The 70,085-nt window shown below is 48.6% G+C and overlaps 10 protein-coding genes across 10 annotated transcripts in view; all 10 read left to right on the forward strand.

Annotated features, from left to right (window-relative positions):
* The first annotated feature begins 22,194 nt into the window (after nucleotides 1-22,194).
* Nucleotides 22,195-23,844, forward strand: LOC129533220 (ubiquitin carboxyl-terminal hydrolase 17-like protein 22). The gene has a single exon (XM_055385487.2). It carries the CDS (start codon nucleotides 22,210-22,212, stop codon nucleotides 23,800-23,802), a length of 1,593 nt encoding a protein of 530 aa, XP_055241462.1. The 5' UTR covers nucleotides 22,195-22,209; the 3' UTR covers nucleotides 23,803-23,844.
* Nucleotides 23,845-31,652: 7,808 nt separating this feature from the next.
* On the forward strand, nucleotides 31,653-33,433 carry LOC129533217 (ubiquitin carboxyl-terminal hydrolase 17-like protein 22). The gene has a single exon (XM_055385484.2). It carries the CDS (start codon nucleotides 31,668-31,670, stop codon nucleotides 33,258-33,260), a length of 1,593 nt encoding a protein of 530 aa, XP_055241459.1. The 5' UTR covers nucleotides 31,653-31,667; the 3' UTR covers nucleotides 33,261-33,433.
* Nucleotides 33,434-36,393: 2,960 nt separating this feature from the next.
* LOC129533219 (ubiquitin carboxyl-terminal hydrolase 17-like protein 22) lies at nucleotides 36,394-38,299 on the forward strand. The gene has a single exon (XM_055385486.2). The coding sequence runs from the start codon at nucleotides 36,409-36,411 to the stop codon at nucleotides 37,999-38,001; it is 1,593 nt and encodes a 530-aa protein (XP_055241461.1). The 5' UTR covers nucleotides 36,394-36,408; the 3' UTR covers nucleotides 38,002-38,299.
* A 2,831-nt stretch (nucleotides 38,300-41,130) lies between these two features.
* On the forward strand, nucleotides 41,131-43,369 carry LOC129533215 (ubiquitin carboxyl-terminal hydrolase 17-like protein 22). Its single transcript, XM_055385482.2, has one exon. The coding sequence runs from the start codon at nucleotides 41,146-41,148 to the stop codon at nucleotides 42,736-42,738; it is 1,593 nt and encodes a 530-aa protein (XP_055241457.1). The 5' UTR covers nucleotides 41,131-41,145; the 3' UTR covers nucleotides 42,739-43,369.
* A 2,512-nt stretch (nucleotides 43,370-45,881) lies between these two features.
* On the forward strand, nucleotides 45,882-48,123 carry LOC129533212 (ubiquitin carboxyl-terminal hydrolase 17-like protein 22). Its single transcript, XM_055385479.2, has one exon. The coding sequence runs from the start codon at nucleotides 45,897-45,899 to the stop codon at nucleotides 47,487-47,489; it is 1,593 nt and encodes a 530-aa protein (XP_055241454.1). The 5' UTR covers nucleotides 45,882-45,896; the 3' UTR covers nucleotides 47,490-48,123.
* A 2,503-nt stretch (nucleotides 48,124-50,626) lies between these two features.
* Nucleotides 50,627-52,883, forward strand: LOC129533214 (ubiquitin carboxyl-terminal hydrolase 17-like protein 22). Its single transcript, XM_055385481.2, has one exon. It carries the CDS (start codon nucleotides 50,642-50,644, stop codon nucleotides 52,232-52,234), a length of 1,593 nt encoding a protein of 530 aa, XP_055241456.1. The 5' UTR covers nucleotides 50,627-50,641; the 3' UTR covers nucleotides 52,235-52,883.
* A 2,486-nt stretch (nucleotides 52,884-55,369) lies between these two features.
* On the forward strand, nucleotides 55,370-57,580 carry LOC129533206 (ubiquitin carboxyl-terminal hydrolase 17-like protein 22). The gene has a single exon (XM_055385472.2). It carries the CDS (start codon nucleotides 55,385-55,387, stop codon nucleotides 56,975-56,977), a length of 1,593 nt encoding a protein of 530 aa, XP_055241447.1. The 5' UTR covers nucleotides 55,370-55,384; the 3' UTR covers nucleotides 56,978-57,580.
* A 2,532-nt stretch (nucleotides 57,581-60,112) lies between these two features.
* On the forward strand, nucleotides 60,113-61,740 carry LOC129533209 (ubiquitin carboxyl-terminal hydrolase 17-like protein 22). Its single transcript, XM_055385475.2, has one exon. The coding sequence runs from the start codon at nucleotides 60,128-60,130 to the stop codon at nucleotides 61,718-61,720; it is 1,593 nt and encodes a 530-aa protein (XP_055241450.1). The 5' UTR covers nucleotides 60,113-60,127; the 3' UTR covers nucleotides 61,721-61,740.
* A 3,119-nt stretch (nucleotides 61,741-64,859) lies between these two features.
* On the forward strand, nucleotides 64,860-67,116 carry LOC129533222 (ubiquitin carboxyl-terminal hydrolase 17-like protein 22). The gene has a single exon (XM_055385489.2). The coding sequence runs from the start codon at nucleotides 64,875-64,877 to the stop codon at nucleotides 66,465-66,467; it is 1,593 nt and encodes a 530-aa protein (XP_055241464.1). The 5' UTR covers nucleotides 64,860-64,874; the 3' UTR covers nucleotides 66,468-67,116.
* A 2,480-nt stretch (nucleotides 67,117-69,596) lies between these two features.
* The window catches only part of LOC129533225 (ubiquitin carboxyl-terminal hydrolase 17-like protein 22), a 1,658-nt gene continuing 1,169 nt past the window's right edge, over nucleotides 69,597-70,085 (forward strand). The window contains exon 1 of the mRNA XM_055385493.2: nucleotides 69,597-70,085. This exon is cut by the window's right edge and continues 1,169 nt beyond it. Coding sequence (XP_055241468.2) covers nucleotides 69,612-70,085 — 474 coding nt within the window. The 5' untranslated portion in view covers nucleotides 69,597-69,611.

A 70,085-nucleotide genomic window follows, 5' to 3' on the forward strand; every position in this document is an offset into this window, starting at 1 on the left:
AACCATCATCCTGAACAGCAAAGCTCCCTGCTGAACCCCTCTTCCACGACCCCGACAGATCAGGAGTCCATGAACACTGGCACACTCGCTTCTCTGCAAGGGAGGACCAGGAGATCCAAAGGGAAGAACAAACACAGCAAGAGGGCTCTGCTTGTGTGCCAGTGATCTCAGTGGAAGTGCCGACCCACACGTAGGGGTGCACACACACACACACACACACACACACACACACACACAAGCGCGCATAGAAACACACACACACCCACACAAACACGAACACCGTCAATCCTACGTAAAGTAATGAGGAGCCCAAGTTTCTGTCTCTACAACAAGGACAACTGCATAGTGATGGCTGCGTCTCAGGATGAGCCCACACATGGGAAACATCAAGTTTCGGGGTCGTGAGTCTTCCGAACCTCTGGAGGGACTGTCTGTGTGTTTGCGTTCGTGGTAGATGACATTCAGTGTGTATTTCTGAACATGACCTCCTGACGTGTAGGTTTGCGTGTGAGGTTATTGCAGGGGACAGGGTTTACTATTTTCTCTTGGGGTGTGTTTCATTCGTCAGTTGGTGGTCGGCAAGAGAAGGTGAAATTTTTCTCATGTGGGACATCCGTGGATCATTCTCGCCACCTTGAATAGTGGAAACTGGAATTCAATTGGAAGATGGGAACGGTGCTCTTCTTTCTTACCCTGGCTCACCCATTTTATTTTGGTTTCTGAATGGACCTCGGGTGCCCTGGGACTTGTGCTCTTGCTGGAACCCACATAACGCCGGAAGCAGACAGACCGACTTGCCTGTTTCACGGTGTCCACTTCCAACGGGTCGAAACGGAAAATTTTCCCACTGGCACGGAAGTCATTTGGAACTAAGTCGTACTGATACTAAAGGAAATCAAACACCGGAGTGTGTGTATTCAACTAAAATACATTCAGAAAGGCTTGAAATAAATCTCATTTGGTGTGTTTACAAATGGCATTTGGGGAGATTCCGGGTCATTCGTCCAGCTGCGAAAGCTGCATCTCTGAAGCACAGTCCCTGTCCTGCAATCAGACTTATTTATCCGACGTGGTGTTTCTGTGGAAATTATTGTGGGAAATGGCCCCTTCCTTTTCTGTATTTGCTGAATAGATTTCATGGTCCCTTTCTTGGTAGGTGCAGTGATCAAGGTTGACCAACCCCTGAGGAAAGCTGTCCAGGGCACAACTCAGGGCTCCGTAGAGCCACAGAATCTTGGGCACAACCCTGCTCAAGCACCCAAATGTGAATTCGAACAGGGTCTCTGTGTGACGTGTGTGAAAACTACAGTGTGATGAGCATGACTCGCAGACAGGTTCTCGATTAGGCTCCCCTCAAAATCAGTTATGAGCATTAAAGGACAGCGATGCCCAGGTCCCGGCTCCAGGAATCAGACCCTCCAGCGTCTGGTGTGAAGCCACGGCATCCGGATTGCTCATGCTTCTGGAGATCATTCTCCTGAATATGGTGGCTCCTTTCTCCCTGTGGAGCACCTTTCTAAGCAGTGCCCTTTCTTCACCCAGGACACTTTACATCAGGCACAGAAAGCCTTCTGCTGGAGCACACCTGGCTTATGAAAAGACAAGGGAAAGAAACGGGGCCAAAGGTCACAGTCCTCTCATTCCACCATCCTCCTTAAAAGCATCCTAATTTCATGGGCCCTGAGGCCACGGCTGTCTCTTTACACCTCGAGGCTTTGGCGCCGGGCCTCAATTCTGCCCTGTTGCTTACTGTCTAAGACACTTTGGGAAAGTCCCTAGAGCCAGGGTCTTCAATCCTGGTAAGCCAGAGAGCCTGGAGACACACCCAAATTATGTCCCTCTTAGTTCAGGGAACATGTCCATTTTCGTCAGCATTAAAATTTTGGCACCAAATGTGCTAACTGCAATTCCACCATACAACGCGTAACTGGAAATGGAGGCGACATCTCAGATCCTGAACAATTGATGCGAGAATCCAGGAGACACACGGCTTATTTTTGCCTTTTCCCACTGAAACAAGGGCCAGTATTAACAATGTTATGCTATCCTCGGTTTCACTCCCTGCTTTTAAATCTCTCCGATGTTTTCTTCTTGAGACAGGGCCTCACTCCCGTCACCAGGGCTTTTCTACAGTGCAATTTTCGGTGTTTGCTTTTGTCAGATTTAGAACTTTTCATTTCATCTCTATCAAATGTTGATCCATTATCACATACGTATGAAAATATTATCACCCATGCTGTGAGATACGATGATTTATTTTCCTCTACTCTTTAGGAAACCAAAGGTTATAGTTGGGATACGTTCTGATTTCTCAAGTTTTTAGTTTCATGTTTTCTTAAACTGCCGTCGCACGGCCGAAACCACTCCCTACACAATGTCATGACCATCTATGTCTCTTTTCTGGCCAACATAAATTTGCGGAATGTCATCAATCAGTCTCTCGGTGATTGCATGATTTCCCCAAAGTCCTTCACACTCTACATTGAGCACTGAGTATCTCTTCAAACTTCAGTGCACGTTTCTACCACTTGATGCTTTATTATTTGGCAATCTAACTTCCACAAGAGCATTTCATGCAAAGACTTCTCTTGTTCTCCACTGGCAGGTAATTTCACTCGGATATAGAATCAATAGGCTGAACGTGGAAAGGTGATCGCTGGAAGGTCTGATTGATTCCACGGATCTCTCCTTTCTTATTAAGGAAACAAATACACTCTGCTAATTACTATACTTCATTGACTCTTCTCAGGTCAGAAAGCGCACTTCCGACTTCCTGTCCTTCCGTCGCTGAGAGGACGATGGTATCTGCCAAAAGCACATACTTGGAAGTACATCCCGGCACAAACACACACACACGCACACACACGTGCACACACACATACACACACACACACACACACGGTTTCATAGGTAAAGATTTCTTCCCTGACATTGTTTTACCGAAAATAAGGCAACTGCGCGGCCACTGTCCCAACCCGGTTACATTCATATTACATGTGTCTATCAGCCTGAGGAGTAATTTGATTCAGGTGTTCTAGAAGTCATGATGTGGGCTGTCTGTGGAATTCCCGCCGATGCAAGGGGACACACCCTGTGACTCATTCCTTAATTGAGTGCTGATATTTGATTGGTTTATCGCGCACCTGATGGGTGGGTGGGGTGTTGGCGGTTGGTGGGGGTGAGTTATATAAGGGCTGATGCGGCCAGAGAGCTCGTCATTTGAAGACTCTCTCGGAAGAGATAGCGTCTTTCTGCAACCTGCGGTCCCAGCAGAAAAACCTTGTGATCCTTGTTCCAGGCGACATGGAGGACGACTCACTCTACTTGGGAGGTGAGTGGCAGTTCAACCACTTTTCGAAACTCACATCTTCTCGGCCAGATGCCGCTTTTGCTGAAATCCAGCGGACTTCTCTCTCTGAGAAGTCACCACTCTCATCTGAGACCCGTGTCGACCTCTGTGATGATTTGGCTCCTGTGGCAAGACAGCTTGCTCCCAGAGAGAAGCTTCCTCTGAGTAGCAGGAGACCTGCTGCGGTGGGGGCTGGGCTCCAGAATATGGGAAATACCTGCTACGTGAACGCTTCCCTGCAGTGCCTGACATACACACCACCCCTTGCCAACTACATGCTGTCCCGGGAGCACTCTCAAACGTGTCATCGTCACAAGGGCTGCATGCTCTGTACTATGCAAGCTCACGTCACACGGGCCCTCTACCGTCCTGGCCATGTCATCCAGCCCTCACAGGCATTGGCTGCGGGCTTCCATAGAGGCAAGCAAGAAGATGCCCACGAATTTCTCATGTTCGCTGTGGATGCCATGAAAAAGGCATGCCTTCCCGGGCACAAGCAGGTAGATCATCACTCCAACGACACCACCCTCATCCACCAAATATTTGGAGGCTACTGGAGATCTCAAATCAAGTGTCTCCACTGCCACGGCATTTCAGACACCTTTGACCCTTACCTGGACATCGCCCTGGATATCCAGGCAGCTCAGAGTGTCAAGCAAGCTTTGGAACAGTTGGTGAAGCCCGAAGAACTCAATGGAGAGAATGCCTATCAGTGTGGTCTTTGTCTCCAGAAGGCTCCTGCCTCCAAGACGTTAACTTTACACACTTCTGCCAAGGTCCTCATTCTTGTATTGAAGAGATTCTCCGATGTCACAGGCAACAAACTTGCCAAGAATGTGCAATATCCTGAGTGCCTTGACATGCAGCCATACATGTCTCAGCAGAACACAGGACCTCTTGTCTATGTCCTCTATGCTGTGCTGGTCCACGCTGGGTGGAGTTGTCACAGCGGACATTACTTGTCTTATGTCAAAGCTCAAGAAGGCCAGTGGTATAAAATGGATGATGCCGAGGTCACTGCCTCTGGCATCACCTCTGTCCTGAGTCAACAGGCCTATGTCCTCTTTTACATCCAGAAGAGTGAATGGGAAAGACACAGTGAGAGTGTGTCAAGAGGCAGGGAAACAAGAGCCCTTGGCGCTGAAGACACAGACAGGCGAGCAACGCAAGGAGAGCTCAAGAGAGACCACCCCTGCCTCCAGGTACCCGAGTTGGACGAGCACTTGGTGGAAAGAGCCACTCAGGAAAGCACCTTAGACCACTGGAAATTCCTCCAAGAGCAAAACAAAACGAAGCCTGAGTTCAACGTCAGAAAAGTCGAAGGTACCCTGCCTCCCAACGTACTTGTGATTCATCAATCAAAATACAAGTGTGGGATGAAAAACCATCATCCTGAACAGCAAAGCTCCCTGCTGAACCCCTCTTCCACGACCCCGACAGATCAGGAGTCCATGAACACTGGCACACTCGCTTCTCTGCAAGGGAGGACCAGGAGATCCAAAGGGAAGAACAAACACAGCAAGAGGGCTCTGCTTGTGTGCCAGTGATCTCAGTGGAAGTGCCGACCCACACGTAGGGGTGCACACACACACACACACACACACACACACACACACAAGCGCGCATAGAAACACACACACACCCACACAAACACGAACACCGTCAATCCTACGTAAAGTAATGAGGAGCCCAAGTTTCTGTCTCTACAACAAGGACAACTGCATAGTGATGGCTGCGTCTCAGGATGAGCCCACACATGGGAAACATCAAGTTTCGGGGTCGTGAGTCTTCCGAACCTCTGGAGGGACTGTCTGTGTGTTTGCGTTCGTGGTAGATGACATTCAGTGTGTATTTCTGAACATGACCTCCTGACGTGTAGGTTTGCGTGTGAGGTTATTGCAGGGGACAGGGTTTACTATTTTCTCTTGGGGTGTGTTTCATTCGTCAGTTGGTGGTCGGCAAGAGAAGGTGAAATTTTTCTCATGTGGGACATCCGTGGATCATTCTCGCCACCTTGAATAGTGGAAACTGGAATTCAATTGGAAGATGGGAACGGTGCTCTTCTTTCTTACCCTGGCTCACCCATTTTATTTTGGTTTCTGAATGGACCTCGGGTGCCCTGGGACTTGTGCTCTTGCTGGAACCCACATAACGCCGGAAGCAGACAGACCGACTTGCCTGTTTCACGGTGTCCACTTCCAACGGGTCGAAACGGAAAATTTTCCCACTGGCACGGAAGTCATTTGGAACTAAGTCGTATTGATACTAAAGGAAATCAAACACCGGAGTGTGTGTATTCAACTAAAATACATTCAGAAAGGCTTGAAATAAATCTCATTTGGTGTGTTTACAAATGGCATTTGGGGAGATTCCGGGTCATTCGTCCAGCTGCGAAAGCTGCATCTCTGAAGCACAGTCCCTGTCCTGCAATCAGACTTATTTATCCGACGTGGTGTTTCTGTGGAAATTATTGTGGGAAATGGCCCCTTCCTTTTCTGTATTTGCTGAATAGATTTCATGGTCCCTTTCTTGGTAGGTGCAGTGATCAAGGTTGACCAACCCCTGAGGAAAGCTGTCCAGGGCACAACTCAGGGCTCCGTAGAGCCACAGAATCTTGGGCACAACCCTGCTCAAGCACCCAAATGTGAATTCGAACAGGGTCTCTGTGTGACGTGTGTGAAAACTACAGTGTGATGAGCATGACTCGCAGACAGGTTCTCGATTAGGCTCCCCTCAAAATCAGTTATGAGCATTAAAGGACAGCGATGCCCAGGTCCCGGCTCCAGGAATCAGACCCTCCAGCGTCTGGTGTGAAGCCACGGCATCTGGATTGCTCATGCTTCTGGAGATCATTCTCCTGAATATGGTGGCTCCTTTCTCCCTGTGGAGCACCTTTCTAAGCAGTGCCCTTTCTTCACCCAGGACACTTTACATCAGGCACAGAAAGCCTTCTGCTGGAGCACACCTGGCTTATGAAAAGACAAGGGAAAGAAACGGGGCCAAAGGTCACAGTCCTCTCATTCCACCATCCTCCTTAAAAGCATCCTAATTTCATGGGCCCTGAGGCCACGGCTGTCTCTTTACACCTCGAGGCTTTGGCGCCGGGCCTCAATTCTGCCCTGTTGCTTACTGTCTAAGACACTTTGGGAAAGTCCCTAGAGCCAGGGTCTTCAATCCTGGTAAGCCAGAGAGCCTGGAGACACACCCAAATTATGTCCCTCTTAGTTCAGGGAACATGTCCATTTTCGTCAGCATTAAAATTTTGGCACCAAATGTGCTAACTGCAATTCCACCATACAACGCGTAACTGGAAATGGAGGCGACATCTCAGATCCTGAACAATTGATGCGAGAATCCAGGAGACACACGGCTTATTTTTGCCTTTTCCCACTGAAACAAGGGCCAGTATTAACAATGTTATGCTATCCTCGGTTTCACTCCCTGCTTTTAAATCTCTCCGATGTTTTCTTCTTGAGACAGGGCCTCACTCCCGTCACCAGGGCTTTTCTACAGTGCAATTTTCGGTGTTTGCTTTTGTCAGATTTAGAACTTTTCATTTCATCTCTATCAAATGTTGATCCATTATCACATACGTATGAAAATATTATCACCCATGCTGTGAGATACGATGATTTATTTTCCTCTACTCTTTAGGAAACCAAAGGTTATAGTTGGGATACGTTCTGATTTCTCAAGTTTTTAGTTTCATGTTTTCTTAAACTGCCGTCGCACGGCCGAAACCACTCCCTACACAATGTCATGACCATCTATGTCTCTTTTCTGGCCAACATAAATTTGCGGAATGTCATCAATCAGTCTCTCGGTGATTGCATGATTTCCCCAAAGTCCTTCACACTCTACATTGAGCACTGAGTATCTCTTCAAACTTCAGTGCACGTTTCTACCACTTGATGCTTTATTATTTGGCAATCTAACTTCCACAAGAGCATTTCATGCAAAGACTTCTCTTGTTCTCCACTGGCAGGTAATTTCACTCGGATATAGAATCAATAGGCTGAACGTGGAAAGGTGATCGCTGGAAGGTCTGATTGATTCCACGGATCTCTCCTTTCTTATTAAGGAAACAAATACACTCTGCTAATTACTATACTTCATTGACTCTTCTCAGGTCAGAAAGCGCACTTCCGACTTCCTGTCCTTCCGTCGCTGAGAGGACGATGGTATCTGCCAAAAGCACATACTTGGAAGTACATCCCGGCACAAACACACACACACGCACACACACGTGCACACACACATACACACACACACACACACACGGTTTCATAGGTAAAGATTTCTTCCCTGACATTGTTTTACCGAAAATAAGGCAACTGCGCGGCCACTGTCCCAACCCGGTTACATTCATATTACATGTGTCTATCAGCCTGAGGAGTAATTTGATTCAGGTGTTCTAGAAGTCATGATGTGGGCTGTCTGTGGAATTCCCGCCGATGCAAGGGGACACACCCTGTGACTCATTCCTTAATTGAGTGCTGATATTTGATTGGTTTATCGCGCACCTGATGGGTGGGTGGGGTGTTGGCGGTTGGTGGGGGTGAGTTATATAAGGGCTGATGCGGCCAGAGAGCTCGTCATTTGAAGACTCTCTCGGAAGAGATAGCGTCTTTCTGCAACCTGCGGTCCCAGCAGAAAAACCTTGTGATCCTTGTTCCAGGCGACATGGAGGACGACTCACTCTACTTGGGAGGTGAGTGGCAGTTCAACCACTTTTCGAAACTCACATCTTCTCGGCCAGATGCCGCTTTTGCTGAAATCCAGCGGACTTCTCTCTCTGAGAAGTCACCACTCTCATCTGAGACCCGTGTCGACCTCTGTGATGATTTGGCTCCTGTGGCAAGACAGCTTGCTCCCAGAGAGAAGCTTCCTCTGAGTAGCAGGAGACCTGCTGCGGTGGGGGCTGGGCTCCAGAATATGGGAAATACCTGCTACGTGAACGCTTCCCTGCAGTGCCTGACATACACACCACCCCTTGCCAACTACATGCTGTCCCGGGAGCACTCTCAAACGTGTCATCGTCACAAGGGCTGCATGCTCTGTACTATGCAAGCTCACGTCACACGGGCCCTCTACCGTCCTGGCCATGTCATCCAGCCCTCACAGGCATTGGCTGCGGGCTTCCATAGAGGCAAGCAAGAAGATGCCCACGAATTTCTCATGTTCGCTGTGGATGCCATGAAAAAGGCATGCCTTCCCGGGCACAAGCAGGTAGATCATCACTCCAACGACACCACCCTCATCCACCAAATATTTGGAGGCTACTGGAGATCTCAAATCAAGTGTCTCCACTGCCACGGCATTTCAGACACCTTTGACCCTTACCTGGACATCGCCCTGGATATCCAGGCAGCTCAGAGTGTCAAGCAAGCTTTGGAACAGTTGGTGAAGCCCGAAGAACTCAATGGAGAGAATGCCTATCAGTGTGGTCTTTGTCTCCAGAAGGCGCCTGCCTCCAAGACGTTAACTTTACACACTTCTGCCAAGGTCCTCATTCTTGTATTGAAGAGATTCTCCGATGTCACAGGCAACAAACTTGCCAAGAATGTGCAATATCCTGAGTGCCTTGACATGCAGCCATACATGTCTCAGCAGAACACAGGACCTCTTGTCTATGTCCTCTATGCTGTGCTGGTCCACGCTGGGTGGAGTTGTCACAGCGGACATTACTTGTCTTATGTCAAAGCTCAAGAAGGCCAGTGGTATAAAATGGATGATGCCGAGGTCACTGCCTCTGGCATCACCTCTGTCCTGAGTCAACAGGCCTATGTCCTCTTTTACATCCAGAAGAGTGAATGGGAAAGACACAGTGAGAGTGTGTCAAGAGGCAGGGAAACAAGAGCCCTTGGCGCTGAAGACACAGACAGGCGAGCAACGCAAGGAGAGCTCAAGAGAGACCACCCCTGCCTCCAGGTACCCGAGTTGGACGAGCACTTGGTGGAAAGAGCCACTCAGGAAAGCACCTTAGACCACTGGAAATTCCTCCAAGAGCAAAACAAAACGAAGCCTGAGTTCAACGTCAGAAAAGTCGAAGGTACCCTGCCTCCCAACGTACTTGTGATTCATCAATCAAAATACAAGTGTGGGATGAAAAACCATCATCCTGAACAGCAAAGCTCCCTGCTGAACCCCTCTTCCACGACCCCGACAGATCAGGAGTCCATGAACACTGGCACACTCGCTTCTCTGCAAGGGAGGACCAGGAGATCCAAAGGGAAGAACAAACACAGCAAGAGGGCTCTGCTTGTGTGCCAGTGATCTCAGTGGAAGTGCCGACCCACACGTAGGGGTGCACACACACACACACACACACACACACACACACACACAAGCGCGCATAGAAACACACACACACCCACACAAACACGAACACCGTCAATCCTACGTAAAGTAATGAGGAGCCCAAGTTTCTGTCTCTACAACAAGGACAACTGCATAGTGATGGCTGCGTCTCAGGATGAGCCCACACATGGGAAACATCAAGTTTCGGGGTCGTGAGTCTTCCGAACCTCTGGAGGGACTGTCTGTGTGTTTGCGTTCGTGGTAGATGACATTCAGTGTGTATTTCTGAACATGACCTCCTGACGTGTAGGTTTGCGTGTGAGGTTATTGCAGGGGACAGGGTTTACTATTTTCTCTTGGGGTGTGTTTCATTCGTCAGTTGGTGGTCGGCAAGAGAAGGTGAAATTTTTCTCATGTGGGACATCCGTGGATCATTCTCGCCACCTTGAATAGTGGAAACTGGAATTCAATTGGAAGATGGGAACGGTGCTCTTCTTTCTTACCCTGGCTCACCCATTTTATTTTGGTTTCTGAATGGACCTCGGGTGCCCTGGGACTTGTGCTCTTGCTGGAACCCACATAACGCCGGAAGCAGACAGACCGACTTGCCTGTTTCACGGTGTCCACTTCCAACGGGTCGAAACGGAAAATTTTCCCACTGGCACGGAAGTCATTTGGAACTAAGTCGTATTGATACTAAAGGAAATCAAACACCGGAGTGTGTGTATTCAACTAAAATACATTCAGAAAGGCTTGAAATAAATCTCATTTGGTGTGTTTACAAATGGCATTTGGGGAGATTCCGGGTCATTCGTCCAGCTGCGAAAGCTGCATCTCTGAAGCACAGTCCCTGTCCTGCAATCAGACTTATTTATCCGACGTGGTGTTTCTGTGGAAATTATTGTGGGAAATGGCCCCTTCCTTTTCTGTATTTGCTGAATAGATTTCATGGTCCCTTTCTTGGTAGGTGCAGTGATCAAGGTTGACCAACCCCTGAGGAAAGCTGTCCAGGGCACAACTCAGGGCTCCGTAGAGCCACAGAATCTTGGGCACAACCCTGCTCAAGCACCCAAATGTGAATTCGAACAGGGTCTCTGTGTGACGTGTGTGAAAACTACAGTGTGATGAGCATGACTCGCAGACAGGTTCTCGATTAGGCTCCCCTCAAAATCAGTTATGAGCATTAAAGGACAGCGATGCCCAGGTCCCGGCTCCAGGAATCAGACCCTCCAGCGTCTGGTGTGAAGCCACGGCATCTGGATTGCTCATGCTTCTGGAGATCATTCTCCTGAATATGGTGGCTCCTTTCTCCCTGTGGAGCACCTTTCTAAGCAGTGCCCTTTCTTCACCCAGGACACTTTACATCAGGCACAGAAAGCCTTCTGCTGGAGCACACCTGGCTTATGAAAAGACAAGGGAAAGAAACGGGGCCAAAGGTCACAGTCCTCTCATTCCACCATCCTCCTTAAAAGCATCCTAATTTCATGGGCCCTGAGGCCACGGCTGTCTCTTTACACCTCGAGGCTTTGGCGCCGGGCCTCAATTCTGCCCTGTTGCTTACTGTCTAAGACACTTTGGGAAAGTCCCTAGAGCCAGGGTCTTCAATCCTGGTAAGCCAGAGAGCCTGGAGACACACCCAAATTATGTCCCTCTTAGTTCAGGGAACATGTCCATTTTCGTCAGCATTAAAATTTTGGCACCAAATGTGCTAACTGCAATTCCACCATACAACGCGTAACTGGAAATGGAGGCGACATCTCAGATCCTGAACAATTGATGCGAGAATCCAGGAGACACACGGCTTATTTTTGCCTTTTCCCACTGAAACAAGGGCCAGTATTAACAATGTTATGCTATCCTCGGTTTCACTCCCTGCTTTTAAATCTCTCCGATGTTTTCTTCTTGAGACAGGGCCTCACTCTCGTCACCAGGGCTTTTCTACAGTGCAATTTTCGGTGTTTGCTTTTGTCAGATTTAGAACTTTTCATTTCATCTCTATCAAATGTTGATCCATTATCACATACGTATGAAAATATTATCACCCATGCTGTGAGATACGATGATTTATTTTCCTCTACTCTTTAGGAAACCAAAGGTTATAGTTGGGATACGTTCTGATTTCTCAAGTTTTTAGTTTCATGTTTTCTTAAACTGCCGTCGCACGGCCGAAACCACTCCCTACACAATGTCATGACCATCTATGTCTCTTTTCTGGCCAACATAAATTTGCGGAATGTCATCAATCAGTCTCTCGGTGATTGCATGATTTCCCCAAAGTCCTTCACACTCTACATTGAGCACTGAGTATCTCTTCAAACTTCAGTGCACGTTTCTACCACTTGATGCTTTATTATTTGGCAATCTAGCTTCCACAAGAGCATTTCATGCAAAGACTTCTCTTGTTCTCCACTGGCAGGTAATTTCACTCGGATATAGAATCAATAGGCTGAACGTGGAAAGGTGATCGCTGGAAGGTCTGATTGATTCCACGGATCTCTCCTTTCTTATTAAGGAAACAAATACACTCTGCTAATTACTATACTTCATTGACTCTTCTCAGGTCAGAAAGCGCACTTCCGACTTCCTGTCCTTCCGTCGCTGAGAGGACGATGGTATCTGCCAAAAGCACATACTTGGAAGTACATCCCGGCACAAACACACACACACGCACACACACGTGCACACACACATACACACACACACACACACACGGTTTCATAGGTAAAGATTTCTTCCCTGACATTGTTTTACCTAAAATAAGGCAACTGCGCGGCCACTGTCCCAACCCGGTTACATTCATATTACATGTGTCTATCAGCCTGAGGAGTAATTTGATTCAGGTGTTCTAGAAGTCATGATGTGGGCTGTCTGTGGAATTCCCGCCGATGCAAGGGGACACACCCTGTGACTCATTCCTTAATTGAGTGCTGATATTTGATTGGTTTATCGCGCACCTGATGGGTGGGTGGGGTGTTGGCGGTTGGTGGGGGTGAGTTATATAAGGGCTGATGCGGCCAGAGAGCTCGTCATTTGAAGACTCTCTCGGAAGAGATAGCGTCTTTCTGCAACCTGCGGTCCCAGCAGAAAAACCTTGTGATCCTTGTTCCAGGCGACATGGAGGACGACTCACTCTACTTGGGAGGTGAGTGGCAGTTCAACCACTTTTCGAAACTCACATCTTCTCGGCCAGATGCCGCTTTTGCTGAAATCCAGCGGACTTCTCTCTCTGAGAAGTCACCACTCTCATCTGAGACCCGTGTCGACCTCTGTGATGATTTGGCTCCTGTGGCAAGACAGCTTGCTCCCAGAGAGAAGCTTCCTCTGAGTAGCAGGAGACCTGCTGCGGTGGGGGCTGGGCTCCAGAATATGGGAAATACCTGCTACGTGAACGCTTCCCTGCAGTGCCTGACATACACACCACCCCTTGCCAACTACATGCTGTCCCGGGAGCACTCTCAAACGTGTCATCGTCACAAGGGCTGCATGCTCTGTACTATGCAAGCTCACGTCACACGGGCCCTCTACCGTCCTGGCCATGTCATCCAGCCCTCACAGGCATTGGCTGCGGGCTTCCATAGAGGCAAGCAAGAAGATGCCCACGAATTTCTCATGTTCGCTGTGGATGCCATGAAAAAGGCATGCCTTCCCGGGCACAAGCAGGTAGATCATCACTCCAACGACACCACCCTCATCCACCAAATATTTGGAGGCTACTGGAGATCTCAAATCAAGTGTCTCCACTGCCACGGCATTTCAGACACCTTTGACCCTTACCTGGACATCGCCCTGGATATCCAGGCAGCTCAGAGTGTCAAGCAAGCTTTGGAACAGTTGGTGAAGCCCGAAGAACTCAATGGAGAGAATGCCTATCAGTGTGGTCTTTGTCTCCAGAAGGCGCCTGCCTCCAAGACGTTAACTTTACACACTTCTGCCAAGGTCCTCATTCTTGTATTGAAGAGATTCTCCGATGTCACAGGCAACAAACTTGCCAAGAATGTGCAATATCCTGAGTGCCTTGACATGCAGCCATACATGTCTCAGCAGAACACAGGACCTCTTGTCTATGTCCTCTATGCTGTGCTGGTCCACGCTGGGTGGAGTTGTCACAGCGGACATTACTTGTCTTATGTCAAAGCTCAAGAAGGCCAGTGGTATAAAATGGATGATGCCGAGGTCACTGCCTCTGGCATCACCTCTGTCCTGAGTCAACAGGCCTATGTCCTCTTTTACATCCAGAAGAGTGAATGGGAAAGACACAGTGAGAGTGTGTCAAGAGGCAGGGAAACAAGAGCCCTTGGCGCTGAAGACACAGACAGGCGAGCAACGCAAGGAGAGCTCAAGAGAGACCACCCCTGCCTCCAGGTACCCGAGTTGGACGAGCACTTGGTGGAAAGAGCCACTCAGGAAAGCACCTTAGACCACTGGAAATTCCTCCAAGAGCAAAACAAAACGAAGCCTGAGTTCAACGTCAGAAAAGTCGAAGGTACCCTGCCTCCCAACGTACTTGTGATTCATCAATCAAAATACAAGTGTGGGATGAAAAACCATCATCCTGAACAGCAAAGCTCCCTGCTGAACCCCTCTTCCACGACCCCGACAGATCAGGAGTCCATGAACACTGGCACACTCGCTTCTCTGCAAGGGAGGACCAGGAGATCCAAAGGGAAGAACAAACACAGCAAGAGGGCTCTGCTTGTGTGCCAGTGATCTCAGTGGAAGTGCCGACCCACACGTAGGGGTGCACACACACACACACACACACACACACACAAGCGCGCACAGAAACACACACACACCCACACAAACACGAACACCGTCAATCCTACGTAAAGTAATGAGGAGCCCAAGTTTCTGTCTCTACAACAGGGACAACTGCATAGTGATGGCTGCGTCTCAGGATGAGCCCACACATGGGAAACATCAAGTTTCGGGGTCGTGAGTCTTCCGAACCTCTGGAGGGACTGTCTGTGTGTTTGCGTTCGTGGTAGATGACATTCAGTGTGTATCTCTGAACATGATCTCCTGACGTGTAGGTTTGCGTGTGAGGTTATTGCAGGGGACAGGGTTTACTATTTTCTCTTGGGGTGTGTTTCATTCGTCAGTTGGTGGTCGGCAAGAGAAGGTGAAATTTTTCTCATGTGGGACATCCGTGGATCATTCTCGCCACCTTGAATAGTGGAAACTGGAATTCAATTGGAAGATGGGAACGGTGCTCTTCTTTCTTACCCTGGCTCACCCATTTTATTTTGGTTTCTGAATGGACCTCGGGTGCCCTGGGACTTGTGCTCTTGCTGGAACCCACATAACGCCGGAAGCAGACAGACCGACTTGCCTGTTTCACGGTGTCCACTTCCAACGAGTCGAAACGGAAAATTTTCCCACTGGCACGGAAGTCATTTGGAACTAAGTCGTATTGATACTAAAGGAAATCAAACACCGGAGTGTGTGTATTCAACTAAAATACATTCAGAAAGGCTTGAAATAAATCTCATTTGGTGTGTTTACAAATGGCATTTGGGGAGATTCCGGGTCATTCGTCCAGCTGCGAAAGCTGCATCTCTGAAGCACAGTCCCTGTCCTGCAATCAGACTTATTTATCCGACGTGGTGTTTCTGTGGAAATTATTGTGGGAAATGGCCCCTTCCTTTTCTGTATTTGCTGAATAGATTTCATGGTCCCTTTCTTGGTAGGTGCAGTGATCAAGGTTGACCAACCCCTGAGGAAAGCTGTCCAGGGCACAACTCAGGGCTCCGTAGAGCCACAGAATCTTGGGCACAACCCTGCTCAAGCACCCAAATGTGAATTCGAACAGGGTCTCTGTGTGACGTGTGTGAAAACTACAGTGTGATGAGCATGACTCGCAGACAGGTTCTCGATTAGGCTCCCCTCAAAATCAGTTATGAGCATTAAAGGACAGCGATGCCCAGGTCCCGGCTCCAGGAATCAGACCCTCCAGCGTCTGGTGTGAAGCCACGGCATCTGGATTGCTCATGCTTCTGGAGATCATTCTCCTGAATATGGTGGCTCCTTTCTCCCTGTGGAGCACCTTTCTAAGCAGTGCCCTTTCTTCACCCAGGACACTTTACATCAGGCACAGAAAGCCTTCCGCTGGAGCACACCTGGCTTATGAAAAGACAAGGGAAAGAAACGGGGCCAAAGGTCACAGTCCTCTCATTCCACCATCCTCCTTAAAAGCATCCTAATTTCATGGGCCCTGAGGCCACGGCTGTCTCTTTACACCTCGAGGCTTTGGCGCCGGGCCTCAATTCTGCCCTGTTGCTTACTGTCTAAGACACTTTGGGAAAGTCCCTAGAGCCAGGGTCTTCAATCCTGGTAAGCCAGAGAGCCTGGAGACACACCCAAATTATGTCCCTCTTAGTTCAGGGAACATGTCCATTTTCGTCAGCATTAAAATTTTGGCACCAAATGTGCTAACTGCAATTCCACCATACAACGCGTAACTGGAAATGGAGGCGACATCTCAGATCCTGAACAATTGATGCGAGAATCCAGGAGACACACGGCTTATTTTTGCCTTTTCCCACTGAAACAAGGGCCAGTATTAACAATGTTATGCTATCCTCGGTTTCACTCCCTGCTTTTAAATCTCTCCGATGTTTTCTTCTTGAGACAGGGCGTCACTCTCGTCACCAGGGCTTTTCTACAGTGCAATTTTCGGTGTTTGCTTTTGTCAGATTTAGAACTTTTCATTTCATCTCTATCAAATGTTGATCCATTATCACATACGTATGAAAATATTATCACCCATGCTGTGAGATACGATGATTTATTTTCCTCTACTCTTTAGGAAACCAAAGGTTATAGTTGGGATACGTTCTGATTTCTCAAGTTTTTAGTTTCATGTTTTCTTAAACTGCCGTCGCACGGCCGAAACCACTCCCTACACAATGTCATGACCATCTATGTCTCTTTTCTGGCCAACATAAATTTGCGGAATGTCATCAATCAGTCTCTCGGTGATTGCATGATTTCCCCAAAGTCCTTCACACTCTACATTGAGCACTGAGTATCTCTTCAAACTTCAGTGCACGTTTCTACCACTTGATGCTTTATTATTTGGCAATCTAGCTTCCACAAGAGCATTTCATGCAAAGACTTCTCTTGTTCTCCACTGGCAGGTAATTTCACTCGGATATAGAATCAATAGGCTGAACGTGGAAAGGTGATCGCTGGAAGGTCTGATTGATTCCACGGATCTCTCCTTTCTTATTAAGGAAACAAATACACTCTGCTAATTACTATACTTCATTGACTCTTCTCAGGTCAGAAAGCGCACTTCCGACTTCCTGTCCTTCCGTCGCTGAGAGGACGATGGTATCTGCCAAAAGCACATACTTGGAAGTACATCCCGGCACAAACACACACACACGCACACACACGTGCACACACACATACACACACACACACACACACGGTTTCATAGGTAAAGATTTCTTCCCTGACATTGTTTTACCGAAAATAAGGCAACTGCGCGGCCACTGTCCCAACCCGGTTACATTCATATTACATGTGTCTATCAGCCTGAGGAGTAATTTGATTCAGGTGTTCTAGAAGTCATGATGTGGGCTGTCTGTGGAATTCCCGCCGATGCAAGGGGACACACCCTGTGACTCATTCCTTAATTGAGTGCTGATATTTGATTGGTTTATCGCGCACCTGATGGGTGGGTGGGGTGTTGGCGGTTGGTGGGGGTGAGTTATATAAGGGCTGATGCGGCCAGAGAGCTCGTCATTTGAAGACTCTCTCGGAAGAGATAGCGTCTTTCTGCAACCTGCGGTCCCAGCAGAAAAACCTTGTGATCCTTGTTCCAGGCGACATGGAGGACGACTCACTCTACTTGGGAGGTGAGTGGCAGTTCAACCACTTTTCGAAACTCACATCTTCTCGGCCAGATGCCGCTTTTGCTGAAATCCAGCGGACTTCTCTCTCTGAGAAGTCACCACTCTCATCTGAGACCCGTGTCGACCTCTGTGATGATTTGGCTCCTGTGGCAAGACAGCTTGCTCCCAGAGAGAAGCTTCCTCTGAGTAGCAGGAGACCTGCTGCGGTGGGGGCTGGGCTCCAGAATATGGGAAATACCTGCTACGTGAACGCTTCCCTGCAGTGCCTGACATACACACCACCCCTTGCCAACTACATGCTGTCCCGGGAGCACTCTCAAACGTGTCATCGTCACAAGGGCTGCATGCTCTGTACTATGCAAGCTCACGTCACACGGGCCCTCTACCGTCCTGGCCATGTCATCCAGCCCTCACAGGCATTGGCTGCGGGCTTCCATAGAGGCAAGCAAGAAGATGCCCACGAATTTCTCATGTTCGCTGTGGATGCCATGAAAAAGGCATGCCTTCCCGGGCACAAGCAGGTAGATCATCACTCCAACGACACCACCCTCATCCACCAAATATTTGGAGGCTACTGGAGATCTCAAATCAAGTGTCTCCACTGCCACGGCATTTCAGACACCTTTGACCCTTACCTGGACATCGCCCTGGATATCCAGGCAGCTCAGAGTGTCAAGCAAGCTTTGGAACAGTTGGTGAAGCCCGAAGAACTCAATGGAGAGAATGCCTATCAGTGTGGTCTTTGTCTCCAGAAGGCGCCTGCCTCCAAGACGTTAACTTTACACACTTCTGCCAAGGTCCTCATTCTTGTATTGAAGAGATTCTCCGATGTCACAGGCAACAAACTTGCCAAGAATGTGCAATATCCTGAGTGCCTTGACATGCAGCCATACATGTCTCAGCAGAACACAGGACCTCTTGTCTATGTCCTCTATGCTGTGCTGGTCCACGCTGGGTGGAGTTGTCACAGCGGACATTACTTGTCTTATGTCAAAGCTCAAGAAGGCCAGTGGTATAAAATGGATGATGCCGAGGTCACTGCCTCTGGCATCACCTCTGTCCTGAGTCAACAGGCCTATGTCCTCTTTTACATCCAGAAGAGTGAATGGGAAAGACACAGTGAGAGTGTGTCAAGAGGCAGGGAAACAAGAGCCCTTGGCGCTGAAGACACAGACAGGCGAGCAACGCAAGGAGAGCTCAAGAGAGACCACCCCTGCCTCCAGGTACCCGAGTTGGACGAGCACTTGGTGGAAAGAGCCACTCAGGAAAGCACCTTAGACCACTGGAAATTCCTCCAAGAGCAAAACAAAACGAAGCCTGAGTTCAACGTCAGAAAAGTCGAAGGTACCCTGCCTCCCAACGTACTTGTGATTCATCAATCAAAATACAAGTGTGGGATGAAAAACCATCATCCTGAACAGCAAAGCTCCCTGCTGAACCCCTCTTCCACGACCCCGACAGATCAGGAGTCCATGAACACTGGCACACTCGCTTCTCTGCAAGGGAGGACCAGGAGATCCAAAGGGAAGAACAAACACAGCAAGAGGGCTCTGCTTGTGTGCCAGTGATCTCAGTGGAAGTGCCGACCCACACGTAGGGGTGCACACACACACACACACACACACACACACAAGCGCGCACAGAAACACACACACACCCACACAAACACGAACACCGTCAATCCTACGTAAAGTAATGAGGAGCCCAAGTTTCTGTCTCTACAACAGGGACAACTGCATAGTGATGGCTGCGTCTCAGGATGAGCCCACACATGGGAAACATCAAGTTTCGGGGTCGTGAGTCTTCCGAACCTCTGGAGGGACTGTCTGTGTGTTTGCGTTCGTGGTAGATGACATTCAGTGTGTATCTCTGAACATGATCTCCTGACGTGTAGGTTTGCGTGTGAGGTTATTGCAGGGGACAGGGTTTACTATTTTCTCTTGGGGTGTGTTTCATTCGTCAGTTGGTGGTCGGCAAGAGAAGGTGAAATTTTTCTCATGTGGGACATCCGTGGATCATTCTCGCCACCTTGAATAGTGGAAACTGGAATTCAATTGGAAGATGGGAACGGTGCTCTTCTTTCTTACCCTGGCTCACCCATTTTATTTTGGTTTCTGAATGGACCTCGGGTGCCCTGGGACTTGTGCTCTTGCTGGAACCCACATAACGCCGGAAGCAGACAGACCGACTTGCCTGTTTCACGGTGTCCACTTCCAACGAGTCGAAACGGAAAATTTTCCCACTGGCACGGAAGTCATTTGGAACTAAGTCGTATTGATACTAAAGGAAATCAAACACCGGAGTGTGTGTATTCAACTAAAATACATTCAGAAAGGCTTGAAATAAATCTCATTTGGTGTGTTTACAAATGGCATTTGGGGAGATTCCGGGTCATTCGTCCAGCTGCGAAAGCTGTATCTCTGAAGCACAGTCCCTGTCCTGCAATCAGACTTATTTATCCGACGTGGTGTTTCTGTGGAAATTATTGTGGGAAATGGCCCCTTCCTTTTCTGTATTTGCTGAATAGATTTCATGGTCCCTTTCTTGGTAGGTGCAGTGATCAAGGTTGACCAACCCCTGAGGAAAGCTGTCCAGGGCACAACTCAGGGCTCCGTAGAGCCACAGAATCTTGGGCACAACCCTGCTCAAGCACCCAAATGTGAATTCGAACAGGGTCTCTGTGTGACGTGTGTGAAAACTACAGTGTGATGAGCATGACTCGCAGACAGGTTCTCGATTAGGCTCCCCTCAAAATCAGTTATGAGCATTAAAGGACAGCGATGCCCAGGTCCCGGCTCCAGGAATCAGACCCTCCAGCGTCTGGTGTGAAGCCACGGCATCTGGATTGCTCATGCTTCTGGAGATCATTCTCCTGAATATGGTGGCTCCTTTCTCCCTGTGGAGCACCTTTCTAAGCAGTGCCCTTTCTTCACCCAGGACACTTTACATCAGGCACAGAAAGCCTTCCGCTGGAGCACACCTGGCTTATGAAAAGACAAGGGAAAGAAACGGGGCCAAAGGTCACAGTCCTCTCATTCCACCATCCTCCTTAAAAGCATCCTAATTTCATGGGCCCTGAGGCCACGGCTGTCTCTTTACACCTCGAGGCTTTGGCGCCGGGCCTCAATTCTGCCCTGTTGCTTACTGTCTAAGACACTTTGGGAAAGTCCCTAGAGCCAGGGTCTTCAATCCTGGTAAGCCAGAGAGCCTGGAGACACACCCAAATTATGTCCCTCTTAGTTCAGGGAACATGTCCATTTTCGTCAGCATTAAAATTTTGGCACCAAATGTGCTAACTGCAATTCCACCATACAACGCGTAACTGGAAATGGAGGCGACATCTCAGATCCTGAACAATTGATGCGAGAATCCAGGAGACACACGGCTTATTTTTGCCTTTTCCCACTGAAACAAGGGCCAGTATTAACAATGTTATGCTATCCTCGGTTTCACTCCCTGCTTTTAAATCTCTCCGATGTTTTCTTCTTGAGACAGGGCCTCACTCCCGTCACCAGGGCTTTTCTACAGTGCAATTTTCGGTGTTTGCTTTTGTCAGATTTAGAACTTTTCATTTCATCTCTATCAAATGTTGATCCATTATCACATACGTATGAAAATATTATCACCCATGCTGTGAGATACGATGATTTATTTTCCTCTACTCTTTAGGAAACCAAAGGTTATAGTTGGGATACGTTCTGATTTCTCAAGTTTTTAGTTTCATGTTTTCTTAAACTGCCGTCGCACGGCCGAAACCACTCCCTACACAATGTCATGACCATCTATGTCTCTTTTCTGGCCAACATAAATTTGCGGAATGTCATCAATCAGTCTCTCGGTGATTGCATGATTTCCCCAAAGTCCTTCACACTCTACATTGAGCACTGAGTATCTCTTCAAACTTCAGTGCACGTTTCTACCACTTGATGCTTTATTATTTGGCAATCTAGCTTCCACAAGAGCATTTCATGCAAAGACTTCTCTTGTTCTCCACTGGCAGGTAATTTCACTCGGATATAGAATCAATAGGCTGAACGTGGAAAGGTGATCGCTGGAAGGTCTGATTGATTCCACGGATCTCTCCTTTCTTATTAAGGAAACAAATACACTCTGCTAATTACTATACTTCATTGACTCTTCTCAGGTCAGAAAGCGCACTTCCGACTTCCTGTCCTTCCGTCGCTGAGAGGACGATGGTATCTGCCAAAAGCACATACTTGGAAGTACATCCCGGCACAAACACACACACACGCACACACACGTGCACACACACATACACACACACACACACACACGGTTTCATAGGTAAAGATTTCTTCCCTGACATTGTTTTACCGAAAATAAGGCAACTGCGCGGCCACTGTCCCAACCCGGTTACATTCATATTACATGTGTCTATCAGCCTGAGGAGTAATTTGATTCAGGTGTTCTAGAAGTCATGATGTGGGCTGTCTGTGGAATTCCCGCCGATGCAAGGGGACACACCCTGTGACTCATTCCTTAATTGAGTGCTGATATTTGATTGGTTTATCGCGCACCTGATGGGTGGGTGGGGTGTTGGCGGTTGGTGGGGGTGAGTTATATAAGGGCTGATGCGGCCAGAGAGCTCGTCATTTGAAGACTCTCTCGGAAGAGATAGCGTCTTTCTGCAACCTGCGGTCCCAGCAGAAAAACCTTGTGATCCTTGTTCCAGGCGACATGGAGGACGACTCACTCTACTTGGGAGGTGAGTGGCAGTTCAACCACTTTTCGAAACTCACATCTTCTCGGCCAGATGCCGCTTTTGCTGAAATCCAGCGGACTTCTCTCTCTGAGAAGTCACCACTCTCATCTGAGACCCGTGTCGACCTCTGTGATGATTTGGCTCCTGTGGCAAGACAGCTTGCTCCCAGAGAGAAGCTTCCTCTGAGTAGCAGGAGACCTGCTGCGGTGGGGGCTGGGCTCCAGAATATGGGAAATACCTGCTACGTGAACGCTTCCCTGCAGTGCCTGACATACACACCACCCCTTGCCAACTACATGCTGTCCCGGGAGCACTCTCAAACGTGTCATCGTCACAAGGGCTGCATGCTCTGTACTATGCAAGCTCACGTCACACGGGCCCTCTACCGTCCTGGCCATGTCATCCAGCCCTCACAGGCATTGGCTGCGGGCTTCCATAGAGGCAAGCAAGAAGATGCCCACGAATTTCTCATGTTCGCTGTGGATGCCATGAAAAAGGCATGCCTTCCCGGGCACAAGCAGGTAGATCATCACTCCAACGACACCACCCTCATCCACCAAATATTTGGAGGCTACTGGAGATCTCAAATCAAGTGTCTCCACTGCCACGGCATTTCAGACACCTTTGACCCTTACCTGGACATCGCCCTGGATATCCAGGCAGCTCAGAGTGTCAAGCAAGCTTTGGAACAGTTGGTGAAGCCCGAAGAACTCAATGGAGAGAATGCCTATCAGTGTGGTCTTTGTCTCCAGAAGGCGCCTGCCTCCAAGACGTTAACTTTACACACTTCTGCCAAGGTCCTCATTCTTGTATTGAAGAGATTCTCCGATGTCACAGGCAACAAACTTGCCAAGAATGTGCAATATCCTGAGTGCCTTGACATGCAGCCATACATGTCTCAGCAGAACACAGGACCTCTTGTCTATGTCCTCTATGCTGTGCTGGTCCACGCTGGGTGGAGTTGTCACAGCGGACATTACTTGTCTTATGTCAAAGCTCAAGAAGGCCAGTGGTATAAAATGGATGATGCCGAGGTCACTGCCTCTGGCATCACCTCTGTCCTGAGTCAACAGGCCTATGTCCTCTTTTACATCCAGAAGAGTGAATGGGAAAGACACAGTGAGAGTGTGTCAAGAGGCAGGGAAACAAGAGCCCTTGGCGCTGAAGACACAGACAGGCGAGCAACGCAAGGAGAGCTCAAGAGAGACCACCCCTGCCTCCAGGTACCCGAGTTGGACGAGCACTTGGTGGAAAGAGCCACTCAGGAAAGCACCTTAGACCACTGGAAATTCCTCCAAGAGCAAAACAAAACGAAGCCTGAGTTCAACGTCAGAAAAGTCGAAGGTACCCTGCCTCCCAACGTACTTGTGATTCATCAATCAAAATACAAGTGTGGGATGAAAAACCATCATCCTGAACAGCAAAGCTCCCTGCTGAACCCCTCTTCCACGACCCCGACAGATCAGGAGTCCATGAACACTGGCACACTCGCTTCTCTGCAAGGGAGGACCAGGAGATCCAAAGGGAAGAACAAACACAGCAAGAGGGCTCTGCTTGTGTGCCAGTGATCTCAGTGGAAGTGCCGACCCACACGTAGGGGTGCACACACACACACACACACACACACACACAAGCGCGCACAGAAACACACACACACCCACACAAACACGAACACCGTCAATCCTACGTAAAGTAATGAGGAGCCCAAGTTTCTGTCTCTACAACAGGGACAACTGCATAGTGATGGCTGCGTCTCAGGATGAGCCCACACATGGGAAACATCAAGTTTCGGGGTCGTGAGTCTTCCGAACCTCTGGAGGGACTGTCTGTGTGTTTGCGTTCGTGGTAGATGACATTCAGTGTGTATCTCTGAACATGATCTCCTGACGTGTAGGTTTGCGTGTGAGGTTATTGCAGGGGACAGGGTTTACTATTTTCTCTTGGGGTGTGTTTCATTCGTCAGTTGGTGGTCGGCAAGAGAAGGTGAAATTTTTCTCATGTGGGACATCCGTGGATCATTCTCGCCACCTTGAATAGTGGAAACTGGAATTCAATTGGAAGATGGGAACGGTGCTCTTCTTTCTTACCCTGGCTCACCCATTTTATTTTGGTTTCTGAATGGACCTCGGGTGCCCTGGGACTTGTGCTCTTGCTGGAACCCACATAACGCCGGAAGCAGACAGACCGACTTGCCTGTTTCACGGTGTCCACTTCCAACGAGTCGAAACGGAAAATTTTCCCACTGGCACGGAAGTCATTTGGAACTAAGTCGTATTGATACTAAAGGAAATCAAACACCGGAGTGTGTGTATTCAACTAAAATACATTCAGAAAGGCTTGAAATAAATCTCATTTGGTGTGTTTACAAATGGCATTTGGGGAGATTCCGGGTCATTCGTCCAGCTGCGAAAGCTGTATCTCTGAAGCACAGTCCCTGTCCTGCAATCAGACTTATTTATCCGACGTGGTGTTTCTGTGGAAATTATTGTGGGAAATGGCCCCTTCCTTTTCTGTATTTGCTGAATAGATTTCATGGTCCCTTTCTTGGTAGGTGCAGTGATCAAGGTTGACCAACCCCTGAGGAAAGCTGTCCAGGGCACAACTCAGGGCTCCGTAGAGCCACAGAATCTTGGGCACAACCCTGCTCAAGCACCCAAATGTGAATTCGAACAGGGTCTCTGTGTGACGTGTGTGAAAACTACAGTGTGATGAGCATGACTCGCAGACAGGTTCTCGATTAGGCTCCCCTCAAAATCAGTTATGAGCATTAAAGGACAGCGATGCCCAGGTCCCGGCTCCAGGAATCAGACCCTCCAGCGTCTGGTGTGAAGCCACGGCATCTGGATTGCTCATGCTTCTGGAGATCATTCTCCTGAATATGGTGGCTCCTTTCTCCCTGTGGAGCACCTTTCTAAGCAGTGCCCTTTCTTCACCCAGGACACTTTACATCAGGCACAGAAAGCCTTCCGCTGGAGCACACCTGGCTTATGAAAAGACAAGGGAAAGAAACGGGGCCAAAGGTCACAGTCCTCTCATTCCACCATCCTCCTTAAAAGCATCCTAATTTCATGGGCCCTGAGGCCACGGCTGTCTCTTTACACCTCGAGGCTTTGGCGCCGGGCCTCAATTCTGCCCTGTTGCTTACTGTCTAAGACACTTTGGGAAAGTCCCTAGAGCCAGGGTCTTCAATCCTGGTAAGCCAGAGAGCCTGGAGACACACCCAAATTATGTCCCTCTTAGTTCAGGGAACATGTCCATTTTCGTCAGCATTAAAATTTTGGCACCAAATGTGCTAACTGCAATTCCACCATACAACGCGTAACTGGAAATGGAGGCGACATCTCAGATCCTGAACAATTGATGCGAGAATCCAGGAGACACACGGCTTATTTTTGCCTTTTCCCACTGAAACAAGGGCCAGTATTAACAATGTTATGCTATCCTCGGTTTCACTCCCTGCTTTTAAATCTCTCCGATGTTTTCTTCTTGAGACAGGGCCTCACTCCCGTCACCAGGGCTTTTCTACAGTGCAATTTTCGGTGTTTGCTTTTGTCAGATTTAGAACTTTTCATTTCATCTCTATCAAATGTTGATCCATTATCACATACGTATGAAAATATTATCACCCATGCTGTGAGATACGATGATTTATTTTCCTCTACTCTTTAGGAAACCAAAGGTTATAGTTGGGATACGTTCTGATTTCTCAAGTTTTTAGTTTCATGTTTTCTTAAACTGCCGTCGCACGGCCGAAACCACTCCCTACACAATGTCATGACCATCTATGTCTCTTTTCTGGCCAACATAAATTTGCGGAATGTCATCAATCAGTCTCTCGGTGATTGCATGATTTCCCCAAAGTCCTTCACACTCTACATTGAGCACTGAGTATCTCTTCAAACTTCAGTGCACGTTTCTACCACTTGATGCTTTATTATTTGGCAATCTAGCTTCCACAAGAGCATTTCATGCAAAGACTTCTCTTGTTCTCCACTGGCAGGTAATTTCACTCGGATATAGAATCAATAGGCTGAACGTGGAAAGGTGATCGCTGGAAGGTCTGATTGATTCCACGGATCTCTCCTTTCTTATTAAGGAAACAAATACACTCTGCTAATTACTATACTTCATTGACTCTTCTCAGGTCAGAAAGCGCACTTCCGACTTCCTGTCCTTCCGTCGCTGAGAGGACGATGGTATCTGCCAAAAGCACATACTTGGAAGTACATCCCGGCACAAACACACACACACGCACACACACGTGCACACACACATACACACACACACACACACACGGTTTCATAGGTAAAGATTTCTTCCCTGACATTGTTTTACCGAAAATAAGGCAACTGCGCGGCCACTGTCCCAACCCGGTTACATTCATATTACATGTGTCTATCAGCCTGAGGAGTAATTTGATTCAGGTGTTCTAGAAGTCATGATGTGGGCTGTCTGTGGAATTCCCGCCGATGCAAGGGGACACACCCTGTGACTCATTCCTTAATTGAGTGCTGATATTTGATTGGTTTATCGCGCACCTGATGGGTGGGTGGGGTGTTGGCGGTTGGTGGGGGTGAGTTATATAAGGGCTGATGCGGCCAGAGAGCTCGTCATTTGAAGACTCTCTCGGAAGAGATAGCGTCTTTCTGCAACCTGCGGTCCCAGCAGAAAAACCTTGTGATCCTTGTTCCAGGCGACATGGAGGACGACTCACTCTACTTGGGAGGTGAGTGGCAGTTCAACCACTTTTCGAAACTCACATCTTCTCGGCCAGATGCCGCTTTTGCTGAAATCCAGCGGACTTCTCTCTCTGAGAAGTCACCACTCTCATCTGAGACCCGTGTCGACCTCTGTGATGATTTGGCTCCTGTGGCAAGACAGCTTGCTCCCAGAGAGAAGCTTCCTCTGAGTAGCAGGAGACCTGCTGCGGTGGGGGCTGGGCTCCAGAATATGGGAAATACCTGCTACGTGAACGCTTCCCTGCAGTGCCTGACATACACACCACCCCTTGCCAACTACATGCTGTCCCGGGAGCACTCTCAAACGTGTCATCGTCACAAGGGCTGCATGCTCTGTACTATGCAAGCTCACGTCACACGGGCCCTCTACCGTCCTGGCCATGTCATCCAGCCCTCACAGGCATTGGCTGCGGGCTTCCATAGAGGCAAGCAAGAAGATGCCCACGAATTTCTCATGTTCGCTGTGGATGCCATGAAAAAGGCATGCCTTCCCGGGCACAAGCAGGTAGATCATCACTCCAACGACACCACCCTCATCCACCAAATATTTGGAGGCTACTGGAGATCTCAAATCAAGTGTCTCCACTGCCACGGCATTTCAGACACCTTTGACCCTTACCTGGACATCGCCCTGGATATCCAGGCAGCTCAGAGTGTCAAGCAAGCTTTGGAACAGTTGGTGAAGCCCGAAGAACTCAATGGAGAGAATGCCTATCAGTGTGGTCTTTGTCTCCAGAAGGCGCCTGCCTCCAAGACGTTAACTTTACACACTTCTGCCAAGGTCCTCATTCTTGTATTGAAGAGATTCTCCGATGTCACAGGCAACAAACTTGCCAAGAATGTGCAATATCCTGAGTGCCTTGACATGCAGCCATACATGTCTCAGCAGAACACAGGACCTCTTGTCTATGTCCTCTATGCTGTGCTGGTCCACGCTGGGTGGAGTTGTCACAGCGGACATTACTTGTCTTATGTCAAAGCTCAAGAAGGCCAGTGGTATAAAATGGATGATGCCGAGGTCACTGCCTCTGGCATCACCTCTGTCCTGAGTCAACAGGCCTATGTCCTCTTTTACATCCAGAAGAGTGAATGGGAAAGACACAGTGAGAGTGTGTCAAGAGGCAGGGAAACAAGAGCCCTTGGCGCTGAAGACACAGACAGGCGAGCAACGCAAGGAGAGCTCAAGAGAGACCACCCCTGCCTCCAGGTACCCGAGTTGGACGAGCACTTGGTGGAAAGAGCCACTCAGGAAAGCACCTTAGACCACTGGAAATTCCTCCAAGAGCAAAACAAAACGAAGCCTGAGTTCAACGTCAGAAAAGTCGAAGGTACCCTGCCTCCCAACGTACTTGTGATTCATCAATCAAAATACAAGTGTGGGATGAAAAACCATCATCCTGAACAGCAAAGCTCCCTGCTGAACCCCTCTTCCACGACCCCGACAGATCAGGAGTCCATGAACACTGGCACACTCGCTTCTCTGCAAGGGAGGACCAGGAGATCCAAAGGGAAGAACAAACACAGCAAGAGGGCTCTGCTTGTGTGCCAGTGATCACAGTGCAAGTGCCGACCCACACGTAGGGGTGCACACACACACACACACACACACACACAAGCGCGCATAGAAACACACACACACCCACACAAACACGAACACCGTCAATCCTACGTAAAGTAATGAGGAGCCCAAGTTTCTGTCTCTACAACAGGGACAACTGCATAGTGATGGCTGCGTCTCAGGATGAGCCCACACATGGGAAACATCAAGTTTCGGGGTCGTGAGTCTTCCGAACCTCTGGAGGGACTGTGTGTGTGTTTGGGTTCGTGGTAGATGACATTCAGTGTGTATTTCTGAACATGACCTCCTGACGTGTAGGTTTGCGTGTGAGGTTATTGCAGGGGACAGGGTTTACTATTTTCTCTTGGGGTGTGTTTCATTCGTCAGTTGGTGGTCGGCAAGAGAAGGTGAAATTTTTCTCATGTGGGACATCCGTGGATCATTCTCGCCACCTTGAATAGTGGAAACTGGAATTCAATTGGAAGATGGGAACGGTGCTCTTCTTTCTTACCCTGGCTCACCCATTTTATTTTGGTTTCTGAATGGACCTCGGGTGCCCTGGGACTTGTGCTCTTGCTGGAACCCACATAACGCCGGAAGCAGACAGACCGACTTGCCTGTTTCACGGTGGCCACTTCCAACGAGTCGAAACGGAAAATTTTCCCACTGGCACGGAAGTCATTTGGAACTAAGTCGTATTGATACTAAAGGAAATCAAACACCGGAGTGTGTGTATTCAACTAAAATACATTCAGAAAGGCTTGAAATAAATCTCATTTGGTGTGTTTACAAATGGCATTTGGGGAGATTCCGGGTCATTCGTCCAGCTGCGAAAGCTGCATCTCTGAAGCACAGTCCCTGTCCTGCAATCAGACTTATTTATCCGACGTGGTGTTTCTGTGGAAATTATTGTGGGAAATGGCCCCTTCCTTTTCTGTATTTGCTGAATAGATTTCATGGTCCCTTTCTTGGTAGGTGCAGTGATCAAAGTTGACCAACCCCTGAGGAAAGCTGTCCAGGGCACAACTCAGGGCTCCGTAGAGCCACAGAATCTTGGGCACAACCCTGCTCAAGCACCCAAATGTGAATTCGAACAGGGTCTCTGTGTGACGTGTGTGAAAACTACAGTGTGATGAGCATGACTCGCAGACAGGTTCTCGATTAGGCTCCCCTCAAAATCAGTTATGAGCATTAAAGGACAGCGATGCCCAGGTCCCGGCTCCAGGAATCAGACCCTCCAGCGTCTGGTGTGAAGCCACGGCATCTGGATTGCTCATGCTTCTGGAGATCATTCTCCTGAATATGGTGGCTCCTTTCTCCCTGTGGAGCACCTTTCTAAGCAGTGCCCTTTCTTCACTCAGGACACTTTACATCAGGCACAGAAAGCCTTCTGCTGGAGCACACCTGGCTTATGAAAAGACAAGGGAAAGAAACGGGGCCAAAGGTCACAGTCCTCTCATTCCACCATCCTCCTTAAAAGCATCCTAATTTCATGGGCCCTGAGGCCACGGCTGTCTCTTTACACCTCGAGGCTTTGGCGCCGGGCCTCAATTCTGCCCTGTTGCTTACTGTCTAAGACACTTTGGGAAAGTCCCTAGAGCCAGGGTCTTCAATCCTGGTAAGCCAGAGAGCCTGGAGACACACCCAAATTATGTCCCTCTTAGTTCAGGGAACATGTCCATTTTCGTCAGCATTAAAATTTTGGCACCAAATGTGCTAACTGCAATTCCACCATACAACGCGTAACTGGAAATGGAGGCGACATCTCAGATCCTGAACAATTGATGCGAGAATCCAGGAGACACACGGCTTATTTTTGCCTTTTCCCACTGAAACAAGGGCCAGTATTAACAATGTTATGCTATCCTCGGTTTCACTCCCTGCTTTTAAATCTCTCCGATGTTTTCTTCTTGAGACAGGGCCTCACTCCCGTCACCAGGGCTTTTCTACAGTGCAATTTTCGGTGTTTGCTTTTGTCAGATTTAGAACTTTTCATTTCATCTCTATCAAATGTTGATCCATTATCACATACGTATGAAAATATTATCACCCATGCTGTGAGATACGATGATTTATTTTCCTCTATTCTTTAGGAAACCAAAGGTTATAGTTGGGATACCTTCTGATTTCTCAAGTTTTTAGTTTCATGTTTTCTTAAACTGCCGTCGCACGGCCGAAACCACTCCCTACACAATGTCATGACCATCTATGTCTCTTTTCTGGCCAACATAAATTTGCGGAATGTCATCAATCAGTCTCTCGGTGATTGCATGATTTCCCCAAAGTCCTTCACACTCTACATTGAGCACTGAGTATCTCTTCAAACTTCAGTGCACGTTTCTACCACTTGATGCTTTATTATTTGGCAATCTAGCTTCCACAAGAGCATTTCATGCAAAGACTTCTCTTGTTCTCCACTGGCAGGTAATTTCACTCGGATATAGAATCAATAGGCTGAACGTGGAAAGGTGATCGCTGGAAGGTCTGATTGATTCCACGGATCTCTCCTTTCTTATTAAGGAAACAAATACACTCTGCTAATTACTATACTTCATTGACTCTTCTCAGGTCAGAAAGCACACTTCCGACTTCCTGTCGTTCCGTCGCTGAGAGGACGCTGGTATCTGCCGAAAGCACATACTTGGAAGTACATCCCGGCACAAACACACACACACGCACACACACGTGCACACACACATACACACACACATACACACACACACACACACACACGGTTTCATAGGTAAAGATTTCTTCCCTGACATTGTTTTACCGAAAATAAGGCAACTGCGCGGCCACTGTCCCAACCCGGTTACATTCATATTACATGTGTCTATCAGCCTGAGGAGTAATTTGATTCAGGTGTTCTAGAAGTCATGATGTGGGCTGTCTGTGGAATTCCCGCCGATGCAAGGGGACACACCCTGTGACTCATTCCTTAATTGAGTGCTGATATTTGATTGGTTTATCGCGCACCTGATGGGTGGGTGGGGTGTTGGCGGTTGGTGGGGGTGAGTTATATAAGGGCTGATGCGGCCAGAGAGCTCGTCATTTGAAGACTCTCTCGGAAGAGATAGCGTCTTTCTGCAACCTGCGGTCCCAGCAGAAAAACCTTGTGATCCTTGTTCCAGGCGACATGGAGGACGACTCACTCTACTTGGGAGGTGAGTGGCAGTTCAACCACTTTTCGAAACTCACATCTTCTCGGCCAGATGCCGCTTTTGCTGAAATCCAGCGGACTTCTCTCTCTGAGAAGTCACCACTCTCATCTGAGACCCGTGTCGACCTCTGTGATGATTTGGCTCCTGTGGCAAGACAGCTTGCTCCCAGAGAGAAGCTTCCTCTGAGTAGCAGGAGACCTGCTGCGGTGGGGGCTGGGCTCCAGAATATGGGAAATACCTGCTACGTGAACGCTTCCCTGCAGTGCCTGACATACACACCACCCCTTGCCAACTACATGCTGTCCCGGGAGCACTCTCAAACGTGTCATCGTCACAAGGGCTGCATGCTCTGTACTATGCAAGCTCACGTCACACGGGCCCTCTACCGTCCTGGCCATGTCATCCAGCCCTCACAGGCATTGGCTGCGGGCTTCCATAGAGGCAAGCAAGAAGATGCCCACGAATTTCTCATGTTCGCTGTGGATGCCATGAAAAAGGCATGCCTTCCCGGGCACAAGCAGGTAGATCATCACTCCAACGACACCACCCTCATCCACCAAATATTTGGAGGCTACTGGAGATCTCAAATCAAGTGTCTCCACTGCCACGGCATTTCAGACACCTTTGACCCTTACCTGGACATCGCCCTGGATATCCAGGCAGCTCAGAGTGTCAAGCAAGCTTTGGAACAGTTGGTGAAGCCCGAAGAACTCAATGGAGAGAATGCCTATCAGTGTGGTCTTTGTCTCCAGAAGGCGCCTGCCTCCAAGACGTTAACTTTACACACTTCTGCCAAGGTCCTCATTCTTGTATTGAAGAGATTCTCCGATGTCACAGGCAACAAACTTGCCAAGAATGTGCAATATCCTGAGTGCCTTGACATGCAGCCATACATGTCTCAGCAGAACACAGGACCTCTTGTCTATGTCCTCTATGCTGTGCTGGTCCACGCTGGGTGGAGTTGTCACAGCGGACATTACTTGTCTTATGTCAAAGCTCAAGAAGGCCAGTGGTATAAAATGGATGATGCCGAGGTCACTGCCTCTGGCATCACCTCTGTCCTGAGTCAACAGGCCTATGTCCTCTTTTACATCCAGAAGAGTGAATGGGAAAGACACAGTGAGAGTGTGTCAAGAGGCAGGGAAACAAGAGCCCTTGGCGCTGAAGACACAGACAGGCGAGCAACGCAAGGAGAGCTCAAGAGAGACCACCCCTGCCTCCAGGTACCCGAGTTGGACGAGCACTTGGTGGAAAGAGCCACTCAGGAAAGCACCTTAGACCACTGGAAATTCCTCCAAGAGCAAAACAAAACGAAGCCTGAGTTCAACGTCAGAAAAGTCGAAGGTACCCTGCCTCCCAACGTACTTGTGATTCATCAATCAAAATACAAGTGTGGGATGAAAAACCATCATCCTGAACAGCAAAGCTCCCTGCTGAACCCCTCTTCCACGACCCCGACAGATCAGGAGTCCATGAACACTGGCACACTCGCTTCTCTGCAAGGGAGGACCAGGAGATCCAAAGGGAAGAACAAACACAGCAAGAGGGCTCTGCTTGTGTGCCAGTGATCTCAGTGGAAGTGCCGACCCACACGTAGGGGTGCACACACACACACACACACACACACACACACACAAGCGCGCATAGAAACACACACACACCCACACAAACACGAACACCGTCAATCCTACGTAAAGTAATGAGGAGCCCAAGTTTCTGTCTCTACAACAGGGACAACTGCATAGTGATGGCTGCGTCTCAGGATTAGCCCACACATGGGAAACATCAAGTTTCGGGGTCGTGAGTCTTCCGAACCTCTGGAGGGACTGTCTGTGTGTTTGCGTTCGTGGTAGATGACATTCAGTGTGTATTTCTGAACATGACCTCCTGACATGTAGGTTTGCGTGTGAGGTTATTGCAGGGGACAGGGTTTACTATTTTCTCTTGGGGTGTGTTTCATTCGTCAGTTGGTGGTCGGCAAGAGAAGGTGAAATTTTTCTCATGTGGGACATCCGTGGATCATTCTCGCCACCTTGAATAGTGGAAACTGGAATTCAATTGGAAGATGGGAACGGTGCTCTTCTTTCTTACCCTGGCTCACCCATTTTATTTTGGTTTCTGAATGGACCTCGGGTGCCCTGGGACTTGTGCTCTTGCTGGAACCCACATAACGCCGGAAGCAGACAGACCGACTTGCCTGTTTCACGGTGTCCACTTCCAATGGGTCGAAACGGAAAATTTTCCCACTGGCACGGAAGTCATTTGGAACTAAGTCGTATTGATACTAAAGGAAATCAAACACCGGAGTGTGTGTATTCAACTAAAATACATTCAGAAAGGCTTGAAATAAATCTCATTTGGTGTGTTTACAAATGGCATTTGGGGAGATTCCGGGTCATTCGTCCAGCTGCGAAAGCTGCATCTCTGAAGCACAGTCCCTGTCCTGCAATCAGACTTATTTATCCGACGTGGTGTTTCTGTGGAAATTATTGTGGGAAATGGCCCCTTCCTTTTCTGTATTTGCTGAATAGATTTCATGGTCCCTTTCTTGGTAGGTGCAGTGATCAAAGTTGACCAACCCCTGAGGAAAGCTGTCCAGGGCACAACTCAGGGCTCCGTAGAGCCACAGAATCTTGGGCACAACCCTGCTCAAGCACCCAAATGTGAATTCGAACAGGGTCTCTGTGTGACGTGTGTGAAAACTACAGTGTGATGAGCATGACTCGCAGACAGGTTCTCGATTAGGCTCCCCTCAAAATCAGTTATGAGCATTAAAGGACAGCGATGCCCAGGTCCCGGCTCCAGGAATCAGACCCTCCAGCGTCTGGTGTGAAGCCACGGCATCTGGATTGCTCATGCTTCTGGAGATCATTCTCCTGAATATGGTGGCTCCTTTCTCCCTGTGGAGCACCTTTCTAAGCAGTGCCCTTTCTTCACCCAGGACACTTTACATCAGGCACAGAAAGCCTTCTGCTGGAGCACACCTGGCTTATGAAAAGACAAGGGAAAGAAACGGGGCCAAAGGTCACAGTCCTCTCATTCCACCATCCTCCTTAAAAGCATCCTAATTTCATGGGCCCTGAGGCCACGGCTGTCTCTTTACACCTCGAGGCTTTGGCGCCGGGCCTCAATTCTGCCCTGTTGCTTACTGTCTAAGACACTTTGGGAAAGTCCCTAGAGCCAGGGTCTTCAATCCTGGTAAGCCAGAGAGCCTGGAGACACACCCAAATTATGTCCCTCTTAGTTCAGGGAACATGTCCATTTTCGTCAGCATTAAAATTTTGGCACCAAATGTGCTAACTGCAATTCCACCATACAACGCGTAACTGGAAATGGAGGCGACATCTCAGATCCTGAACAATTGATGCGAGAATCCAGGAGACACACGGCTTATTTTTGCCTTTTCCCACTGAAACAAGGGCCAGTATTAACAATGTTATGCTATCCTCGGTTTCACTCCCTGCTTTTAAATCTCTCCGATGTTTTCTTCTTGAGACAGGGCCTCACTCCCGTCACCAGGGCTTTTCTACAGTGCAATTTTCGGTGTTTGCTTTTGTCAGATTTAGAACTTTTCATTTCATCTCTATCAAATGTTGATCCATTATCACATACGTATGAAAATATTATCACCCATGCTGTGAGATACGATGATTTATTTTCCTCTATTCTTTAGGAAACCAAAGGTTATAGTTGGGATACGTTCTGATTTCTCAAGTTTTTAGTTTCATGTTTTCTTAAACTGCCGTCGCACGGCCGAAACCACTCCCTACACAATGTCATGACCATCTATGTCTCTTTTCTGGCCAACATAAATTTGCGGAATGTCATCAATCAGTCTCTCGGTGATTGCATGATTTCCCCAAAGTCCTTCACACTCTACATTGAGCACTGAGTATCTCTTCAAACTTCAGTGCACGTTTCTACCACTTGATGCTTTATTATTTGGCAATCTAGCTTCCACAAGAGCATTTCATGCAAAGACTTCTCTTGTTCTCCACTGGCAGGTAATTTCACTCGGATATAGAATCAATAGGCTGAACGTGGAAAGGTGATCGCTGGAAGGTCTGATTGATTCCACGGATCTCTCCTTTCTTATTAAGGAAACAAATACACTCTGCTAATTACTATACTTCATTGACTCTTCTCAGGTCAGAAAGCACACTTCCGACTTCCTGTCCTTCCGTCGCTGAGAGGACGCTGGTATCTGCCGAAAGCACATACTTGGAAGTACATCCCGGCACAAACACACACACACGCACACACACGTGCACACACACATACACACACACATACACACACACACACACACACACGGTTTCATAGGTAAAGATTTCTTCCCTGACATTGTTTTACCGAAAATAAGGCAACTGCGCGGCCACTGTCCCAACCCGGTTACATTCATATTACATGTGTCTATCAGCCTGAGGAGTAATTTGATTCAGGTGTTCTAGAAGTCATGATGTGGGCTGTCTGTGGAATTCCCGCCGATGCAAGGGGACACACCCTGTGACTCATTCCTTAATTGAGTGCTGATATTTGATTGGTTTATCGCGCACCTGATGGGTGGGTGGGGTGTTGGCGGTTGGTGGGGGTGAGTTATATAAGGGCTGATGCGGCCAGAGAGCTCGTCATTTGAAGACTCTCTCGGAAGAGATAGCGTCTTTCTGCAACCTGCGGTCCCAGCAGAAAAACCTTGTGATCCTTGTTCCAGGCGACATGGAGGACGACTCACTCTACTTGGGAGGTGAGTGGCAGTTCAACCACTTTTCGAAACTCACATCTTCTCGGCCAGATGCCGCTTTTGCTGAAATCCAGCGGACTTCTCTCTCTGAGAAGTCACCACTCTCATCTGAGACCCGTGTCGACCTCTGTGATGATTTGGCTCCTGTGGCAAGACAGCTTGCTCCCAGAGAGAAGCTTCCTCTGAGTAGCAGGAGACCTGCTGCGGTGGGGGCTGGGCTCCAGAATATGGGAAATACCTGCTACGTGAACGCTTCCCTGCAGTGCCTGACATACACACCACCCCTTGCCAACTACATGCTGTCCCGGGAGCACTCTCAAACGTGTCATCGTCACAAGGGCTGCATGCTCTGTACTATGCAAGCTCACGTCACACGGGCCCTCTACCGTCCTGGCCATGTCATCCAGCCCTCACAGGCATTGGCTGCGGGCTTCCATAGAGGCAAGCAAGAAGATGCCCACGAATTTCTCATGTTCGCTGTGGATGCCATGAAAAAGGCATGCCTTCCCGGGCACAAGCAGGTAGATCATCACTCCAACGACACCACCCTCATCCACCAAATATTTGGAGGCTACTGGAGATCTCAAATCAAGTGTCTCCACTGCCACGGCATTTCAGACACCTTTGACCCTTACCTGGACATCGCCCTGGATATCCAGGCAGCTCAGAGTGTCAAGCAAGCTTTGGAACAGTTGGTGAAGCCCGAAGAACTCAATGGAGAGAATGCCTATCAGTGTGGTCTTTGTCTCCAGAAGGCTCCTGCCTCCAAGACGTTAACTTTACACACTTCTGCCAAGGTCCTCATTCTTGTATTGAAGAGATTCTCCGATGTCACAGGCAACAAACTTGCCAAGAATGTGCAATATCCTGAGTGCCTTGACATGCAGCCATACATGTCTCAGCAGAACACAGGACCTCTTGTCTATGTCCTCTATGCTGTGCTGGTCCACGCTGGGTGGAGTTGTCACAGCGGACATTACTTGTCTTATGTCAAAGCTCAAGAAGGCCAGTGGTATAAAATGGATGATGCCGAGGTCACTGCCTCTGGCATCACCTCTGTCCTGAGTCAACAGGCCTATGTCCTCTTTTACATCCAGAAGAGTGAATGGGAAAGACACAGTGAGAGTGTGTCAAGAGGCAGGGAAACAAGAGCCCTTGGCGCTGAAGACACAGACAGGCGAGCAACGCAAGGAGAGCTCAAGAGAGACCACCCCTGCCTCCAGGTACCCGAGTTGGACGAGCACTTGGTGGAAAGAGCCACTCAGGAAAGCACCTTAGACCACTGGAAATTCCTCCAAGAGCAAAACAAAACGAAGCCTGAGTTCAACGTCAGAAAAGTCGAAGGTACCCTGCCTCCCAACGTACTTGTGATTCATCAATCAAAATACAAGTGTGGGATGAAAAACCATCATCCTGAACAGCAAAGCTCCCTGCTGAACCCCTCTTCCACGACCCCGACAGATCAGGAGTCCATGAACACTGGCACACTCGCTTCTCTGCAAGGGAGGACCAGGAGATCCAAAGGGAAGAACAAACACAGCAAGAGGGCTCTGCTTGTGTGCCAGTGATCTCAGTGGAAGTGCCGACCCACACGTAGGGGTGCACACACACACACACACACACACACACACAAGCGCGCATAGAAACACACACACACCCACACAAACACGAACACCGTCAATCCTACGTAAAGTAATGAGGAGCCCAAGTTTCTGTCTCTACAACAGGGACAACTGCATAGTGATGGCTGCGTCTCAGGATGAGCCCACACATGGGAAACATCAAGTTTCGGGGTCGTGAGTCTTCCGAACCTCTGGAGGGACTGTCTGTGTGTTTGCGTTCGTGGTAGATGACATTCAGTGTGTATTTCTGAACATGACCTCCTGACATGTAGGTTTGCGTGTGAGGTTATTGCAGGGGACAGGGTTTACTATTTTCTCTTGGGGTGTGTTTCATTCGTCAGTTGGTGGTCGGCAAGAGAAGGTGAAATTTTTCTCATGTGGGACATCCGTGGATCATTCTCGCCACCTTGAATAGTGGAAACTGGAATTCAATTGGAAGATGGGAACGGTGCTCTTCTTTCTTACCCTGGCTCACCCATTTTATTTTGGTTTCTGAATGGACCTCGGGTGCCCTGGGACTTGTGCTCTTGCTGGAACCCACATAACGCCGGAAGCAGACAGACCGACTTGCCTGTTTCACGGTGTCCACTTCCAATGGGTCGAAACGGAAAATTTTCCCACTGGCACGGAAGTCATTTGGAACTAAGTCGTATTGATACTAAAGGAAATCAAACACCGGAGTGTGTGTATTCAACTAAAATACATTCAGAAAGGCTTGAAATAAATCTCATTTGGTGTGTTTACAAATGGCATTTGGGGAGATTCCGGGTCATTCGTCCAGCTGCGAAAGCTGCATCTCTGAAGCACAGTCCCTGTCCTGCAATCAGACTTATTTATCCGACGTGGTGTTTCTGTGGAAATTATTGTGGGAAATGGCCCCTTCCTTTTCTGTATTTGCTGAATAGATTTCATGGTCCCTTTCTTGGTAGGTGCAGTGATCAAAGTTGACCAACCCCTGAGGAAAGCTGTCCAGGGCACAACTCAGGGCTCCGTAGAGCCACAGAATCTTGGGCACAACCCTGCTCAAGCACCCAAATGTGAATTCGAACAGGGTCTCTGTGTGACGTGTGTGAAAACTACAGTGTGATGAGCATGACTCGCAGACAGGTTCTCGATTAGGCTCCCCTCAAAATCAGTTATGAGCATTAAAGGACAGCGATGCCCAGGTCCCGGCTCCAGGAATCAGACCCTCCAGCGTCTGGTGTGAAGCCACGGCATCTGGATTGCTCATGCTTCTGGAGATCATTCTCCTGAATATGGTGGCTCCTTTCTCCCTGTGGAGCACCTTTCTAAGCAGTGCCCTTTCTTCACCCAGGACACTTTACATCAGGCACAGAAAGCCTTCTGCTGGAGCACACCTGGCTTATGAAAAGACAAGGGAAAGAAACGGGGCCAAAGGTCACAGTCCTCTCATTCCACCATCCTCCTTAAAAGCATCCTAATTTCATGGGCCCTGAGGCCACGGCTGTCTCTTTACACCTCGAGGCTTTGGCGCCGGGCCTCAATTCTGCCCTGTTGCTTACTGTCTAAGACACTTTGGGAAAGTCCCTAGAGCCAGGGTCTTCAATCCTGGTAAGCCAGAGAGCCTGGAGACACACCCAAATTATGTCCCTCTTAGTTCAGGGAACATGTCCATTTTCGTCAGCATTAAAATTTTGGCACCAAATGTGCTAACTGCAATTCCACCATACAACGCGTAACTGGAAATGGAGGCGACATCTCAGATCCTGAACAATTGATGCGAGAATCCAGGAGACACACGGCTTATTTTTGCCTTTTCCCACTGAAACAAGGGCCAGTATTAACAATGTTATGCTATCCTCGGTTTCACTCCCTGCTTTTAAATCTCTCCGATGTTTTCTTCTTGAGACAGGGCCTCACTCCCGTCACCAGGGCTTTTCTACAGTGCAATTTTCGGTGTTTGCTTTTGTCAGATTTAGAACTTTTCATTTCATCTCTATCAAATGTTGATCCATTATCACATACGTATGAAAATATTATCACCCATGCTGTGAGATACGATGATTTATTTTCCTCTATTCTTTAGGAAACCAAAGGTTATAGTTGGGATACCTTCTGATTTCTCAAGTTTTTAGTTTCATGTTTTCTTAAACTGCCGTCGCACGGCCGAAACCACTCCCTACACAATGTCATGACCATCTATGTCTCTTTTCTGGCCAACATAAATTTGCGGAATGTCATCAATCAGTCTCTCGGTGATTGCATGATTTCCCCAAAGTCCTTCACACTCTACATTGAGCACTGAGTATCTCTTCAAACTTCAGTGCACGTTTCTACCACTTGATGCTTTATTATTTGGCAATCTAGCTTCCACAAGAGCATTTCATGCAAAGACTTCTCTTGTTCTCCACTGGCAGGTAATTTCACTCGGATATAGAATCAATAGGCTGAACGTGGAAAGGTGATCGCTGGAAGGTCTGATTGATTCCACGGATCTCTCCTTTCTTATTAAGGAAACAAATACACTCTGCTAATTACTATACTTCATTGACTCTTCTCAGGTCAGAAAGCACACTTCCGACTTCCTGTCCTTCCGTCGCTGAGAGGACGCTGGTATCTGCCGAAAGCACATACTTGGAAGTACATCCCGGCACAAACACACACACACGCACACACACGTGCACACACACATACACACACACATACACACACACACACACACACACGGTTTCATAGGTAAAGATTTCTTCCCTGACATTGTTTTACCGAAAATAAGGCAACTGCGCGGCCACTGTCCCAACCCGGTTACATTCATATTACATGTGTCTATCAGCCTGAGGAGTAATTTGATTCAGGTGTTCTAGAAGTCATGATGTGGGCTGTCTGTGGAATTCCCGCCGATGCAAGGGGACACACCCTGTGACTCATTCCTTAATTGAGTGCTGATATTTGATTGGTTTATCGCGCACCTGATGGGTGGGTGGGGTGTTGGCGGTTGGTGGGGGTGAGTTATATAAGGGCTGATGCGGCCAGAGAGCTCGTCATTTGAAGACTCTCTCGGAAGAGATAGCGTCTTTCTGCAACCTGCGGTCCCAGCAGAAAAACCTTGTGATCCTTGTTCCAGGCGACATGGAGGACGACTCACTCTACTTGGGAGGTGAGTGGCAGTTCAACCACTTTTCGAAACTCACATCTTCTCGGCCAGATGCCGCTTTTGCTGAAATCCAGCGGACTTCTCTCTCTGAGAAGTCACCACTCTCATCTGAGACCCGTGTCGACCTCTGTGATGATTTGGCTCCTGTGGCAAGACAGCTTGCTCCCAGAGAGAAGCTTCCTCTGAGTAGCAGGAGACCTGCTGCGGTGGGGGCTGGGCTCCAGAATATGGGAAATACCTGCTACGTGAACGCTTCCCTGCAGTGCCTGACATACACACCACCCCTTGCCAACTACATGCTGTCCCGGGAGCACTCTCAAACGTGTCATCGTCACAAGGGCTGCATGCTCTGTACTATGCAAGCTCACGTCACACGGGCCCTCTACCGTCCTGGCCATGTCATCCAGCCCTCACAGGCATTGGCTGCGGGCTTCCATAGAGGCAAGCAAGAAGATGCCCACGAATTTCTCATGTTCGCTGTGGATGCCATGAAAAAGGCATGCCTTCCCGGGCACAAGCAGGTAGATCATCACTCCAACGACACCACCCTCATCCACCAAATATTTGGAGGCTACTGGAGATCTCAAATCAAGTGTCTCCACTGCCACGGCATTTCAGACACCTTTGACCCTTACCTGGACATCGCCCTGGATATCCAGGCAGCTCAGAGTGTCAAGCAAGCTTTGGAACAGTTGGTGAAGCCCGAAGAACTCAATGGAGAGAATGCCTATCAGTGTGGTCTTTGTCTCCAGAAGGCGCCTGCCTCCAAGACGTTAACTTTACACACTTCTGCCAAGGTCCTCATTCTTGTATTGAAGAGATTCTCCGATGTCACAGGCAACAAACTTGCCAAGAATGTGCAATATCCTGAGTGCCTTGACATGCAGCCATACATGTCTCAGCAGAACACAGGACCTCTTGTCTATGTCCTCTATGCTGTGCTGGTCCACGCTGGGTGGAGTTGTCACAGCGGACATTACTTGTCTTATGTCAAAGCTCAAGAAGGCCAGTGGTATAAAATGGATGATGCCGAGGTCACTGCCTCTGGCATCACCTCTGTCCTGAGTCAACAGGCCTATGTCCTCTTTTACATCCAGAAGAGTGAATGGGAAAGACACAGTGAGAGTGTGTCAAGAGGCAGGGAAACAAGAGCCCTTGGCGCTGAAGACACAGACAGGCGAGCAACGCAAGGAGAGCTCAAGAGAGACCACCCCTGCCTCCAGGTACCCGAGTTGGACGAGCACTTGGTGGAAAGAGCCACTCAGGAAAGCACCTTAGACCACTGGAAATTCCTCCAAGAGCAAAACAAAACGAAGCCTGAGTTCAACGTCAGAAAAGTCGAAGGTACCCTGCCTCCCAACGTACTTGTGATTCATCAATCAAAATACAAGTGTGGGATGAAAAACCATCATCCTGAACAGCAAAGCTCCCTGCTGAACCCCTCTTCCACGACCCCGACAGATCAGGAGTCCATGAACACTGGCACACTCGCTTCTCTGCAAGGGAGGACCAGGAGATCCAAAGGGAAGAACAAACACAGCAAGAGGGCTCTGCTTGTGTGCCAGTGATCTCAGTGGAAGTGCCGACCCACACGTAGGGGTGCACACACACACACACACACACACACACACACACACACACACACAAGCGCGCACAGAAACACACACACACCCACACAAACACGAACACCGTCAATCCTACGTAAAGTAATGAGGAGCCCAAGTTTCTGTCTCTACAACAGGGACAACTGCATAGTGATGGCTGCGTCTCAGGATGAGCCCACACATGGGAAACATCAAGTTTCGGGGTCGTGAGTCTTCCGAACCTCTGGAGGGACTGTCTGTGTGTTTGCGTTCGTGGTAGATGACATTCAGTGTGTATTTCTGAACATGACCTCCTGACGTGTAGGTTTGCGTGTGAGGTTATTGCAGGGGACAGGGTTTACTATTTTCTCTTGGGGTGTGTTTCATTCGTCAGTTGGTGGTCGGCAAGAGAAGGTGAAATTTTTCTCATGTGGGACATGCGTGGATCATTCTCGCCACCTTGAATAGTGGAAACTGGAATTCAGTTGGAAGATGGGAACGGTGCTCTTCTTTCTTACCCTGGCTCACCCATTTTATTTTGGTTTCTGAATGGACCTCGGGTGCCCTGGGACTTGTGCTCTTGCTGGAACCCACATAACGCCGGAAGCAGACAGACCGACTTGCCTGTTTCACGGTGTCCACTTCCAACGAGTCGAAACGGAAAATTTTCCCACTGGCACGGAAGTCATTTGGAACTAAGTCGTATTGATACTAAAGGAAATCAAACACCGGAGTGTGTGTATTCAACTAAAATACATTCAGAAAGGCTTGAAATAAATCTCATTTGGTGTGTTTACAAATGGCATTTGGGGAGATTCCGGGTCATTCGTCCAGCTGCGAAAGCTGCATCTCTGAAGCACAGTCCCTGTCCTGCAATCAGACTTATTTATCCGACGTGGTGTTTCTGTGGAAATTATTGTGGGAAATGGCCCCTTCCTTTTCTGTATTTGCTGAATAGATTTCATGGTCCCTTTCTTGGTAGGTGCAGTGATCAAAGTTGACCAACCCCTGAGGAAAGCTGTCCAGGGCACAACTCAGGGCTCCGTAGAGCCACAGAATCTTGGGCACAACCCTGCTCAAGCACCCAAATGTGAATTCGAACAGGGTCTCTGTGTGACGTGTGTGAAAACTACAGTGTGATGAGCATGACTCGCAGACAGGTTCTCGATTAGGCTCCCCTCAAAATCAGTTATGAGCATTAAAGGACAGCGATGCCCAGGTCCCGGCTCCAGGAATCAGACCCTCCAGCGTCTGGTGTGAAGCCACGGCATCTGGATTGCTCATGCTTCTGGAGATCATTCTCCTGAATATGGTGGCTCCTTTCTCCCTGTGGAGCACCTTTCTAAGCAGTGCCCTTTCTTCACCCAGGACACTTTACGTCAGGCACAGAAAGCCTTCTGGTGGAGCACACCTGGCTTATGAAAAGACAAGGGAAAGAAACGGGGCCAAAGGTCACAGTCCTCTCATTCCACCATCCTCCTTAAAAGCATCCTAATTTCATGGGCCCTGTGGCCACGGCTGTCTCTTTACACCTCGAGGCTTTGGCGCCGGGCCTCAATTCTGCCCTGTTGCTTACTGTCTAAGACACTTTGGGAAAGTCCCTAGAGCCAGGGTCTTCAATCCTGGTAAGCCAGAGAGCCTGGAGACACACCCAAATTATGTCCCTCTTAGTTCAGGGAACATGTCCATTTTCGTCAGCATTAAAATTTTGGCACCAAATGTGCTAACTGCAATTCCACCATACAACGCGTAACTGGAAATGGAGGCGACATCTCAGATCCTGAACAATTGATGCGAGAATCCAGGAGACACACGGCTTATTTTTGCCTTTTCCCACTGAAACAAGGGCCAGTATTAACAATGTTATGCTATCCTCGGTTTCACTCCCTGCTTTTAAATCTCTCCGATGTTTTCTTCTTGAGACAGGGCCTCACTCCCGTCACCAGGGCTTTTCTACAGTGCAATTTTCGGTGTTTGCTTTTGTCAGATTTAGAACTTTTCATTTCATCTCTATCAAATGTTGATCCATTATCACATACGTATGAAAATATTATCACCCATGCTGTGAGATACGATGATTTATTTTCCTCTATTCTTTAGGAAACCAAAGGTTATAGTTGGGATACCTTCTGATTTCTCAAGTTTTTAGTTTCATGTTTTCTTAAACTGCCGTCGCACGGCCGAAACCACTCCCTACACAATGTCATGACCATCTATGTCTCTTTTCTGGCCAACATAAATTTGCGGAATGTCATCAATCAGTCTCTCGGTGATTGCATGATTTCCCCAAAGTCCTTCACACTCTACATTGAGCACTGAGTATCTCTTCAAACTTCAGTGCACGTTTCTACCACTTGATGCTTTATTATTTGGCAATCTAGCTTCCACAAGAGCATTTCATGCAAAGACTTCTCTTGTTCTCCACTGGCAGGTAATTTCACTCGGATATAGAATCAATAGGCTGAACGTGGAAAGGTGATCGCTGGAAGGTCTGATTGATTCCACGGATCTCTCCTTTCTTATTAAGGAAACAAATACACTCTGCTAATTACTATACTTCATTGACTCTTCTCAGGTCAGAAAGCACACTTCCGACTTCCTGTCCTTCCGTCGCTGAGAGGACGCTGGTATCTGCCGAAAGCACATACTTGGAAGTACATCCCGGCACAAACACACACACACGCACACACACGTGCACACACACATACACACACACATACACACACACACACACACACACGGTTTCATAGGTAAAGATTTCTTCCCTGACATTGTTTTACCGAAAATAAGGCAACTGCGCGGCCACTGTCCCAACCCGGTTACATTCATATTACATGTGTCTATCAGCCTGAGGAGTAATTTGATTCAGGTGTTCTAGAAGTCATGATGTGGGCTGTCTGTGGAATTCCCGCCGATGCAAGGGGACACACCCTGTGACTCATTCCTTAATTGAGTGCTGATATTTGATTGGTTTATCGCGCACCTGATGGGTGGGTGGGGTGTTGGCGGTTGGTGGGGGTGAGTTATATAAGGGCTGATGCGGCCAGAGAGCTCGTCATTTGAAGACTCTCTCGGAAGAGATAGCGTCTTTCTGCAACCTGCGGTCCCAGCAGAAAAACCTTGTGATCCTTGTTCCAGGCGACATGGAGGACGACTCACTCTACTTGGGAGGTGAGTGGCAGTTCAACCACTTTTCGAAACTCACATCTTCTCGGCCAGATGCCGCTTTTGCTGAAATCCAGCGGACTTCTCTCTCTGAGAAGTCACCACTCTCATCTGAGACCCGTGTCGACCTCTGTGATGATTTGGCTCCTGTGGCAAGACAGCTTGCTCCCAGAGAGAAGCTTCCTCTGAGTAGCAGGAGACCTGCTGCGGTGGGGGCTGGGCTCCAGAATATGGGAAATACCTGCTACGTGAACGCTTCCCTGCAGTGCCTGACATACACACCACCCCTTGCCAACTACATGCTGTCCCGGGAGCACTCTCAAACGTGTCATCGTCACAAGGGCTGCATGCTCTGTACTATGCAAGCTCACGTCACACGGGCCCTCTACCGTCCTGGCCATGTCATCCAGCCCTCACAGGCATTGGCTGCGGGCTTCCATAGAGGCAAGCAAGAAGATGCCCACGAATTTCTCATGTTCGCTGTGGATGCCATGAAAAAGGCATGCCTTCCCGGGCACAAGCAGGTAGATCATCACTCCAACGACACCACCCTCATCCACCAAATATTTGGAGGCTACTGGAGATCTCAAATCAAGTGTCTCCACTGCCACGGCATTTCAGACACCTTTGACCCTTACCTGGACATCGCCCTGGATATCCAGGCAGCTCAGAGTGTCAAGCAAGCTTTGGAACAGTTGGTGAAGCCCGAAGAACTCAATGGAGAGAATGCCTATCAGTGTGGTCTTTGTCTCCAGAAGGCGCCTGCCTCCAAGACGTTAACTTTACACACTTCTGCCAAGGTCCTCATTCTTGTATTGAAGAGATTCTCCGATGTCACAGGCAACAAACTTGCCAAGAATGTGCAATATCCTGAGTGCCTTGACATGCAGCCATACATGTCTCAGCAGAACACAGGACCTCTTGTCTATGTCCTCTATGCTGTGCTGGTCCACGCTGGGTGGAGTTGTCACAGCGGACATTACTTGTCTTATGTCAAAGCTCAAGAAGGCCAGTGGTATAAAATGGATGATGCCGAGGTCACTGCCTCTGGCATCACCTCTGTCCTGAGTCAACAGGCCTATGTCCTCTTTTACATCCAGAAGAGTGAATGGGAAAGACACAGTGAGAGTGTGTCAAGAGGCAGGGAAACAAGAGCCCTTGGCGCTGAAGACACAGACAGGCGAGCAACGCAAGGAGAGCTCAAGAGAGACCACCCCTGCCTCCAGGTACCCGAGTTGGACGAGCACTTGGTGGAAAGAGCCACTCAGGAAAGCACCTTAGACCACTGGAAATTCCTCCAAGAGCAAAACAAAACGAAGCCTGAGTTCAACGTCAGAAAAGTCGAAGGTACCCTGCCTCCCAACGTACTTGTGATTCATCAATCAAAATACAAGTGTGGGATGAAAAACCATCATCCTGAACAGCAAAGCTCCCTGCTGAACCCCTCTTCCACGACCCCGACAGATCAGGAGTCCATGAACACTGGCACACTCGCTTCTCTGCAAGGGAGGACCAGGAGATCCAAAGGGAAGAACAAACACAGCAAGAGGGCTCTGCTTGTGTGCCAGTGATCTCAGTGGAAGTGCCGACCCACACGTAGGGGTGCACACACACACACACACACACACACACACACACACACAAGCGCGCACAGAAACACACACACACCCACACAAACACGAACACCGTCAATCCTACGTAAAGTAATGAGGAGCCCAAGTTTCTGTCTCTACAACAGGGACAACTGCATAGTGATGGCTGCGTCTCAGGATGAGCCCACACATGGGAAACATCAAGTTTCGGGGTCGTGAGTCTTCCGAACCTCTGGAGGGACTGTCTGTGTGTTTGCGTTCGTGGTAGATGACATTCAGTGTGTATTTCTGAACATGACCTCCTGACGTGTAGGTTTGCGTGTGAGGTTATTGCAGGGGACAGGGTTTACTATTTTCTCTTGGGGTGTGTTTCATTCGTCAGTTGGTGGTCGGCAAGAGAAGGTGAAATTTTTCTCATGTGGGACATCCGTGGATCATTCTCGCCACCTTGAATAGTGGAAACTGGAATTCAGTTGGAAGATGGGAACGGTGCTCTTCTTTCTTACCCTGGCTCACCCATTTTATTTTGGTTTCTGAATGGACCTCGGGTGCCCTGGGACTTGTGCTCTTGCTGGAACCCACATAACGCCGGAAGCAGACAGACCGACTTGCCTGTTTCACGGTGTCCACTTCCAACGAGTCGAAACGGAAAATTTTCCCACTGGCACGGAAGCCATTTGGAACTAAGTCGTATTGATACTAAAGGAAATCAAACACCGGAGTGTGTGTATTCAACTAAAATACATTCAGAAAGGCTTGAAATAAATCTCATTTGGTGTGTTTACAAATGGCATTTGGGGAGATTCCGGGTCATTCGTCCAGCTGCGAAAGCTGCATCTCTGAAGCACAGTCCCTGTCCTGCAATCAGACTTATTTATCCGACGTGGTGTTTCTGTGGAAATTATTGTGGGAAATGGCCCCTTCCTTTTCTGTATTTGCTGAATAGATTTCATGGTCCCTTTCTTGGTAGGTGCAGTGATCAAAGTTGACCAACCCCTGAGGAAAGCTGTCCAGGGCACAACTCAGGGCTCCGTAGAGCCACAGAATCTTGGGCACAACCCTGCTCAAGCACCCAAATGTGAATTCGAACAGGGTCTCTGTGTGACGTGTGTGAAAACTACAGTGTGATGAGCATGACTCGCAGACAGGTTCTCGATTAGGCTCCCCTCAAAATCAGTTATGAGCATTAAAGGACAGCGATGCCCAGGTCCCGGCCCCAGGAATCAGACCCTCCAGCGTCTGGTGTGAAGCCACGGCATCTGGATTGCTCATGCTTCTGGAGATCATTCTCCTGAATATGGTGGCTCCTTTCTCCCTGTGGAGCACCTTTCTAAGCAGTGCCCTTTCTTCACCCAGGACACTTTACGTCAGGCACAGAAAGCCTTCTGGTGGAGCACACCTGGCTTATGAAAAGACAAGGGAAAGAAACGGGGCCAAAGGTCACAGTCCTCTCATTCCACCATCCTCCTTAAAAGCATCCTAATTTCATGGGCCCTGAGGCCACGGCTGTCTCTTTACACCTCGAGGCTTTGGCGCCGGGCCTCAATTCTGCCCTGTTGCTTACTGTCTAAGACACTTTGGGAAAGTCCCTAGAGCCAGGGTCTTCAATCCTGGTAAGCCAGAGAGCCTGGAGACACACCCAAATTATGTCCCTCTTAGTTCAGGGAACATGTCCATTTTCGTCAGCATTAAAATTTTGGCACCAAATGTGCTAACTGCAATTCCACCATACAACGCGTAACTGGAAATGGAGGCGACATCTCAGATCCTGAACAATTGATGCGAGAATCCAGGAGACACACGGCTTATTTTTGCCTTTTCCCACTGAAACAAGGGCCAGTATTAACAATGTTATGCTATCCTCGGTTTCACTCCCTGCTTTTAAATCTCTCCGATGTTTTCTTCTTGAGACAGGGCCTCACTCCCGTCACCAGGGCTTTTCTACAGTGCAATTTTCGGTGTTTGCTTTTGTCAGATTTAGAACTTTTCATTTCATCTCTATCAAATGTTGATCCATTATCACATACGTATGAAAATATTATCACCCATGCTGTGAGATACGATGATTTATTTTCCTCTATTCTTTAGGAAACCAAAGGTTATAGTTGGGATACGTTCTGATTTCTCAAGTTTTTAGTTTCATGTTTTCTTAAACTGCCGTCGCACGGCCGAAACCACTCCCTACACAATGTCATGACCATCTATGTCTCTTTTCTGGCCAACATAAATTTGCGGAATGTCATCAATCAGTCTCTCGGTGATTGCATGATTTCCCCAAAGTCCTTCACACTCTACATTGAGCACTGAGTATCTCTTCAAACTTCAGTGCACGTTTCTACCACTTGATGCTTTATTATTTGGCAATCTAGCTTCCACAAGAGCATTTCATGCAAAGACTTCTCTTGTTCTCCACTGGCAGGTAATTTCACTCGGATATAGAATCAATAGGCTGAACGTGGAAAGGTGATCGCTGGAAGGTCTGATTGATTCCACGGATCTCTCCTTTCTTATTAAGGAAACAAATACACTCTGCTAATTACTATACTTCATTGACTCTTCTCAGGTCAGAAAGCACACTTCCGACTTCCTGTCCTTCCGTCGCTGAGAGGACGCTGGTATCTGCCGAAAGCACATACTTGGAAGTACATCCCGGCACAAACACACACACACGCACACACACGTGCACACACACATACACACACACATACACACACACACACACACACACGGTTTCATAGGTAAAGATTTCTTCCCTGACATTGTTTTACCGAAAATAAGGCAACTGCGCGGCCACTGTCCCAACCCGGTTACATTCATATTACATGTGTCTATCAGCCTGAGGAGTAATTTGATTCAGGTGTTCTAGAAGTCATGATGTGGGCTGTCTGTGGAATTCCCGCCGATGCAAGGGGACACACCCTGTGACTCATTCCTTAATTGAGTGCTGATATTTGATTGGTTTATCGCGCACCTGATGGGTGGGTGGGGTGTTGGCGGTTGGTGGGGGTGAGTTATATAAGGGCTGATGCGGCCAGAGAGCTCGTCATTTGAAGACTCTCTCGGAAGAGATAGCGTCTTTCTGCAACCTGCGGTCCCAGCAGAAAAACCTTGTGATCCTTGTTCCAGGCGACATGGAGGACGACTCACTCTACTTGGGAGGTGAGTGGCAGTTCAACCACTTTTCGAAACTCACATCTTCTCGGCCAGATGCCGCTTTTGCTGAAATCCAGCGGACTTCTCTCTCTGAGAAGTCACCACTCTCATCTGAGACCCGTGTCGACCTCTGTGATGATTTGGCTCCTGTGGCAAGACAGCTTGCTCCCAGAGAGAAGCTTCCTCTGAGTAGCAGGAGACCTGCTGCGGTGGGGGCTGGGCTCCAGAATATGGGAAATACCTGCTACGTGAACGCTTCCCTGCAGTGCCTGACATACACACCACCCCTTGCCAACTACATGCTGTCCCGGGAGCACTCTCAAACGTGTCATCGTCACAAGGGCTGCATGCTCTGTACTATGCAAGCTCACGTCACACGGGCCCTCTACCGTCCTGGCCATGTCATCCAGCCCTCACAGGCATTGGCTGCGGGCTTCCATAGAGGCAAGCAAGAAGATGCCCACGAATTTCTCATGTTCGCTGTGGATGCCATGAAAAAGGCATGCCTTCCCGGGCACAAGCAGGTAGATCATCACTCCAACGACACCACCCTCATCCACCAAATATTTGGAGGCTACTGGAGATCTCAAATCAAGTGTCTCCACTGCCACGGCATTTCAGACACCTTTGACCCTTACCTGGACATCGCCCTGGATATCCAGGCAGCTCAGAGTGTCAAGCAAGCTTTGGAACAGTTGGTGAAGCCCGAAGAACTCAATGGAGAGAATGCCTATCAGTGTGGTCTTTGTCTCCAGAAGGCGCCTGCCTCCAAGACGTTAACTTTACACACTTCTGCCAAGGTCCTCATTCTTGTATTGAAGAGATTCTCCGATGTCACAGGCAACAAACTTGCCAAGAATGTGCAATATCCTGAGTGCCTTGACATGCAGCCATACATGTCTCAGCAGAACACAGGACCTCTTGTCTATGTCCTCTATGCTGTGCTGGTCCACGCTGGGTGGAGTTGTCACAGCGGACATTACTTGTCTTATGTCAAAGCTCAAGAAGGCCAGTGGTATAAAATGGATGATGCCGAGGTCACTGCCTCTGGCATCACCTCTGTCCTGAGTCAACAGGCCTATGTCCTCTTTTACATCCAGAAGAGTGAATGGGAAAGACACAGTGAGAGTGTGTCAAGAGGCAGGGAAACAAGAGCCCTTGGCGCTGAAGACACAGACAGGCGAGCAACGCAAGGAGAGCTCAAGAGAGACCACCCCTGCCTCCAGGTACCCGAGTTGGACGAGCACTTGGTGGAAAGAGCCACTCAGGAAAGCACCTTAGACCACTGGAAATTCCTCCAAGAGCAAAACAAAACGAAGCCTGAGTTCAACGTCAGAAAAGTCGAAGGTACCCTGCCTCCCAACGTACTTGTGATTCATCAATCAAAATACAAGTGTGGGATGAAAAACCATCATCCTGAACAGCAAAGCTCCCTGCTGAACCCCTCTTCCACGACCCCGACAGATCAGGAGTCCATGAACACTGGCACACTCGCTTCTCTGCAAGGGAGGACCAGGAGATCCAAAGGGAAGAACAAACACAGCAAGAGGGCTCTGCTTGTGTGCCAGTGATCTCAGTGGAAGTGCCGACCCACACGTAGGGGTGCACACACACACACACACACACACACACACACACACACACACACAAGCGCGCACAGAAACACACACACACCCACACAAACACGAACACCGTCAATCCTACGTAAAGTAATGAGGAGCCCAAGTTTCTGTCTCTACAACAGGGACAACTGCATAGTGATGGCTGCGTCTCAGGATGAGCCCACACATGGGAAACATCAAGTTTCGGGGTCGTGAGTCTTCCGAACCTCTGGAGGGACTGTCTGTGTGTTTGCGTTCGTGGTAGATGACATTCAGTGTGTATTTCTGAACATGACCTCCTGACGTGTAGGTTTGCGTGTGAGGTTATTGCAGGGGACAGGGTTTACTATTTTCTCTTGGGGTGTGTTTCATTCGTCAGTTGGTGGTCGGCAAGAGAAGGTGAAATTTTTCTCATGTGGGACATGCGTGGATCATTCTCGCCACCTTGAATAGTGGAAACTGGAATTCAGTTGGAAGATGGGAACGGTGCTCTTCTTTCTTACCCTGGCTCACCCATTTTATTTTGGTTTCTGAATGGACCTCGGGTGCCCTGGGACTTGTGCTCTTGCTGGAACCCACATAACGCCGGAAGCAGACAGACCGACTTGCCTGTTTCACGGTGTCCACTTCCAACGAGTCGAAACGGAAAATTTTCCCACTGGCACGGAAGTCATTTGGAACTAAGTCGTATTGATACTAAAGGAAATCAAACACCGGAATGTGTGTATTCAACTAAAATACATTCAGAAAGGCTTGAAATAAATCTCATTTGGTGTGTTTACAAATGGCATTTGGGGAGATTCCGGGTCATTCGTCCAGCTGCGAAAGCTGCATCTCTGAAGCACAGTCCCTGTCCTGCAATCAGACTTATTTATCCGACGTGGTGTTTCTGTGGAAATTATTGTGGGAAATGGCCCCTTCCTTTTCTGTATTTGCTGAATAGATTTCATGGTCCCTTTCTTGGTAGGTGCAGTGATCAAAGTTGACCAACCCCTGAGGAAAGCTGTCCAGGGCACAACTCAGGGCTCCGTAGAGCCACAGAATCTTGGGCACAACCCTGCTCAAGCACCCAAATGTGAATTCGAACAGGGTCTCTGTGTGACGTGTGTGAAAACTACAGTGTGATGAGCATGACTCGCAGACAGGTTCTCGATTAGGCTCCCCTCAAAATCAGTTATGAGCATTAAAGGACAGCGATGCCCAGGTCCCGGCTCCAGGAATCAGACCCTCCAGCGTCTGGTGTGAAGCCACGGCATCTGGATTGCTCATGCTTCTGGAGATCATTCTCCTGAATATGGTGGCTCCTTTCTCCCTGTGGAGCACCTTTCTAAGCAGTGCCCTTTCTTCACCCAGGTCACTTTACGTCAGGCACAGAAAGCCTTCTGGTGGAGCACACCTGGCTTATGAAAAGACAAGGGAAAGAAACGGGGCCAAAGGTCACAGTCCTCTCATTCCACCATCCTCCTTAAAAGCATCCTAATTTCATGGGCCCTGAGGCCACGGCTGTCTCTTTACACCTCGAGGCTTTGGCGCCGGGCCTCAATTCTGCCCTGTTGCTTACTGTCTAAGACACTTTGGGAAAGTCCCTAGAGCCAGGGTCTTCAATCCTGGTAAGCCAGAGAGCCTGGAGACACACCCAAATTATGTCCCTCTTAGTTCAGGGAACATGTCCATTTTCGTCAGCATTAAAATTTTGGCACCAAATGTGCTAACTGCAATTCCACCATACAACGCGTAACTGGAAATGGAGGCGACATCTCAGATCCTGAACAATTGATGCGAGAATCCAGGAGACACACGGCTTATTTTTGCCTTTTCCCACTGAAACAAGGGCCAGTATTAACAATGTTATGCTATCCTCGGTTTCACTCCCTGCTTTTAAATCTCTCCGATGTTTTCTTCTTGAGACAGGGCCTCACTCCCGTCACCAGGGCTTTTCTACAGTGCAATTTTCGGTGTTTGCTTTTGTCAGATTTAGAACTTTTCATTTCATCTCTATCAAATGTTGATCCATTATCACATACGTATGAAAATATTATCACCCATGCTGTGAGATACGATGATTTATTTTCCTCTATTCTTTAGGAAACCAAAGGTTATAGTTGGGATACGTTCTGATTTCTCAAGTTTTTAGTTTCATGTTTTCTTAAACTGCCGTCGCACGGCCGAAACCACTCCCTACACAATGTCATGACCATCTATGTCTCTTTTCTGGCCAACATAAATTTGCGGAATGTCATCAATCAGTCTCTCGGTGATTGCATGATTTCCCCAAAGTCCTTCACACTCTACATTGAGCACTGAGTATCTCTTCAAACTTCAGTGCACGTTTCTACCACTTGATGCTTTATTATTTGGCAATCTAGCTTCCACAAGAGCATTTCATGCAAAGACTTCTCTTGTTCTCCACTGGCAGGTAATTTCACTCGGATATAGAATCAATAGGCTGAACGTGGAAAGGTGATCGCTGGAAGGTCTGATTGATTCCACGGATCTCTCCTTTCTTATTAAGGAAACAAATACACTCTGCTAATTACTATACTTCATTGACTCTTCTCAGGTCAGAAAGCGCACTTCCGACTTCCTGTCCTTCCGTCGCTGAGAGGACGATGGTATCTGCCAAAAGCACATACTTGGAAGTACATCCCGGCACAAACACACACACACGCACACACACGCGCACACACACACACATACACACACACACACACACACACGGTTTCATAGGTAAAGATTTCTTCCCTGACATTGTTTTACCGAAAATAAGGCAACTGCGCGGCCACTGTCCCAACCCGGTTACATTCATATTACATGTGTCTATCAGCCTGAGGAGTAATTTGATTCAGGTGTTCTAGAAGTCATGATGTGGGCTGTCTGTGGAATTCCCGCCGATGCAAGGGGACACACCCTGTGACTCATTCCTTAATTGAGTGCTGATATTTGATTGGTTTATCGCGCACCTGATGGGTGGGTGGGGTGTTGGCGGTTGGTGGGGGTGAGTTATATAAGGGCTGATGCGGCCAGAGAGCTCGTCATTTGAAGACTCTCTCGGAAGAGATAGCGTCTTTCTGCAACCTGCGGTCCCAGCAGAAAAACCTTGTGATCCTTGTTCCAGGCGACATGGAGGACGACTCACTCTACTTGGGAGGTGAGTGGCAGTTCAACCACTTTTCGAAACTCACATCTTCTCGGCCAGATGCCGCTTTTGCTGAAATCCAGCGGACTTCTCTCTCTGAGAAGTCACCACTCTCATCTGAGACCCGTGTCGACCTCTGTGATGATTTGGCTCCTGTGGCAAGACAGCTTGCTCCCAGAGAGAAGCTTCCTCTGAGTAGCAGGAGACCTGCTGCGGTGGGGGCTGGGCTCCAGAATATGGGAAATACCTGCTACGTGAACGCTTCCCTGCAGTGCCTGACATACACACCACCCCTTGCCAACTACATGCTGTCCCGGGAGCACTCTCAAACGTGTCATCGTCACAAGGGCTGCATGCTCTGTACTATGCAAGCTCACGTCACACGGGCCCTCTACCGTCCTGGCCATGTCATCCAGCCCTCACAGGCATTGGCTGCGGGCTTCCATAGAGGCAAGCAAGAAGATGCCCACGAATTTCTCATGTTCGCTGTGGATGCCATGAAAAAGGCATGCCTTCCCGGGCACAAGCAGGTAGATCATCACTCCAACGACACCACCCTCATCCACCAAATATTTGGAGGCTACTGGAGATCTCAAATCAAGTGTCTCCACTGCCACGGCATTTCAGACACCTTTGACCCTTACCTGGACATCGCCCTGGATATCCAGGCAGCTCAGAGTGTCAAGCAAGCTTTGGAACAGTTGGTGAAGCCCGAAGAACTCAATGGAGAGAATGCCTATCAGTGTGGTCTTTGTCTCCAGAAGGCGCCTGCCTCCAAGACGTTAACTTTACACACTTCTGCCAAGGTCCTCATTCTTGTATTGAAGAGATTCTCCGATGTCACAGGCAACAAACTTGCCAAGAATGTGCAATATCCTGAGTGCCTTGACATGCAGCCATACATGTCTCAGCAGAACACAGGACCTCTTGTCTATGTCCTCTATGCTGTGCTGGTCCACGCTGGGTGGAGTTGTCACAGCGGACATTACTTGTCTTATGTCAAAGCTCAAGAAGGCCAGTGGTATAAAATGGATGATGCCGAGGTCACTGCCTCTGGCATCACCTCTGTCCTGAGTCAACAGGCCTATGTCCTCTTTTACATCCAGAAGAGTGAATGGGAAAGACACAGTGAGAGTGTGTCAAGAGGCAGGGAAACAAGAGCCCTTGGCGCTGAAGACACAGACAGGCGAGCAACGCAAGGAGAGCTCAAGAGAGACCACCCCTGCCTCCAGGTACCCGAGTTGGACGAGCACTTGGTGGAAAGAGCCACTCAGGAAAGCACCTTAGACCACTGGAAATTCCTCCAAGAGCAAAACAAAACGAAGCCTGAGTTCAACGTCAGAAAAGTCGAAGGTACCCTGCCTCCCAACGTACTTGTGATTCATCAATCAAAATACAAGTGTGGGATGAAAAACCATCATCCTGAACAGCAAAGCTCCCTGCTGAACCCCTCTTCCACGACCCCGACAGATCAGGAGTCCATGAACACTGGCACACTCGCTTCTCTGCAAGGGAGGACCAGGAGATCCAAAGGGAAGAACAAACACAGCAAGAGGGCTCTGCTTGTGTGCCAGTGATCTCAGTGGAAGTGCCGACCCACACGTAGGGGTGCACACACACACACACACACACACACACACACACACACAAGCGCGCACAGAAACACACACACACCCACACAAACACGAACACCGTCAATCCTACGTAAAGTAATGAGGAGCCCAAGTTTCTGTCTCTACAACAGGGACAACTGCATAGTGATGGCTGCGTCTCAGGATGAGCCCACACATGGGAAACATCAAGTTTCGGGGTCGTGAGTCTTCCGAACCTCTGGAGGGACTGTCTGTGTGTTTGCGTTCGTGGTAGATGACATTCAGTGTGTATTTCTGAACATGACCTCCTGACGTGTAGGTTTGCGTGTGAGGTTATTGCAGGGGACAGGGTTTACTATTTTCTCTTGGGGTGTGTTTCATTCGTCAGTTGGTGGTCGGCAAGAGAAGGTGAAATTTTTCTCATGTGGGACATCCGTGGATCATTCTCGCCACCTTGAATAGTGGAAACTGGAATTCAGTTGGAAGATGGGAACGGTGCTCTTCTTTCTTACCCTGGCTCACCCATTTTATTTTGGTTTCTGAATGGACCTCGGGTGCCCTGGGACTTGTGCTCTTGCTGGAACCCACATAACGCCGGAAGCAGACAGACCGACTTGCCTGTTTCACGGTGTCCACTTCCAATGAGTCGAAACGGAAAATTTTCCCACTGGCACGGAAGTCATTTGGAACTAAGTCGTATTGATACTAAAGGAAATCAAACACCGGAATGTGTGTATTCAACTAAAATACATTCAGAAAGGCTTGAAATAAATCTCATTTGGTGTGTTTACAAATGGCATTTGGGGAGATTCCGGGTCATTCGTCCAGCTGCGAAAGCTGCATCTCTGAAGCACAGTCCCTGTCCTGCAATCAGACTTATTTATCCGACGTGGTGTTTCTGTGGAAATTATTGTGGGAAATGGCCCCTTCCTTTTCTGTATTTGCTGAATAGATTTCATGGTCCCTTTCTTGGTAGGTGCAGTGATCAAAGTTGACCAACCCCTGAGGAAAGCTGTCCAGGGCACAACTCAGGGCTCCGTAGAGCCACAGAATCTTGGGCACAACCCTGCTCAAGCACCCAAATGTGAATTCGAACAGGGTCTCTGTGTGACGTGTGTGAAAACTACAGTGTGATGAGCATGACTCGCAGACAGGTTCTCGATTAGGCTCCCCTCAAAATCAGTTATGAGCATTAAAGGACAGCGATGCCCAGGTCCCGGCTCCAGGAATCAGACCCTCCAGCGTCTGGTGTGAAGCCACGGCATCTGGATTGCTCATGCTTCTGGAGATCATTCTCCTGAATATGGTGGCTCCTTTCTCCCTGTGGAGCACCTTTCTAAGCAGTGCCCTTTCTTCACCCAGGACACTTTACGTCAGGCACAGAAAGCCTTCTGCTGGAGCACACCTGGCTTATGAAAAGACAAGGGAAAGAAACGGGGCCAAAGGTCACAGTCCTCTCATTCCACCATCCTCCTTAAAAGCATCCTAATTTCATGGGCCCTGAGGCCACGGCTGTCTCTTTACACCTCGAGGCTTTGGCGCCGGGCCTCAATTCTGCCCTGTTGCTTACTGTCTAAGACACTTTGGGAAAGTCCCTAGAGCCAGGGTCTTCAATCCTGGTAAGCCAGAGAGCCTGGAGACACACCCAAATTATGTCCCTCTTAGTTCAGGGAACATGTCCATTTTCGTCAGCATTAAAATTTTGGCACCAAATGTGCTAACTGCAATTCCACCATACAACGCGTAACTGGAAATGGAGGCGACATCTCAGATCCTGAACAATTGATGCGAGAATCCAGGAGACACACGGCTTATTTTTGCCTTTTCCCACTGAAACAAGGGCCAGTATTAACAATGTTATGCTATCCTCGGTTTCACTCCCTGCTTTTAAATCTCTCCGATGTTTTCTTCTTGAGACAGGGCCTCACTCCCGTCACCAGGGCTTTTCTACAGTGCAATTTTCGGTGTTTGCTTTTGTCAGATTTAGAACTTTTCATTTCATCTCTATCAAATGTTGATCCATTATCACATACGTATGAAAATATTATCACCCATGCTGTGAGATACGATGATTTATTTTCCTCTATTCTTTAGGAAACCAAAGGTTATAGTTGGGATACGTTCTGATTTCTCAAGTTTTTAGTTTCATGTTTTCTTAAACTGCCGTCGCACGGCCGAAACCACTCCCTACACAATGTCATGACCATCTATGTCTCTTTTCTGGCCAACATAAATTTGCGGAATGTCATCAATCAGTCTCTCGGTGATTGCATGATTTCCCCAAAGTCCTTCACACTCTACATTGAGCACTGAGTATCTCTTCAAACTTCAGTGCACGTTTCTACCACTTGATGCTTTATTATTTGGCAATCTAGCTTCCACAAGAGCATTTCATGCAAAGACTTCTCTTGTTCTCCACTGGCAGGTAATTTCACTCGGATATAGAATCAATAGGCTGAACGTGGAAAGGTGATCGCTGGAAGGTCTGATTGATTCCACGGATCTCTCCTTTCTTATTAAGGAAACAAATACACTCTGCTAATTACTATACTTCATTGACTCTTCTCAGGTCAGAAAGCGCACTTCCGACTTCCTGTCCTTCCGTCGCTGAGAGGACGCTGGTATCTGCCAAAAGCACATACTTGGAAGTACATCCCGGCACAAACACACACACACGCACACACACGTGCACACACACATACACACACACACACACACACACACACACACACGGTTTCATAGGTAAAGATTTCTTCCCTGACATTGTTTTACCTAAAATAAGGCAACTGCGCGGCCACTGTCCCAACCCGGTTACATTCATATTACATGTGTCTATCAGCCTGAGGAGTAATTTGATTCAGGTGTTCTAGAAGTCATGATGTGGGCTGTCTGTGGAATTCCCGCCGATGCAAGGGGACACACCCTGTGACTCATTCCTTAATTGAGTGCTGATATTTGATTGGTTTATCGCGCACCTGATGGGTGGGTGGGGTGTTGGCGGTTGGTGGGGGTGAGTTATATAAGGGCTGATGCGGCCAGAGAGCTCGTCATTTGAAGACTCTCTCGGAAGAGATAGCGTCTTTCTGCAACCTGCGGTCCCAGCAGAAAAACCTTGTGATCCTTGTTCCAGGCGACATGGAGGACGACTCACTCTACTTGGGAGGTGAGTGGCAGTTCAACCACTTTTCGAAACTCACATCTTCTCGGCCAGATGCCGCTTTTGCTGAAATCCAGCGGACTTCTCTCTCTGAGAAGTCACCACTCTCATCTGAGACCCGTGTCGACCTCTGTGATGATTTGGCTCCTGTGGCAAGACAGCTTGCTCCCAGAGAGAAGCTTCCTCTGAGTAGCAGGAGACCTGCTGCGGTGGGGGCTGGGCTCCAGAATATGGGAAATACCTGCTACGTGAACGCTTCCCTGCAGTGCCTGACATACACACCACCCCTTGCCAACTACATGCTGTCCCGGGAGCACTCTCAAACGTGTCATCGTCACAAGGGCTGCATGCTCTGTACTATGCAAGCTCACGTCACACGGGCCCTCTACCGTCCTGGCCATGTCATCCAGCCCTCACAGGCATTGGCTGCGGGCTTCCATAGAGGCAAGCAAGAAGATGCCCACGAATTTCTCATGTTCGCTGTGGATGCCATGAAAAAGGCATGCCTTCCCGGGCACAAGCAGGTAGATCATCACTCCAACGACACCACCCTCATCCACCAAATATTTGGAGGCTACTGGAGATCTCAAATCAAGTGTCTCCACTGCCACGGCATTTCAGACACCTTTGACCCTTACCTGGACATCGCCCTGGATATCCAGGCAGCTCAGAGTGTCAAGCAAGCTTTGGAACAGTTGGTGAAGCCCGAAGAACTCAATGGAGAGAATGCCTATCAGTGTGGTCTTTGTCTCCAGAAGGCGCCTGCCTCCAAGACGTTAACTTTACACACTTCTGCCAAGGTCCTCATTCTTGTATTGAAGAGATTCTCCGATGTCACAGGCAACAAACTTGCCAAGAATGTGCAATATCCTGAGTGCCTTGACATGCAGCCATACATGTCTCAGCAGAACACAGGACCTCTTGTCTATGTCCTCTATGCTGTGCTGGTCCACGCTGGGTGGAGTTGTCACAGCGGACATTACTTGTCTTATGTCAAAGCTCAAGAAGGCCAGTGGTATAAAATGGATGATGCCGAGGTCACTGCCTCTGGCATCACCTCTGTCCTGAGTCAACAGGCCTATGTCCTCTTTTACATCCAGAAGAGTGAATGGGAAAGACACAGTGAGAGTGTGTCAAGAGGCAGGGAAACAAGAGCCCTTGGCGCTGAAGACACAGACAGGCGAGCAACGCAAGGAGAGCTCAAGAGAGACCACCCCTGCCTCCAGGTACCCGAGTTGGACGAGCACTTGGTGGAAAGAGCCACTCAGGAAAGCACCTTAGACCACTGGAAATTCCTCCAAGAGCAAAACAAAACGAAGCCTGAGTTCAACGTCAGAAAAGTCGAAGGTACCCTGCCTCCCAACGTACTTGTGATTCATCAATCAAAATACAAGTGTGGGATGAAAAACCATCATCCTGAACAGCAAAGCTCCCTGCTGAACCCCTCTTCCACGACCCCGACAGATCAGGAGTCCATGAACACTGGCACACTCGCTTCTCTGCAAGGGAGGACCAGGAGATCCAAAGGGAAGAACAAACACAGCAAGAGGGCTCTGCTTGTGTGCCAGTGATCTCAGTGGAAGTGCCGACCCACACGTAGGGGTGCGCACACACACACACACACACACACACACACACACACACACAAGCGCGCACAGAAACACACACACACCCACACAAACACGAACACCGTCAATCCTACGTAAAGTAATGAGGAGCCCAAGTTTCTGTCTCTACAACAGGGACAACTGCATAGTGATGGCTGCGTCTCAGGATGAGCCCACACATGGGAAACATCAAGTTTCGGGGTCGTGAGTCTTCCGAACCTCTGGAGGGACTGTCTGTGTGTTTGCGTTCGTGGTAGATGACATTCAGTGTGTATTTCTGAACATGACCTCCTGACGTGTAGGTTTGCGTGTGAGGTTATTGCAGGGGACAGGGTTTACTATTTTCTCTTGGGGTGTGTTTCATTCGTCAGTTGGTGGTCGGCAAGAGAAGGTGAAATTTTTCTCATGTGGGACATCCGTGGATCATTCTCGCCACCTTGAATAGTGGAAACTGGAATTCAGTTGGAAGATGGGAACGGTGCTCTTCTTTCTTACCCTGGCTCACCCATTTTATTTTGGTTTCTGAATGGACCTCGGGTGCCCTGGGACTTGTGCTCTTGCTGGAACCCACATAACGCCGGAAGCAGACAGACCGACTTGCCTGTTTCACGGTGTCCACTTCCAATGAGTCGAAACGGAAAATTTTCCCACTGGCACGGAAGTCATTTGGAACTAAGTCGTATTGATACTAAAGGAAATCAAACACCGGAATGTGTGTATTCAACTAAAATACATTCAGAAAGGCTTGAAATAAATCTCATTTGGTGTGTTTACAAATGGCATTTGGGGAGATTCCGGGTCATTCGTCCAGCTGCGAAAGCTGCATCTCTGAAGCACAGTCCCTGTCCTGCAATCAGACTTATTTATCCGACGTGGTGTTTCTGTGGAAATTATTGTGGGAAATGGCCCCTTCCTTTTCTGTATTTGCTGAATAGATTTCATGGTCCCTTTCTTGGTAGGTGCAGTGATCAAAGTTGACCAACCCCTGAGGAAAGCTGTCCAGGGCACAACTCAGGGCTCCGTAGAGCCACAGAATCTTGGGCACAACCCTGCTCAAGCACCCAAATGTGAATTCGAACAGGGTCTCTGTGTGACGTGTGTGAAAACTACAGTGTGATGAGCATGACTCGCAGACAGGTTCTCGATTAGGCTCCCCTCAAAATCAGTTATGAGCATTAAAGGACAGCGATGCCCAGGTCCCGGCTCCAGGAATCAGACCCTCCAGCGTCTGGTGTGAAGCCACGGCATCTGGATTGCTCATGCTTCTGGAGATCATTCTCCTGAATATGGTGGCTCCTTTCTCCCTGTGGAGCACCTTTCTAAGCAGTGCCCTTTCTTCACCCAGGACACTTTACGTCAGGCACAGAAAGCCTTCTGCTGGAGCACACCTGGCTTATGAAAAGACAAGGGAAAGAAACGGGGCCAAAGGTCACAGTCCTCTCATTCCACCATCCTCCTTAAAAGCATCCTAATTTCATGGGCCCTGAGGCCACGGCTGTCTCTTTACACCTCGAGGCTTTGGCGCCGGGCCTCAATTCTGCCCTGTTGCTTACTGTCTAAGACACTTTGGGAAAGTCCCTAGAGCCAGGGTCTTCAATCCTGGTAAGCCAGAGAGCCTGGAGACACACCCAAATTATGTCCCTCTTAGTTCAGGGAACATGTCCATTTTCGTCAGCATTAAAATTTTGGCACCAAATGTGCTAACTGCAATTCCACCATACAACGCGTAACTGGAAATGGAGGCGACATCTCAGATCCTGAACAATTGATGCGAGAATCCAGGAGACACACGGCTTATTTTTGCCTTTTCCCACTGAAACAAGGGCCAGTATTAACAATGTTATGCTATCCTCGGTTTCACTCCCTGCTTTTAAATCTCTCCGATGTTTTCTTCTTGAGACAGGGCCTCACTCCCGTCACCAGGGCTTTTCTACAGTGCAATTTTCGGTGTTTGCTTTTGTCAGATTTAGAACTTTTCATTTCATCTCTATCAAATGTTGATCCATTATCACATACGTATGAAAATATTATCACCCATGCTGTGAGATACGATGATTTATTTTCCTCTATTCTTTAGGAAACCAAAGGTTATAGTTGGGATACGTTCTGATTTCTCAAGTTTTTAGTTTCATGTTTTCTTAAACTGCCGTCGCACGGCCGAAACCACTCCCTACACAATGTCATGACCATCTATGTCTCTTTTCTGGCCAACATAAATTTGCGGAATGTCATCAATCAGTCTCTCGGTGATTGCATGATTTCCCCAAAGTCCTTCACACTCTACATTGAGCACTGAGTATCTCTTCAAACTTCAGTGCACGTTTCTACCACTTGATGCTTTATTATTTGGCAATCTAGCTTCCACAAGAGCATTTCATGCAAAGACTTCTCTTGTTCTCCACTGGCAGGTAATTTCACTCGGATATAGAATCAATAGGCTGAACGTGGAAAGGTGATCGCTGGAAGGTCTGATTGATTCCACGGATCTCTCCTTTCTTATTAAGGAAACAAATACACTCTGCTAATTACTATACTTCATTGACTCTTCTCAGGTCAGAAAGCGCACTTCCGACTTCCTGTCCTTCCGTCGCTGAGAGGACGCTGGTATCTGCCAAAAGCACATACTTGGAAGTACATCCCGGCACAAACACACACACACGCACACACACGTGCACACACACATACACACACACACACACACACACACACACACACGGTTTCATAGGTAAAGATTTCTTCCCTGACATTGTTTTACCTAAAATAAGGCAACTGCGCGGCCACTGTCCCAACCCGGTTACATTCATATTACATGTGTCTATCAGCCTGAGGAGTAATTTGATTCAGGTGTTCTAGAAGTCATGATGTGGGCTGTCTGTGGAATTCCCGCCGATGCAAGGGGACACACCCTGTGACTCATTCCTTAATTGAGTGCTGATATTTGATTGGTTTATCGCGCACCTGATGGGTGGGTGGGGTGTTGGCGGTTGGTGGGGGTGAGTTATATAAGGGCTGATGCGGCCAGAGAGCTCGTCATTTGAAGACTCTCTCGGAAGAGATAGCGTCTTTCTGCAACCTGCGGTCCCAGCAGAAAAACCTTGTGATCCTTGTTCCAGGCGACATGGAGGACGACTCACTCTACTTGGGAGGTGAGTGGCAGTTCAACCACTTTTCGAAACTCACATCTTCTCGGCCAGATGCCGCTTTTGCTGAAATCCAGCGGACTTCTCTCTCTGAGAAGTCACCACTCTCATCTGAGACCCGTGTCGACCTCTGTGATGATTTGGCTCCTGTGGCAAGACAGCTTGCTCCCAGAGAGAAGCTTCCTCTGAGTAGCAGGAGACCTGCTGCGGTGGGGGCTGGGCTCCAGAATATGGGAAATACCTGCTACGTGAACGCTTCCCTGCAGTGCCTGACATACACACCACCCCTTGCCAACTACATGCTGTCCCGGGAGCACTCTCAAACGTGTCATCGTCACAAGGGCTGCATGCTCTGTACTATGCAAGCTCACGTCACACGGGCCCTCTACCGTCCTGGCCATGTCATCCAGCCCTCACAGGCATTGGCTGCGGGCTTCCATAGAGGCAAGCAAGAAGATGCCCACGAATTTCTCATGTTCGCTGTGGATGCCATGAAAAAGGCATGCCTTCCCGGGCACAAGCAGGTAGATCATCACTCCAACGACACCACCCTCATCCACCAAATATTTGGAGGCTACTGGAGATCTCAAATCAAGTGTCTCCACTGCCACGGCATTTCAGACACCTTTGACCCTTACCTGGACATCGCCCTGGATATCCAGGCAGCTCAGAGTGTCAAGCAAGCTTTGGAACAGTTGGTGAAGCCCGAAGAACTCAATGGAGAGAATGCCTATCAGTGTGGTCTTTGTCTCCAGAAGGCGCCTGCCTCCAAGACGTTAACTTTACACACTTCTGCCAAGGTCCTCATTCTTGTATTGAAGAGATTCTCCGATGTCACAGGCAACAAACTTGCCAAGAATGTGCAATATCCTGAGTGCCTTGACATGCAGCCATACATGTCTCAGCAGAACACAGGACCTCTTGTCTATGTCCTCTATGCTGTGCTGGTCCACGCTGGGTGGAGTTGTCACAGCGGACATTACTTGTCTTATGTCAAAGCTCAAGAAGGCCAGTGGTATAAAATGGATGATGCCGAGGTCACTGCCTCTGGCATCACCTCTGTCCTGAGTCAACAGGCCTATGTCCTCTTTTACATCCAGAAGAGTGAATGGGAAAGACACAGTGAGAGTGTGTCAAGAGGCAGGGAAACAAGAGCCCTTGGCGCTGAAGACACAGACAGGCGAGCAACGCAAGGAGAGCTCAAGAGAGACCACCCCTGCCTCCAGGTACCCGAGTTGGACGAGCACTTGGTGGAAAGAGCCACTCAGGAAAGCACCTTAGACCACTGGAAATTCCTCCAAGAGCAAAACAAAACGAAGCCTGAGTTCAACGTCAGAAAAGTCGAAGGTACCCTGCCTCCCAACGTACTTGTGATTCATCAATCAAAATACAAGTGTGGGATGAAAAACCATCATCCTGAACAGCAAAGCTCCCTGCTGAACCCCTCTTCCACGACCCCGACAGATCAGGAGTCCATGAACACTGGCACACTCGCTTCTCTGCAAGGGAGGACCAGGAGATCCAAAGGGAAGAACAAACACAGCAAGAGGGCTCTGCTTGTGTGCCAGTGATCTCAGTGGAAGTGCCGACCCACACGTAGGGGTGCACACACACACACACACACACACACACACACACACACAAGCGCGCACAGAAACACACACACACCCACACAAACACGAACACCGTCAATCCTACGTAAAGTAATGAGGAGCCCAAGTTTCTGTCTCTACAACAGGGACAACTGCATAGTGATGGCTGCGTCTCAGGATGAGCCCACACATGGGAAACATCAAGTTTCGGGGTCGTGAGTCTTCCGAACCTCTGGAGGGACTGTCTGTGTGTTTGCGTTCGTGGTAGATGACATTCAGTGTGTATTTCTGAACATGACCTCCTGACGTGTAGGTTTGCGTGTGAGGTTATTGCAGGGGACAGGGTTTACTATTTTCTCTTGGGGTGTGTTTCATTCGTCAGTTGGTGGTCGGCAAGAGAAGGTGAAATTTTTCTCATGTGGGACATCCGTGGATCATTCTCGCCACCTTGAATAGTGGAAACTGGAATTCAGTTGGAAGATGGGAACGGTGCTCTTCTTTCTTACCCTGGCTCACCCATTTTATTTTGGTTTCTGAATGGACCTCGGGTGCCCTGGGACTTGTGCTCTTGCTGGAACCCACATAACGCCGGAAGCAGACAGACCGACTTGCCTGTTTCACGGTGTCCACTTCCAATGAGTCGAAACGGAAAATTTTCCCACTGGCACGGAAGTCATTTGGAACTAAGTCGTACTGATACTAAAGGAAATCAAACACCGGAGTGTGTGTATTCAACTAAAATACATTCAGAAAGGCTTGAAATAAATCTCATTTGGTGTGTTTACAAATGGCATTTGGGGAGATTCCGGGTCATTCGTCCAGCTGCGAAAGCTGCATCTCTGAAGCACAGTCCCTGTCCTGCAATCAGACTTATTTATCCGACGTGGTGTTTCTGTGGAAATTATTGTGGGAAATGGCCCCTTCCTTTTCCGTATTTGCTGAATAGATTTCATGGTCCCTTTCTTGGTAGGTGCAGTGATCAAAGTTGACCAACCCCTGAGGAAAGCTGTCCAGGGCACAACTCAGGGCTCCGTAGAGCCACAGAATCTTGGGCACAACCCTGCTCAAGCACCCAAATGTGAATTCGAACAGGGTCTCTGTGTGACGTGTGTGAAAACTACAGTGTGATGAGCATGACTCGCAGACAGGTTCTCGATTAGGCTCCCCTCAAAATCAGTTATGAGCATTAAAGGACAGCGATGCCCAGGTCCCGGCCCCAGGAATCAGACCCTCCAGCGTCTGGTGTGAAGCCACGGCATCTGGATTGCTCATGCTTCTGGAGATCATTCTCCTGAATATGGTGGCTCCTTTCTCCCTGTGGAGCACCTTTCTAAGCAGTGCCCTTTCTTCACCCAGGACACTTTACGTCAGGCACAGAAAGCCTTCTGGTGGAGCACACCTGGCTTATGAAAAGACAAGGGAAAGAAACGGGGCCAAAGGTCACAGTCCTCTCATTCCACCATCCTCCTTAAAAGCATCCTAATTTCATGGGCCCTGAGGCCACGGCTGTCTCTTTACACCTCGAGGCTTTGGCGCCGGGCCTCAATTCTGCCCTGTTGCTTACTGTCTAAGACACTTTGGGAAAGTCCCTAGAGCCAGGGTCTTCAATCCTGGTAAGCCAGAGAGCCTGGAGACACACCCAAATTATGTCCCTCTTAGTTCAGGGAACATGTCCATTTTCGTCAGCATTAAAATTTTGGCACCAAATGTGCTAACTGCAATTCCACCATACAACGCGTAACTGGAAATGGAGGCGACATCTCAGATCCTGAACAATTGATGCGAGAATCCAGGAGACACACGGCTTATTTTTGCCTTTTCCCACTGAAACAAGGGCCAGTATTAACAATGTTATGCTATCCTCGGTTTCACTCCCTGCTTTTAAATCTCTCCGATGTTTTCTTCTTGAGACAGGGCCTCACTCCCGTCACCAGGGCTTTTCTACAGTGCAATTTTCGGTGTTTGCTTTTGTCAGATTTAGAACTTTTCATTTCATCTCTATCAAATGTTGATCCATTATCACATACGTATGAAAATATTATCACCCATGCTGTGAGATACGATGATTTATTTTCCTCTATTCTTTAGGAAACCAAAGGTTATAGTTGGGATACGTTCTGATTTCTCAAGTTTTTAGTTTCATGTTTTCTTAAACTGCCGTCGCACGGCCGAAACCACTCCCTACACAATGTCATGACCATCTATGTCTCTTTTCTGGCCAACATAAATTTGCGGAATGTCATCAATCAGTCTCTCGGTGATTGCATGATTTCCCCAAAGTCCTTCACACTCTACATTGAGCACTGAGTATCTCTTCAAACTTCAGTGCACGTTTCTACCACTTGATGCTTTATTATTTGGCAATCTAGCTTCCACAAGAGCATTTCATGCAAAGACTTCTCTTGTTCTCCACTGGCAGGTAATTTCACTCGGATATAGAATCAATAGGCTGAACGTGGAAAGGTGATCGCTGGAAGGTCTGATTGATTCCACGGATCTCTCCTTTCTTATTAAGGAAACAAATACACTCTGCTAATTACTATACTTCATTGACTCTTCTCAGGTCAGAAAGCGCACTTCCGACTTCCTGTCCTTCCGTCGCTGAGAGGACGCTGGTATCTGCCAAAAGCACATACTTGGAAGTACATCCCGGCACAAACACACACACACGCACACACACGTGCACACACACATACACACACACACACACACACACACACGGTTTCATAGGTAAAGATTTCTTCCCTGACATTGTTTTACCTAAAATAAGGCAACTGCGCGGCCACTGTCCCAACCCGGTTACATTCATATTACATGTGTCTATCAGCCTGAGGAGTAATTTGATTCAGGTGTTCTAGAAGTCATGATGTGGGCTGTCTGTGGAATTCCCGCCGATGCAAGGGGACACACCCTGTGACTCATTCCTTAATTGAGTGCTGATATTTGATTGGTTTATCGCGCACCTGATGGGTGGGTGGGGTGTTGGCGGTTGGTGGGGGTGAGTTATATAAGGGCTGATGCGGCCAGAGAGCTCGTCATTTGAAGACTCTCTCGGAAGAGATAGCGTCTTTCTGCAACCTGCGGTCCCAGCAGAAAAACCTTGTGATCCTTGTTCCAGGCGACATGGAGGACGACTCACTCTACTTGGGAGGTGAGTGGCAGTTCAACCACTTTTCGAAACTCACATCTTCTCGGCCAGATGCCGCTTTTGCTGAAATCCAGCGGACTTCTCTCTCTGAGAAGTCACCACTCTCATCTGAGACCCGTGTCGACCTCTGTGATGATTTGGCTCCTGTGGCAAGACAGCTTGCTCCCAGAGAGAAGCTTCCTCTGAGTAGCAGGAGACCTGCTGCGGTGGGGGCTGGGCTCCAGAATATGGGAAATACCTGCTACGTGAACGCTTCCCTGCAGTGCCTGACATACACACCACCCCTTGCCAACTACATGCTGTCCCGGGAGCACTCTCAAACGTGTCATCGTCACAAGGGCTGCATGCTCTGTACTATGCAAGCTCACGTCACACGGGCCCTCTACCGTCCTGGCCATGTCATCCAGCCCTCACAGGCATTGGCTGCGGGCTTCCATAGAGGCAAGCAA

Source organism: Gorilla gorilla, chromosome 3, assembly GCF_029281585.2.
Source record: "Gorilla gorilla gorilla isolate KB3781 chromosome 3, NHGRI_mGorGor1-v2.1_pri, whole genome shotgun sequence".
Classification (NCBI taxonomy): domain Eukaryota; kingdom Metazoa; phylum Chordata; class Mammalia; order Primates; family Hominidae; genus Gorilla; species Gorilla gorilla.

What these genes read in the sequence shown, in the direction of transcription:
- LOC129533209 (XM_055385475.2), top strand. Translation starts at nt 60,128, where the DNA reads ATGGAGGACGACTCACTCTACTTGGGAGGTGAGTGGCAGTTCAACCAC.
- LOC129533217 (XM_055385484.2), top strand. Translation starts at nt 31,668, where the DNA reads ATGGAGGACGACTCACTCTACTTGGGAGGTGAGTGGCAGTTCAACCAC.
- LOC129533212 (XM_055385479.2), top strand. Translation starts at nt 45,897, where the DNA reads ATGGAGGACGACTCACTCTACTTGGGAGGTGAGTGGCAGTTCAACCAC.
- LOC129533219 (XM_055385486.2), top strand. Translation starts at nt 36,409, where the DNA reads ATGGAGGACGACTCACTCTACTTGGGAGGTGAGTGGCAGTTCAACCAC.
- LOC129533220 (XM_055385487.2), top strand. Translation starts at nt 22,210, where the DNA reads ATGGAGGACGACTCACTCTACTTGGGAGGTGAGTGGCAGTTCAACCAC.
- LOC129533214 (XM_055385481.2), top strand. Translation starts at nt 50,642, where the DNA reads ATGGAGGACGACTCACTCTACTTGGGAGGTGAGTGGCAGTTCAACCAC.
- LOC129533206 (XM_055385472.2), top strand. Translation starts at nt 55,385, where the DNA reads ATGGAGGACGACTCACTCTACTTGGGAGGTGAGTGGCAGTTCAACCAC.
- LOC129533215 (XM_055385482.2), top strand. Translation starts at nt 41,146, where the DNA reads ATGGAGGACGACTCACTCTACTTGGGAGGTGAGTGGCAGTTCAACCAC.
- LOC129533222 (XM_055385489.2), top strand. Translation starts at nt 64,875, where the DNA reads ATGGAGGACGACTCACTCTACTTGGGAGGTGAGTGGCAGTTCAACCAC.